The sequence below is a fragment of the Malaya genurostris genome, chromosome 2, assembly GCF_030247185.1.
Source record: "Malaya genurostris strain Urasoe2022 chromosome 2, Malgen_1.1, whole genome shotgun sequence".
Classification (NCBI taxonomy): Eukaryota; Metazoa; Arthropoda; class Insecta; order Diptera; family Culicidae; genus Malaya; species Malaya genurostris.
Window position 1 is genome coordinate 289,145,826 of NC_080571.1, and position 72,089 is coordinate 289,217,914.

The 72,089-nt window shown below is 35.9% G+C and overlaps 2 protein-coding genes across 2 annotated transcripts; one reads left to right on the forward strand and one right to left on the reverse strand.

The window, feature by feature from the left end:
- Positions 1 to 24,248: 24,248 nt before the first annotated feature.
- On the forward strand, positions 24,249 to 46,017 carry LOC131430498 (meiosis regulator and mRNA stability factor 1). Its single transcript, XM_058595532.1, has 11 exons — positions 24,249 to 24,471; positions 24,574 to 24,725; positions 24,789 to 25,283; positions 25,348 to 26,023; positions 31,861 to 32,576; positions 32,641 to 33,081; positions 33,168 to 33,321; positions 39,095 to 39,202; positions 39,285 to 40,144; positions 44,921 to 45,010; positions 45,111 to 46,017. The coding sequence occupies exons 2-11, from the start codon at positions 24,582 to 24,584 to the stop codon at positions 45,234 to 45,236; spliced, it is 3,810 nt and encodes a 1,269-aa protein (XP_058451515.1). The 5' UTR covers positions 24,249 to 24,471; positions 24,574 to 24,581; the 3' UTR covers positions 45,237 to 46,017.
- An 11,205-nt stretch (positions 46,018 to 57,222) lies between these two features.
- Positions 57,223 to 58,415, reverse strand: LOC131427200 (transcription factor atoh8-like). Its single transcript, XM_058590183.1, has one exon. The coding sequence runs from the start codon at positions 58,102 to 58,104 to the stop codon at positions 57,313 to 57,315; it is 792 nt and encodes a 263-aa protein (XP_058446166.1). The 5' UTR covers positions 58,105 to 58,415; the 3' UTR covers positions 57,223 to 57,312.
- Between the last annotated feature and the right edge of the window lie 13,674 nt (positions 58,416 to 72,089).

The following is a 72,089-nucleotide window of genomic DNA, read 5'->3' on the forward strand; positions in this document are numbered from 1 at the left end:
AAATTAGTAAGAATTGAGAATTTTCTTTGGTAAAAAAACTCTTATTTTTAAAGAATGTGTTTAGTTGGCGAATATCCTGGACACTAACCAGCATTATTTCAATCCAACACGAAATTCTCATTGACAAGTAATTTTGTTATTAAAATCAGAAAATTTGTTTCTATTTATCTATCACCATCATTGCTGAAGGACAGTACAATAAAAACAAAAATGAAATGGGTTTTATTAACAAGTTTATTAGCCAAAAACTTATGAAAAGCGTCAAAGCAAAACAATCCATTAAAAAGCTAAAAGTCTTGTTAAAACTGCTTGCAAATTGTTTTGATGTTTTTCGCATGTTTTACAATATATCCATATATAAATGCCTAAACCGATATGTAAACGTAAACTCTTAGTGGAAAGTGTATTTATTCTGAATTTGTGCGCATTTGAAGCGATTGTGCGTAATAATGTTTTTACACGGAACAGTGAAGTGAGTTTCAAATGTTGCACTCTAATTGTATATGTCACATGAAGTTTTTTATACCTGCCAATATAGAAAGACAACCACCACTGAATTTTTTTCGGTAGTAGTGTGCCATCTAGTGGCTACTAGCATAAATCAAATAAACATAGATTTCTCACTGTATGGTGACACTAACAGCACCTCTAGTGAGAAACGGGTGTACTTTTTCCATTAGCTACTGTGGTTGTGTTAAATGCGCAGGCAACTTTTTGCATGCATTTTAGGAGCATTTACGCACCCATTCTCCACCAGACGGCGCTTTTGGTGTCACGCCTTCCTCAACTACAGTACTATTACACTGGGAAATCTACACAGAAAGAAATAATGAAATTTACACGAGATGTAAATCAATAGTAACATGGAATAGAAATGGGTTGAATCGAAATTTTGATTGAAAACCTTCATCGATGCAAAACTAAATTGAATTGCATTGAATTGTCAATGAATAAAACTGTATCTTTCAATTAACGCTTATTTTGCGATTAAATTGTATTGAAACGTACAGAATTCTAAAGTAATTTTATGTTTAATTACCTGCTCCAAATATGTGCATGAAAATAGATGTAAATTCACAAAATATTTTTATCTGTGTATGTTTATTTGATTCATGCTAGTAGTCATTACGGTGTTAACGTTTTTTCGGTTGCAGAAGCCGATTCAACCATTTATGTTGGTTGAAAACAAAGTTTTATTTCTCTAATTCAACTAAAAAATTAGTTGAATGGAAGTGAATTGTGCCTTAGCTAAGAAATGACAGCAGTTGAATTGGTGAATTCAACTAAAAAAATAGCCATTTCAACAAATATTCCATTATTATTAAGGAAATGAGAATTAAAAAATCTAAACTAGCAAAAGTAAGATATTTTTAGTAGTCTCAAAAAATAACTAATTAAAATCAGAAAATCAACTAATTTTTTCGCCAAAATGCTGATTTCGGTCTTTCCGTACATTTTCGTTTCACATTTTCGCTTGGTATTACGCAGTTATTTTCTAACGAAATACTTCAAAGAAAATTTCCGGTGGTCATTAGAAAATATAGAATTGGTCTAAAAGGAAGACGTGAGAATCTACGATCTATTCAGTAAATAGGATAACTACAAATTATTGTCGATTATATATAGAAAGGTTCCTTCCAGATCCTGCTTTCTCTGTCGAGAAATCATTATAGGTTATGTTGAAGATCTTCAACGACGTGTCAACACATTCGACAACCGGCGTTTAGTCTGAATTGCATATTTTTCAATTGTGCCTTCTCGAAGCAAAAGTAATGTAATTTATATTTTTTTGTATGCTTATAACGAAAATAAAATGAAATCTTGATTCAAAATTAAATATTCACAATTTAACGAAAAATGAAATCTTTGTCTACTTTCAACTGCTGAAGGCTCAGTAATTCATAAATTTCACTGCGTTGCTTTTGCCGAACATTGACGTTTGTCAAACTCGAGATTGCCGAGACTCCGCAACTTTATCATTGGCCGAGATGATTACCGAGTCTTCGGCGGTGCAAATCTCGACAATCATTTTGCCGAGATTCTGCGAGAACAAAAGTGTATAAGTAATGAGACTGATTCCATGAAAACTTTATATTTCAAAATTATTTCACAACTCTACCATACCCTTCAAAGTAGTCTCTTTTAGCAACTATACAACGCTTCCAGCGCGTTTCCCATTCTTCGTAACATTACCCTTCTCACGGACGCCTATATGTCTGTAATCCACTCAAAAAGGGTTCCTTTGACCACCGATTTTGCTCTGAAGGAAACAAAAAAAGTCACCGGGAGACAGATCGGGCGAATAAGGCGGTTGCTGAAATACGATGATCCCTTTAGATACCAAATACTGGGATGGATTTACGGTTGCCCCGATGGAGCTTCAGTCTGTCCGCACCTCGACTGGTCTCCTGCATTGCGCCTCGTCTTCTATGCTTTAACCCCTCTCTTTAAACTCTTTATTTCATCAAAACACCTTCAAACGACCAAGAGCACTATCACCATGCACTATATTTTGTCGCGACGCGTTGCTCTTGAGAAGCAACGCTTAACTTTCGGGACGAGAACGACCAATACACTTCTACTCAATACGACACAGCAGGCGATCTACACAAATGCCAGAGAGATGATAAATATATCAGTGGAGAGAAGAAGGAAACTAAAATCAGTATCATTACTTAATTGTATGTTCCCGACAGATGAACAGGAATGTGGTAGCCATTATTGAGAAAAATCCCAATCTTTCTGTACGTAATGTGATTTGCAAAGTTAGGAAATCAAAATCCTACATACAAAAAGTCAAACAGAGATAAGGACTGAAAGCGTACAAAGTGAAAAAGGTGCCTAAACGCGATGAAAGGAAAAAACTCACTACAAAAAGTCCCACTGAGTAGCTTTACTCATATTTTTTTTCGAATTTTTTTTGTACCGTAATGAACTACGAACCAAACGTACTAGAAGACTTTGAACTTAACAAAGGTTCCCGAAGAAGTATATGATTTGGCAGACCATATGTAGTTGTAGTCGAAAATCTAAAAAGTTCGTTATCACAGGTACTATTAATCAGATGTCAACGAGAAAGAATGTCTGCGAAAGCGATTTCTACCATTCATCAGGAGTCACGTCTCTCCTGCTCTGTTTTGGCTTGATTTGGCCTTTTGTCTAAGGTACAAGATACATGGCAAAAAACAGCCAATCCACCAGCCGATCCGAATCTTCGTCCAATAGAGAAGTACTGGGCTCATGTTGAGCGCCATCGTAGGCATATCTGAGGATACCGCGGATATACCACTGAATGATCGAAAATTTTACAGGAAGAAAGATTAACATCTTAATCAACTGTTCTGATGTAACTACACATAACTCTATCATTATTGGAGTTTTGGACTGGATTATACGTGGATGGGCTTTAATCAGTTTAGAATTGTATTCTTGTTCATCCATTAAATTGAAAATGAAAATTTTGAAGTAGTTTCAAAATTGTCGAAATTGCTATTCAATTGTTGAATTATCAATCTTTCTTTGCTTTATGTCCCAATCGATCATGACCATAATCCCGTCTCTATCCCGCTCAAATATTTCTCTGTTTCTCTTTCGCTCCACGCGAACCTATTATTTTCCAGAATGTGTAAACATAAATTGCGGCTCCATGAGAACAAGAGCACTTCCGGAATGGTCACTCGAATCCCGTTCCCACCGTCAATTCCTCCGTTTAATCATCTTTCCCTTCAATTCCACCTTGGGCCGGAGAGGTTTCGCCTCGTGTTTATTGATTCGGTGAAGGGAGATAACCAACGGATAATGATTCGATTGAATCCGTTTGGCTTCGGTTGGAATCGCGTGCAGTTTTCCCACAAGAAACCGCCCGATAGAGAGAGAGAAAGAGAAAAAAACATTAGTCACAGAGCTTGACTGTGGCTACGAACTGGTCCATTTGATCAGTAAAACTAGATTCTCTATCTCTCGTTGATGGTGGTCTGTGGAGGCATGAAAAGACCAAAAAATTTTCTATAAATTACTCGCATGGAATATTTGCCCTCTAACCGGTAGTACACGCGGCTTTACTGATCGTGGAGATAATTAATTTCTCAAGAACGTTCTCGCGTTCCGGCGTAAAGCATCGATTTGTACGCTCAATCACGGGTTTGGTAGGCTTCGTAGGACTCGGATGGGTATGGGCAGGCAGGTGTACAAGCGCCTGCCACATTAAGTACGTGAGAGTATGACGCGGTTCGATCAGATCACCGATCGTACGAGAAGTTGGCTGCTTTTTGTGCGGAACAATTATCATAAAACGGAACCACGAGACGTTGATTGCAGTAGAAGTGGGAACATGGTTTTATTTTCGTTAGATATGGGAAGTATGAAATTATTGTTGTTTTCTAGATTATGAAGACACTCGCCATTATTAACGAATTTCAAACACAGTTCTTATCATGCTCCAAAAATTTGAGAGAATTGAGCGGTAGCGCAAACCACACAAGTTCTAAAAGTTCTTGTGATTTTACATCTTATCAGATGCACATAAATGGAGCGTCATATTCCACACAAATTTATATTCAAGAATATGTTAAATTGTGTGATTTGAAAATTACATGACTTTAAAAGGAATGGAATAAAAATCAAAAGATCGACATCAACAACGCGACTTGAACCGAAAAACATAAGATCACAAAGCACACCAGTTAGTCGACTGAGCTACAGAAGCACATATCTGCTTGACTGGTAAATCGTGCATATAAATTTGTAGAGTCTCACTTGCTAGCCGAGTGCAAATTACACTCGGAGCCAGTAAATTTCTGTACGAATGAAATATTGCGTCATTTGAGAAGTCAAGTAGTTATGAATTGTATCGTTTGTAGAATTATGTCACCTGTAAAATTCATAATTTTTTTCTGTGCAGTTTTCAATTTGACATGAGAACTGCTCGGTTTATAATAATAGAACGTCTTGTTGAGAATACGTTGGTTTCAGTTGCAAACGACTCCCAATGAAACGATTCTTTTTTTTCATGCACTTTTTCCCAAACGGCCCACGAAAACCGGACAGGTCAGTGACAGATGAATGAAATAGCGACAGTAGATATTTGTGATACACACGGAACCCCTCGAAATCGTGAAACAACCAAAATATTAGTTGTTTTTCTGAATTTGATTGGTTATAATTTGGTACAACTAATCGACTGTTGTTTTTTCTAAACTGTCATTTTTGTTTTTTTTTAACAGAAACGATGGTTGAAATAACAAAATTTTTGGTTGAAAAAAAGATACTGTCAGTTAGTCAAGCTCAAGACACACACCTTTCAATTTCAATAAAGATTTTAGCTACAACAACCGACCTTGTTTTTGATTTAACACTTATGTGAGTTGAAAAACAAATCGGGTTTAGTTGTTTTAGATATTACGATTAGTTATTTCAACTTAAGCAAAATTATTGATTTTGAATGACAATAAAATATTCCTTATTAATATACGTGCTGATTTTTTAACTGAAAATTCGGTATGTTAAGATATATAAAAAATATGTAATATTTAATATAAATAATATACTGTCTTTTAGTAGTGGTGGTGTCAACGAAACTTTCTAATTGTGGCAGTAAAGATGTAGATAATTTATCATCACATTAATATTCTGACAACTAGTGTTATGATAAACATTAATTTACTATCATTCAAAAGTTACTCTTCGCGAGTTTTAAAAACGTATAATAAGCGAATTTTGTTTGTATGAAAATGTTTAAGAAACGCATTTGAATTTCAATTAAGGTTGATTTTTGATTGCAATTTTTGTTTTGCTTTGTGCTGTTTTTTTGACATTAGACAGCATTAAAACAACATATTTTTCAACTACTTCAATATGTGCAAATCAAAGAGCAAATTGGTTTAATCAACTGATTATTAGTTAGAACAACAACTGCATAATTCAAAAATTGCGAGATCGTAATTTTTTTATTGGAGGGTTTTCCGTGCAGGACTCGAGATTGCCAACCAATGCTTTCTTTCTATTTAACTGAGCTCATTCAGTTGAGGGGGAATCAAAGGCACTAACCCAGAAAAAAGATACAATTGAAACTCGCATATTTTTACCCAGCGAAGCACAGAAGAGTAATTTGATTAAATATTGAGTATTGTGTGTTGGAACTTCATTGCAATAATAAACCTGCATCTACAAACACCATTACCGAAAAGTACAAAGACACAATGGTACGTAGATATTCAATCAATCGGATAGCTTTCAAAGATATGCATTACATGGAATGAGAGGTCCCGGGCCTAACAAAGAAAGAGTCGGTTTTACCGTGAAAACTTATTTATTCTTCAGTATAAGTTCCATCTAGAGCAACACACTTGACCCAAGATCTTGATGGTCTTTGAAAAAAAAAAAAGATTTGTCAAGGTCTTCAAAATTCAGCATTCGCACGGAAAGACCGAAATCAGCATTTTGGCGAAAAAATTAGTTTATTTTCTGATTTGAGACAACTAAAAAAATCTTACTTTTGGTAATTTAATATTTGTTGAAATGACTATTTTTTAAGTTGAATTCACCAATTAAACGTGCTGTCATTTCTTAGCTAAGGCACACTTCATATCCATTCAACTAATTTTTTAGTTGAATTAGAGAAATAAAACGTTGTTTTCAACCAACATAATTGGTTTCTGCAATTTGCAGCTATGTCGCACTCTGTCATCGAAAAAACGTTAACATCTTAATGACTACTAGCCACTAGATTGGCACACTACTACCGAAAAAAATTTCAGTCGCGGTTATCTTTTCTATATTGGTAGGTATAAATACGATGTTGTACATTTTTACATATAGGTTTAGATATATATATATATATATATATATATATATATATATATATATATATATATATATATATATATATATATATATATATATATATATATATATATATATATATATATATATATATATATATATATATATATATATATATATATATATATATATATATATATATATATATATATATATATATATATATATATATATATATATATATATATATATATATATATATATATATATATATATATAGATATATATATATATATATATATATATATGAATATATCGTAACACATGCGGAAAACATCTAAACAATTTGCAAGCAGTTTCAACAAGACTATCCCTTTTAGCTGTTTTAATACATTGTTTTGCTCTGACACTTCTCATGAGTGTTTGGCTAATGAACTTGTTAATAAAACCAATTTCATTTTTGTTTTCTTTGTGCTGTTCTTCAGTAAAGATGGTGATAGATAAATAGAAACAAATTTGCTGATTTTAATAACAAAATTAGTTAACTTTTCGTTTAAGTGAGTGAAATTAGTTGTCAATGAGAATTTCGTGTTGGATTGAAATATTGCTGGTTTGTGTCCAGAATATTCGCCAACTAAACACATTCTCTAAAAATAAGAGTTTTTTTCAGCAAAGTAAATTCTCAATTTTAACTAATTTTATAGTTATTTTGGAAATTTAGTTATTAAAATCAACTAATTCAAAAACAGTAATACGAATTAGGCGCAGAGCTAATTTCGGTCGTTCCGTGCGACGAAAATTTCTTCGCCTGAAAAAAAAACCTTTTCAGGTTTGGAAATAGATAATAGTCGCTGGGGGCCAGGTCTGGAGAATACGGGGGATGGTTGACCAATTCGTACCGCAATTTATTCAAATTTTGCGTTGCTTTTATGCATAAATGCGCTAGTGCATCTGTTTCCATAGCTTGGTGAAAACTAGAACTTGTCTGACACGATCAGCTGTTATTCAAACACTAGTGGATAGAGTGTCATGAAATTTGGTATTGGGCCATCTAGATGTTTGTTCTCAACAAAAATATGCACGGTCGAAACTATTCACGTCTTTTCTGTTCCTACGGGTTGAACAAAATTTGCAAGTATTTTCAGTCCTGTGTCTGTAGATCCACATTCTTTTTCTCTTCATTGACCATATTTTAGTCTGTCTACACGCAAAGAAATCCGCTACTGATGTTATGGTTAGAAAATCATGAAAACAATCATTTTAACTTCTCATGAAACCATTAGCAATAACTCTTCTCCCATGAAAATTAATCATGGTTCGAAAATGCGTTACTTGAAGAATGTTTTTTTTTGTTCAAAGTTACGACTCCAATTTTCTACCCAGATATCACTTTGAGCCCTCTGCCTCAACTGATGTGATAGATTGCTTAATAGATTAATGGTAAAGCATAGAGCAGACATTGAAAAGCAAGACCCACACTGAAATGAAAACCTTATTTATAATCATTAAATTTGTCATATGAATCATATGCAGAATATAATTTATAGAAGTTATATGGGAACTTATAATCTTTATTTAAAGTGTACGTTAAATCTAAATAGACGTTACCATAATGAAAGTTATAAGAATATCCCATATAATGTATATGGAAATCCGATGAAACCTAACTCGTTACATAATTTAAATTCATTGGATGTGTCTTATGAATCGTAAGCAAATGGTATTTCACAAAAGACATATGACAACTTATGACCTTTAATGGAACTCTGCATAAAATCTAAATGATGTTCAATAAATTTTATATCTTCATAATCTTTATGATATTGGTAAAAATACCATATACAAGTTAAACGAAAAGTACATCAAATTTACAAAAAGGGAAGAAAACGAGACACTGTTTTCTTAAGCTGAAGAAAATAACAAGAAATATTTTTTTAACTTAGATATATAATGGAGTTTGTTTTTACGAAAGAGTAGTTGTGAATCGTACTGCTTGAGGCTGAAGAAAAAGTTGTCCCCTCCATATTCATCAACTGCTCCAGACAGTTTTTTTAGGAAGTTCCGTTATTTTAAGTCGCTGACAAGACAGCTCATTCAATTTCGTTCAAGGATATGCCCTAACGGATTATGAAATAATACCCGGTACGTCTCGTCACTCTGTCTGTCTAATAAGAGGATTTAAATTTTTTATTTATAGTTTCGGGATCCTACTTCTCCTTCGCAAATATCAGGAGGTGCTCCCTTAACTAACGACTAGTATAGCTCAAATCCTCGAGAAACAAAGTAGTTTCCGATTCGTTGTTCATCGGATTCGTCTGGTAACAGTAAATATCCGTTGAAATCAGCCAGTTCGAAAGAAGTAAGTGTAGTTGAAATATTAAAATAAATTTGCATTATGAAACTCTTTACATACGAAAAATATAACAAGTTTTTGATAAGACAATTATTTTTATTGTTTTTGATTCCCTTAAGCACCATTATCCCAGTATTTCAATTAATTTGTATCTTATATGTATCACTTATTAAATCAAATAGCAATCATTTGATCTATATATAACTGATATATAGAACTGGGATGACCTCCAGTAATGGTTATAGGGCGGGCTAATAAATTTGACTCAGACTGGAAATTTCATTCGTTATATGAAAATCTTGTAAAAATAACGTTACGAAGAGTTTTATGTTTCATAAGATTATCTTATATATTTGACATGATGTTGAATACACTTTGTAGCTATCAATGGAAATGCTAATAGTGAAAAATCATTAGAATATCATATAATGTGAAAATGAGAATTTAGCTCAGTGTACTGAAAATGTTTACTTGATCCTGAAGCATGTTCAATTAATATTCGTGTTGTTTCACCCACCGGCTGATAGAGAATTAAACATAACATAAAAATAAATATAATGAACCGAAAATTGACATCATAAGCGTCTAAGCACTGCTACGCTTTTCATTTGACAAACATAAATTTTACATTTTGTTTGAATGTATTCGTACATATTTGATGTGACCGTTGTTGCTAGAATAATATGCCGAGAGCTAGCGTAAACCAAAAAATAAATTCGAATGTAAATTTGGAACACCATCTAACGAAAATCAGAAAAATATTTTGTTCAACCACTTTGATTAATTTGTTTCATAGATTTAACAACACAAGCTGTATTGATTCACCTAAATATTTTAAATAAGCCAATTCTGCAAACGATGGTTTGAAAACATAAAAGAAAAAATCGATCAGCGGTATTTGCAAGAATTCGACGTAGAGTTTCTTTTCAAGAGGTTTGATTCACATGTGTTTTTTCATCGAACTACATGAAGTGTTTAAATTCTGAAACACAAAATCAAAACTGAAGCAATGGACGCAAGTAAACACGTTATTTCAGGCGTCGTTTTTCAAAAACATAATATATTAATGGTTAATGATTTATCCCGGGTTGGCGGTTCAATGCATAGGACGCTGGTCTTACAAGCCAGCTGTCGTCTGTTCGAACCCCGACCTGAAAGGATTCTTAGTGTCAGTAGGATCCATAGTACTAGCCATGCAATGATTCTGTACACTAAGAATCGGCTGCGAAGTCTGTTGAAACAGAAAGGCCAAATTCCACCACAGGAATGTAATGCCAAGACTTTGCTTTTGATGATTCTGATTAAAAGAAGTTCGTCGTGCTTTTCACTGAATTTATGTTGCAAAAATTACCATTCCTGCAAAAATCACACATAACGCCTGAATTTATGATGCACAAATTACCATCGTATCAGGAACACGCCTGAAATTATACCCAACAACGTCAAGTGCGTTACGCCCGTGTCCATCGTCATTCAAAACCTACTGCACCAATTTTTATAAAATTTTGCACACATTTTCTACATATAAAAAACCAGACCCCAACGTTTTCCTTTTTGTTGTTTGTTACTTTGGGGAGGTTTTATAGCTACAAAATTGTGAATTTTTTCGTGAAAAATCGTAGTTTTCATTTTGAACAACCACCAAAAATAAAAAAAAATCAAACAGGAACTTTAGGGTCTAGAAAAATTTCTACTCTAACTATACTTTACTGTTCTTTACGTTTCGTCTTAGACTCGTCAGTGCAGAGCAGTTCAAATTGAACTGCTTATTGCAAACTTCAACAGTTCGATTTGAACCGCTAAGCAGACGTAAAGTTTGCAAAACACTTATATATTTGGTACCAACGTACCACGTCTTTCCTGACGTGCCGAACGAAAACGTTGTTTTCGGCTTATTCTGGCCGATGCAGGTATGGCCATTTAGGGGTTAGTCTAACTATACTGCTTTGATTTGTTGACTTCTGATTAGTGATAGTGAGCGCTGAGATACCCTTCCCCACCTCTTAAATTTCAGCGAAATCGGTCCAAATGGATCATGATCCGAGAAGTTTTAATTATGGTGTATTATCATAAAATGAAAATATATCATTTTCTATAAATCATTTTTGCTGATTTCTAGAATCGGAATTTCGCTCGTGTATCGTTTTTCACCTATAATAAACTGTCATTCATTTCATCGACACCCACCAAACCTACAAGCCAAATTTACATTAAACAGTCTATACAGATTCGATTGGATAATTTGATGTTTTTTATCAAACGAAACGTTGAATACACGAAATGAAATACAATTGAATTGCTGAATGCTATAATCGGGTAAATGCAACTCTAAACGATAAAAAAATCATCATTTTTGATAATTTTTTCCAGAGTTCTCATTCAACATAATAAATTCAAATGTTTTGCATGATGAAAAGCATCATTCGAACAACATTTTTTAATTTTTTCGTGGAATAATATTGAGAAATAAGTCGATGAAGAGGTATTTTCGAGAACGCTTCTTAATGACTCTGTATCTCAGCGCAGACTAATCAGAAGTGAACAAATGAACGCAGCATAGTTAGAGTAGAAGTTTTTCTAGACTCCAACGTTTCTGTTTGATTTTTTTTTAAGTTTTATTAATTTTTGGTGGTTGTTTAAAGTGAAAACTACGATTTTTCACGAAAAAATCCGCCATTATGTAGCTGTTAAACCTCCCCAAAGTAACAAAAACGAAAAGGCAAACGTAGGGGTCTTTTTTTTTATATGTAGAAAGTGTGTGCAAAATTTGAAAAAAATCGATGCAGTAGGTTTTGAATGACGATGGACACGGACTTTCAAAACCTGCTTTCGAGGAAAACGCGTTTAAAGGTTTTTGTCTATAAAATCAATGGAAACAATTTATTACTCCAGGGAGCCCGTAGGGTCTAACATTTTCAAAAAATCATATTTTTTCTTTTATAAATTATTATAACGAGACATTTCCAGAATGATTTGTCAAGTTTTGAAGTCAATCGAAGTAGAAATCTTGGGCCTGTACACCGAGCTCTTTGTGGCATACCATATACCATGTGACCTTAGTCATAGTTATCCCATCATTTGTATTGTACACCAAAACCTCCGTTCGTAAACTTTTTTTACGTTACCTCTTTTTACGACAAAAATCCCAAATAACGTAATCTTTTTTTACGTTGGAAATACTTCGTAAAAAGAGGTTTTTGCATACAATGAAAATCGTTTCCGGTAATTTCCATCGTTTCCAAATTACTACAATATGGGTATTTTCGGTAAGGGTTTGATGAGTAGATGTCGGAAAATTATGTTTAGGGTGGTTTTGAATTCCAAGATGGCGACTTCCGGTTTATTGATATTCCTTGAAAACCCTTACAATATGAGTATTTTCGGAGCTGTTTTAGTGCATATTGCGTAGAAAATAATGTTTGAATATTAGGGGATTGCTGATCGTATCCTATATAGTATTAATATTTTCGAAATTGGAAGAGTCGCTTAAAACAAACTATGTTGTGCCTCTAAAAATCACGTGATATACTGTGAGTCCAAGTGTTCCACTCTGTACTCCAGCTGCTTGTCAGAAGTGAGCCTGTGTGTGCCACAACCTGTGCAACTTAATGAAAACGGAAGTGTCAATGTTTTATGTAATGTGAAATTGTATTGGCTATATTTTGAAAATATTATTTAATTTAATTCTCAATTTATTGAGTAACTAAGGTTTTCTTTGTTTAAGTCATAGTCCTCCCTTGATACCTTCCACTATCTATATATGTAACACAAGGTAATAGGTGTTACACCCGAAAGGAGGTGATAGTAAACCTTTTATATAGCCAAAAATTGGAAGGTAGGTCCAAAAATCATCCTAAATGAGTTTTTGCCAAAATCAATTTGGTTATTCTGTTTACTCTCTAATACGGTCGTCGACGGTTCAAACGATTTTGGATGGAAAATTGTGGTTATTTAAAAATAGAACTAAGATGTCTTAGTTCATCATTCATCGAGCTAAGTTGAATGATATATAACGCTAAGTATCTCCGAGCTCTAAACAAATTTTTGTTTTCATTCAAATCTATATTTTTGCCTTTCTCATATAGAAAGGTTATGCAATCACTTGAAAAACCGACCAGTGAAAATTGGCCCGGAGGGCCAAGTGTCATATACCATTCGACTCAGTTCATCGAGCTGAGCAATGTCTGTGTGTGTGTGTGTATGTGTCAAATAATCTCACTAGGTTTTCTCGGAGATGGCTGAACCGATTTTGACAAACTAGGATTCAAATTCCTGAATTTCATCCGGATCCGACTTCCGGTTCCGGAATTATAGGGTAAAGTGTGTTCAATATTGTACACCGTCACTTAAACCGGCGAAACAAAAAACGTAAAAATATTTCTAAACTGGTCTCAAAACTACACAAATCGATAGTCATTATCAGTAGGCAACTAAACAAACCAATTCCGGCTATCCTGGTTCCCGGTATCTGGCACCGGAAGTACCGGAAATAGTGGTCATATATACCAAAATGGATCTCACTGACTTTCGAGAAGAGTTTGTGTGTCTTGTTAGTTGGTGGCCGTACGAACCGACTTCGATTATACCGATTCTCGGGTAGTGAACCCATTTCGTTCTCTTAAGGATGGCTTACGCAATCAGAGCACTGTTTTATTCTGTATGTTATGCATAAACAATCACTTGGTTTCTTTCAAAAATCGAAGAGAAAATTTGAATAGAATACCACAATGTTATATGTACATGAGAAAGGCATCATTACACCACTAGGTGGATTAAAACAGGTTTTTCTATAGGGAAACGCAAATTAATGGAACTTACACGACTCAACAGTGATCAAAATCGAAATAGATGTTGAATTCAATTGCATTCAATGAATTAAATAAAATTATATGTATTCATAGGTGACGTTGGAATTTTCCTTCCAAACATATTTGTATCATGTGATGTAGGAAAAGTGATCTCAACTATCTTGAGATAAACGTAACCGCGTTGCAAAACAGTGCCAAACCATATGATGTACGTTATCTAAAATCGATCAGTCTAAACCGGAATTTTATTGTTTAAGTGTGGGAAATGTACTTGTGAGACTGTGTTATGCCTCACCGCCTTTATAACAGGAATTCGAGTCAGGATTTTGAAAAAAAAAATCACTTTTTGTGTACTATTAAATCCGTAATAATATTGAAACTGCCGGTTGATTAAAATATGCAGCTGAAATTAGAAAACTTTAAAATTGAAAACATTTTTGTTAAATGTGTTTTGCCTTTCTCGTATAAAAAGGTTATGCAATCACTGTTAAAACCGACTTTCTAACTGAAGCCCGGAGGGCCGAGTGTCATATGCCATTCGACTCAGTTCGTCGAGTACGCAAAATGTCTGTGTGTGTATGTGTGCATGTGTATGTAACGTTTTATTACACTAAATTTTATAGCAGATGGCTGCACCGATTTCCACACTCTTAGATTCAAATGAATGGTCTTGAGGTCTCATAAAAAATGTTAAAATAAGTACATCAACTTTTTCCGGTTCGTGTGATGTCCAGACTCATGTCCAATCACTACACGTTAGATGCACATCTCCTTCGAATTGGGCTCTCCGAGACTAATCATTGTGCTTGTGGCGAAGGTTATCGAGATCATTCAGTAATAGCCGTTCAACCGAGAAGGTTGTGTATAGAAGCGTACAGTTTAATAACGCTGGTTGGTTTACACGCGTTAAATACGACAACGGTTGAACTACAGGTAGAGACCTGTTGGCAGCAGCCGTTAAAACGTATAGTCGTGCTGCATAAGAGAGCCCTAGTGCTGGGCCAAGCTGGTGAAGGAAACAACAAAGGGCGTTTCCCAAACTCTACCCAGGCCGCAATATACAGCCACAAGTGCTGAGCAGGAGAGTGCAAAGGCACATCGAAGAGGAAGAGTGCAAAGGCACATAGAAGCAGGAGAGTGCAAAGGCACACCGGTGCGAAGGCACTTCGGTGCAGAAGCATATCGGTGCGGAGCACAAGGAAGAAGGAGACAAGACAACTCGGTCTTTCCACTGCCATACAACACGCCGGTGACCTGCGCTGGTTACAGCTGACGAAGACGAAAGCAAATCGGAATTCGAGTGGTGCTGGATGTCAGGTAGCAGTAGCATCACATCCAACAATCAGCATCCAACAAGAACATCTAGAGCAACGAGGATCTACACGGCAGTGCAACGGAGATAGACAACAATTTCAAGGTAGAAGTTTTTTCTTTTCCTTTTGATTGAGTACTGTGTAGTGTTGGTTTCAAATTTTATTTTAAAGTTTAGTTAAAAATTTTAATGTAATGGATGAATCCATGGACGTAAATCCTAGCATGAATCCGATACCCCCACGAACGAAAAAATATCAGGAGAGCTCTTCTGGGCCTTGGATAGTCTTTTTTAGACGTATATCAAAGCCATTAAACATTTTTCAAATTAATAAAGGTTTGACATCACGATACTCTTCAATCAAAGAGATCATAAAAGTAAATAACGATAAAATTCGTGTTGTGGTAAATAATTTGAAACACGCGAATGATATTGTCTCTTCGGAACATTTCAATAAAGAGTATAAAGTTTACATACCCTCCAAAGATGTCGAAATTGACGGTGTTGTTACCGAAGCGAGTCTTTCGGTAGATGATTTACTCAAGCATGGTGTTGGTCGTTTCAAGAACTCTATGCTTGAGGGTGTGAAAATACTGAAGTGCAAACAACTGTACTCAGTAGTTCATGAAGAGGAAAAAAAAGTTTATCGCCCATCAGACTCGTTTCGAGTGACATTTGCCGGGTCTGCGTTGCCGTCCCATGTCTATGTCGATAAAATTCGCCTCCCTGTTCGGCTTTTTGTTCCAAATGTAATGAATTGTACGATCTGCAAAAAATTCGGCCACACAGCTACTTACTGTAGTAATAAACCAAAATGTATTAAGTGTGAAGGGCCTCATAAAGATAATGATTGCAACAAGGAAATTGAAAAATGTATTTATTGTGGGAATAGTCCTCATGATGATATTTCAGTATGCACTGCATTTAAAGTGCACAAAGACAAAATTAAGCTTTCTTTAAAAGCACGGTCTAAGCGCACATATGCAGAAATGCTTAAAACGGTCATTGATGTCCCTCCTTTGGAAACCGAAAACGGGTTTTCAAATCTAGAGGAACCAGAGGACTCTGACTCTGACGAAAATAGTGAAGATAATTCGTTTATCACTACCCAAGGGTCAGTTAAGAGAAAGAAGTCTTCTTCCAAATTACCAAAAAAGACACCTAAAGTTTGATCTTCGAAAAAAGATCCCCGTGTTAAACAAAAAAAGTCAAAACCAAAGACTGTGCCTCCTGGTTTGTCAAATTCACAAACCAATCCAGGATCTAGTACAGAAAAAGATAATAATCCAGTGGGCTCCATTTCACAGCCACCAACAGGATTACTGAAGTTTTCGGAAATTGTTGAATGGATTTTCTCAGCATTCAATATATCTGAACCCTTAAAGACCCTCATAATGGCATTCCTTCCAATAGCTAGAACCTTTTTGAAGCAGTTATCAGCTCAATGGCCAATTGTCTCAGGTTTTGTATCTTTTGATGGATAATTTATCACCCGTCGCAAATGATACAATCACTGTCCTGCAGTGGAATTGTCGAAGCATCATGCCAAAACTTGATTCATTTAAAATATTATTGCATAGTCAAAAATGTGATGTATTTGCTTTATGCGAAACATGGCTTACTTCAAACATAGCTTTAAATTTTAATGATTTTAACATTATACGTCTCGATAGAGACTCTCCGTATGGTGGAGTGCTTTTGGGAATTAAGAAATGCTATTCCTTTTATAGATTAAACATCCCTTCAACTTCTAGTATAGAAGTTGTTGCTTGCCAAATAAACATTAAAGGCAAAGATATTTGCATAGCTTCGGTTTATATTCCTCCAAAAGCACAAGTTGGACAGCAACAGCTTAATGAAATGGTTGAAGCCCTTCCTGCACCACGATTGATTCTGGGGGATTTAAATTCGCACGGTATTATGTGGGGTTCCGTTTACAATGATAGCAGATCATCTTTAATACAAAACATTTGTGACAATTTTAGCATGACGGTATTAAATATGGGTAGCATGACACGGATCCCAAGACCTCCGGCACGCCCAAGTGCATTAGATCTATCTCTTTGCTCAACATCAATTCGACTAGATTGCACCTGGAAAATACTGCCTGATTTACACGGTAGCGATCATTTACCAATCATCATCTCAATTAGCAGTAGCAATTGCATTGCTACTTCCGCTAGTATTCCATATGATTTGACAAAAAATATCGACTGGATTAAATACCAAAGTAGTATCTCTAGTATTTTGAATTCAATGGAAGAGCTCCCTCCACTTGAAGAATATGACTTCCTCATTTGTTCGATTCTGGAGGCAGCAGAACAATCCCAAACTAAACGCTTTCCTGGGCCAACGACTAACAGAAGGCCTCCCAACCCCTGGTGGGACAAAGAGTGCTCAGAGGCTAAACTCGCAAAACAAAATGCTTGCAAGACGTTTCTAAAACGGGGAGGAGGAACTCCTCAGAATTTTGAAAAACTTATGGTTTTAGAAACCAAGTACAAGAGCATACTTCGAGCCAAAAAATGTAGCTATTGGAGACATTTTGTCGAAGGTTTGTCAAGAGATACCTCAATGAGCACTCTTTGGAACACGGCCAGACGAATGAGGAATCGTAACGTGGGCAATGAGAGTGATGAATACTCGAACCGATGGATATTTGACTTTGCTAGGAAAGTTTGCCCAGATTCTGTTCCTACGCAGAGCATTATACGGGAATCTCCTCCTAATAATAGTTTTATTAATAACCCATTTTCAATGATGGAATTTTCTATAGCACTCTTGTCTTGTAACAATAACGCTCCAGGGTTGGACAGAATTAAATTCAACTTGGTGAAGAATCTGCCCAACCTCGCAAAAAGACGTTTGTTGGAATTGTTCAACAAGTTTCTTGAGCAAAATATTGTTCCACCTGACTGGAGACAAGTGAAAGTTATCGCCATTCAAAAACCGGGGAAACCAGCTTCCAATCACAACTCATATAGACCCATTGCGATGTTGTCCTGCATCAGAAAATTGTTCGAAAAAATTATTCTACGACGTCTCGACACTTGGGTCGAGACGAATGGTTTGTTGTCAGATACTCAGTTTGGCTTCCGTAGAAATAAAGGGACGAATGATTGCCTTGCATTACTTTCGTCTGACATCCAAATTGCCTTCGCTCAAAAGCAACAAATGGCATCTGTGTTTTTAGACATTAAAGGAGCATTTGATTCAGTTTCCATTGATGTTCTTTCAGACAAGCTTCACCAAAATGGACTCCCAGCGGTTATAAATAATTATTTGCACAACCTTTTGTCAGAGAAACACATGCATTTTTCACATGGCGATTTGGCAACACTCAGAAATAGTTACATGGGTCTCCCGCAAGGCTCATGCCTCAGTCCGCTCCTCTATAATTTTTACGTAAACGACATTGACAGCTGTCTAGTAACCCCATGTACACTAAGACAATTGGCAGATGATGGCGTGGTTTCAGTTACTGGACCCAAAGCTATTGATCTGCATAAACCATTGCAAGATACCTTAGATAACTTGTCCGATTGGGCTGTTCATCTTGGTATCGAATTCTCTGCGGAGAAAACAGAGTTAGTCGTCTTTTCAAGAAAGCATGATCCCGCGCAGCTTCAGCTTCATATGATGGGAAGAATGATCCAACAGGTTTTAACTTTTAAATACCTCGGGGTGTGGTTCGATTCCAAATGCACGTGGGGAGGACACATTAGGTTTCTGATAACAAAATGCCAACAAAGAGTAAATTTTCTTCGAACAATAACAGGATCTTGGTGGGGTGCTCATCCGGAAGATCTAATAAAATTGTATCAGACAACGATACTTTCAGTGATGGAATATGGATGCGTTTGCTTTCGTTCCGCTGCAAACTCTCATATTATCAAACTGGAGCGAATTCAGTATCGTTGTTTGCGAATTGCTTTAGGGTGCATGCATTCGACACATACAATGAGTCTTGAAGTTCTGGCGGGAGTTCTTCCATTAAAAGATCGATTTTGGGAGCTTTCATCACGCCTGCTAATAAGATGTGAGGTGCTGAATCCCATGGTAATTAATAATTTCGAACGACTAGTCGAGCTTCGATCTCAAACAAAATTCATGACAGTATATTTTAACCATATGTCACAGGAAATCAACCCTTCAAGATATATTCCTACCCGTGTCAGCCTCCTAAATGTCCCTGACTCAACTTAATTTTTCGATACATCCATGCAGCGCGAAGTGCGTGGAATCCCGGATCATCTACGTTCGACGGAAATCCCAAAAATATTTTCAAGTAAGTTCAGGCATATTGACTCTGAGAAAATGTTTTACACGGACGGATCGCGAATTGAAGAAGCGACAGGGTTTGGTATGTTCAACAATAATGTTTCGGCCTCATTTAGGCTTCAAGAACCTGCATCTGTTTATATAGCAGAGTTAGCAGCAGTTCATTATAGTTTGAGTGTAATCGTCACATTATCTCCAAACCATTATTTCCTCTTCACAGATAGTCTGAGTGCAATTGAAGCCATTCGCTCAAACATGACTGGCAAGACTGAACCGTTTTTCCTGGGCAAAATAAAACAGTGCCTGAACGACATATTGAACAATAATTATCTAATCACTATAGTCTGGGTCCCGGCTCATTGCTCCATTCCTGGCAATGGAAGAGCCGATATTTTAGCCAAACGTGGTGCTATTGAGGGTGAAATTTATGAGAGACCAATTGCTTTCAACGAATTCTATAGCTCGTCTCGCCAAAGAACACTTGCCAGCTGGCAAGCTTCTTGGGATAAAGATGATCTGGGTCGGTGGATGCACTCAATTATTCCGAAAATATCGACAAAGGCATGGTTCAGGGGACTGGATGTGAGTAGAGATTTCATTCGTGTGATGTCCAGACTCATGTCCAATCACTACACGTTAGATGCACATCTCCTTCGAATTGGGCTCTCCGAGACTAATCATTGTGCTTGTGGCGAAGGTTATCGAGATATTGATCATGTCGTTTGGACATGCGTGGAGTATCGTGATGTCAGATCTCAACTAATAAATTCTTTGCGTACCCAAGGTAGACTATCCAATATCCCAGTTCGAGACATTCTTGCTTGTCGTGACCTTTCATACATGAAACTTATTTATCATTTCATAAAGAAAACTGGAGTTTCAATTTAATAAAGGCCCCTTTCAAGACTTAGTTCTGATCCCAGCTGCGTCCATGAGTTCAACCAATAGCTAAATTAGAATAAAAATAATGTAATGATACAAACAATCTCGAAACAGTTTATGAAATTATTAACAAAATGTCTGAAAATAACAGCTTATTTTATAATTTATAGAAGTTAATCGTTTGGTTCAAATAATATTTCCGAGTAGATTTCATAATTAACGACGAGTTACCTAAGATGATATTTAAGTAATAAGAGAATATGTTTTAATAAATGCAAAACGTTGTGACTATGTTAGAATTAAATTAGGATAAGAATATTATGTAAAAGTGATGCTACGGCGAAGAAAAACTTATGTAAACTGCCTTAAGAAATTAACGTGTTTATGAAAAAAAAAAAAAAAGGTTATCGAGATATTGATCATGTCGTTTGGACATGCGTGGAGTATCGTGATGTCAGATCTCAACTAATAAATTCTTTGCGTACCCAAGGTAGACTATCCAATATCCCAGTTCGAGACATTCTTGCTTGTCGTGACCTTTCATACATGAAACTTATTTATCATTTCATAAAGAAAACTGGAGTTTCAATTTAATAAAGGCCCCTTTCAAGACTTAGTTCTGATCCCAGCTGCGTCCATGAGTTCAACCAATAGCTAAATTAGAATAAAAACAATGTAATGATACAAACAAACTCGAAACAGTTTATGAAATTATTAACAAAATGTCTGAAAATAAAAGCTTATTTTATAATTTATAGAAGTTAATCGTTTGGTTCAAATAATATTTCCGAGTAGATTTCATAATTAATGACGAGTTACCTAAGATGATATTTAAGTAATAAGAGAATATGTTTTAATAAATGCAAAACGTTGTGACTATGTTAGAATTAAATTAGGATAAGAATATTATGTAAAAGTGATGCTACGGCGAAGAAAAACTTATGTAAACTGCCTTAAGAAATAAATGTATTTATGAAAAAAAAACTTTTTCCGGAGTTGAATTAATCGATTTTAATACACCTGGATCAGCTAAAAAAGATCTTCAGGTCTCATACAAATTCGTGAATTTTGTTTGGATCTGACTACTGGTTCCGGAGTTATGGGTTAAATGTGCAAAAAAATAAAATTTGTGTTCTAACTTTTCTCAGAGATGGCGCGACCACAAACTTCTACAAACTGATTCAAATGGTCTAGTAATCCTTTACAAACCTTCTCAATTTCATCTGGATCCGACTTCCAGTTCCAAAATAATAGGGTAAAGTGTGTCAAAAAAATGTGCACACCATTTTTGTTTCAAAAATTCAAACGTATGAAAGTGCGTCGACATATGCCATTAGCGAGTGTCATTATATTTGAATCTTAAGCGTGGCCATGCTGATATGGACCGATTTGTGCATAAGAATGAAAAGCGTAGCTTTACGACATTGATAAATGTCATAGTATGTCAATTTGAAGTGTCTCTGTATTAATATATATATATATATATATATATATATATATATATATATATATATATATATATATATATATATATATATATATATATATATATATATATTTATATTTATATTATATATATATATATATATATATATATATATATATATATATATATATATATATATATATATATATATATATATATATATATATATATATATATATATATATATATATATATATATATATATATATATATATTCAATTAATATTATTTATATTCTCTGTCAATTGCGGCAATAATTCAAAACTTGAATCTATTCAAATAAATCATATTTACGACAATACTGAAAATTAAATATTAACATTTCTTTCACCAAAGAAAGAACCTTAAAATATTTACATTGAAGTACTTTCATCAATTTATGCATTTATTTGACGATTCGATTGTAAGTATCAAGCTAATATTATGTTCAATTTTGAATAAATCTGTTTGGTAACTGAGAATCAAATGTAATGTCTATAGGTCTTACTACAATTTACTCAAACAACGTCATTTTGCTACGGGTTTCGAAGAACACCATCTTGGATTTTAAAATGACTTTAAACATCATTTTCCGACATGTACTTATCAAATCCGTTCCGAAAATACCCATATTGTATGTAAAGGTTTTCAAGGAATATCAATAAACTGGAAGTCGCCATCTTGGAAATTGATGCTGCTTAGAGCATACTTTTCCTGTAAATACTTATAATTTTCGTTCCATAACTATTCAATAGATTATACATATCTAATAATACATATACATAAGGAAAATGCGCTTCCCGCATTTTTTAACATAAGACAATGTCAGTCAGTCACACAATTACCTCAGTCAAAATTGACTACGATAAAATACAAGATTGCTTGTGCGACAAAAAGTGGAGTTCAATACCCAAATTCCAATTCCGTTCACTCACACTTCTCTTTCCTTCCGCTCCCGTTCACGAACCAGATAGGGCTAGGCTTAAGTTTGGATAATTAATAAACGGCAGAAATGATTGCACCACAGAACCGAAAGCTCGTGTTTTTAGTAACAATGAAGATATCACATCTTGCTTCTTCGTAGAATGAGATAGCCATAGATAAAGATCCATAACTTCCAGAGTTTCGTTCCAATATGCTTGAAAATTTCACAGAAAGATTCTTGAAATGTTTTACTATAAGAAAATATAAAGAAAATAATAAATGATTTTTCAAAAGTGTTAGCCCCAATTGGCCCCTTAAAACAGGTTTTTCCAAAATCCCACTCGTCGCCAATGTAGCGTTGAAAGGAAACAACCGTCTCTACTAGTAGTCAATAACTTAATAACTTAATGATCCTTCATTACCAAAGAGATATTCATAGCCTACTTGATCATTATATATCTATACTACATTCCCGACTCTCGGTTCTTCCGGGAACGTAGAATGGTGTCGCTTTGATAGAATCTCCAAATCCTTTTGGGGTTGGAGGCTTTATTAAATGAGCATTTAGGAATCAGCAGATCATTCAGCATCCATCCGGGGGTGTAGAACGATTTTTTTCTTTTTTTTCGTGCTGTTTTCTCACTTCCTGCACTGCAATCCAATTCCTTTCCACGATTCTTTTATCCTTCCCACCAGGAAAACGTATGAGCAGACATGGCAGGGCGGAAATTTTCAGATAATTAGGGGTACGTGCCACCTAAGCCAATTTGTTCTGATTCCTCAGTTCTGCATGATCGATTCCAATATGTTTGAAAAGCCTTCCCGAACATAAATTTTATTTGTTACTTGGTTACATTAATTCTTACAGCCGAAGCGAAGATTTTGCATTCGATTTTGTCACAATTCGTTGATTGAAAGTTGAGTAATCCGCGATAGAGCATGGCAACATCCTAATAAGGGTACTCTTGGTACAGTTACTCTAAGAAAAATAAGTTTGTACGGTATAGCTAGGTAGAAATTCATAGATTAATTATCAGTAAATTCAGTATGTTGTAAATAGAATGATGTTTATTTTTTTGAAGATATTTTCGAAGAATTCGGAGATAACTGGTATGCTGATTTTCTAAGATTTCAAATTGTTTCTAAAAATACGCCAGATCTGTTGTCATATCTGAAATTGTGTTGGAGCTACAAAATATCCTACTGATATGACTTCGAAATATCCTACTGATATGACTTTAAAGTCGAAGTGATAGCTTGGTGAATACCGTTCTACAGAAGACGTCTGTTTCTTATCGTACTATCGAACTATTACACCAGCATGAATATCAAAAGAAAAAACATAGAACCTACGTGAGTGACTGAATTCCTAGACAAAAAAAAAATGAATCAGTCACTCAGTCGCCTCATTGTTATCTCCCTATCACTTCATCGGCAGGCACGCATCCGAGAAGAGCATGCTTGATCTCTATTGTGTGTTTTAAGAATTTTTTTTATTTCATTGTGTCATATTTCGTACCAACTAGGACTTACGAGTAACATTGAATATTAAATTATTTAAAAATTTTAAATTCGTGAAAAGTGATTACTTTTAATTGTATGCTAGTCTGGCTTTCTTCCAGTGATTCCATTGTTTAAACGTTACGAAGTATATAACGTACAAAAGGTATTGACGACCCGACCCGTGCATTGTTCGCTCGGTATCGGGAACAAAATGGACACCCGGCGGTTAGAAATAAAAGCCATTCTACGCATATTTATTTTCCAGATTTGACCATGACAAACAACTACTACCAACATCATCAGTCCAGAACGATGCCGGATTTGGTTGCCATTTTGGCTTGCGAAAATGCCAAACAGCAATTTCCTCGTCATTTCGGTAATCAGGGCTATAACGTTAAATACTATAACAATTGTCAGGTGAGCTGAACATTTCCAATTGTCCGGTTTTCCCGGTAAAAAAAAACATTTGCTTTCGTGCAGACACCGTACGTTCCGCAGATGTACGGCAACTTTTATCAAAAGCAACGTTTCATGCCCTACCCGAATCGCAACCAAATGCAGCCCAATCAGAGCAACCATTTCCAACAACTGTGCACTAATGTCAGCTACACGAGCGGAAACGGTGCAGCAAACAAGTCACTGAATTCATCACTGAACAGTAGCGGTTCCGACTCTGGTAAAAACTCTACGTTTTACAGTGGTGGCAGTTCTAGCAATTCTAGTAATACGAGTCAGTGCAGCAACAGCAGCGGCAGCGGCACTGGAAGCGGATTCAATTGCTCCTACGGCGGAGCCATGCAATCGACCGCCGATCAGAAAGAGATGGTCGTACTGCAAATCAGCAACCTGGATCCATCGATCGATGAGCACAAGATGCACCAGTATTTGCTCTGTCAGCTGAAATCGATCACGCCTGTGCTTTCGTTGACCATCGAAAGTCCTTCGCTGGCGAAGGTCAAGGTCCCTTCGGCACAAGTGAGTTTATCGATTGACTGTTTCCAAACAAACGAAATGCTTCTAATGTAGTTCTGTTTTGTAGTTTGCCAAATTGGTGGTAGCAAATCTTCACCGTAAGAAGATCGGCCACAAACGTATGGTGGTGTCCTACATCAAGGATCCGTCTTCTGCCGAATCTTCAGCGCTCCGTTGTCAGGTCGCGGGTTTGCTGAAGGACGTTCCGTTCTACAGTTTACCGATCAACAAATTTCGTGAACTGTTCCAGTCACGGTTCAAATCCTCGATCAGCGTACTGGATCTCTATCGCATGCCGGACGTGTGCACCATTACGTTGGACAAGAACGAGGAGAAGTTCATCTGTCTGCAGCCGGATGTGATTAACTCGCTGCAGAACAATCCGTTGGTGGAATCGTCGCAGCACAGTGTCCCGTACTGCATCTACCACTTCAAGCAGGAAAAGGAAAAAGGTTGGGCAGAACAGGAGATTGAACCGCTGCCCAATGTGATGATGAGCATCAGTCAGCTGCAGTCGGTTGTCTATTCGCTACTGAAGGCACACAAAGATGACATTCCGGTGGCTAGCATTCTGTACTGCATCGAACACGAACTGCAGATGAAAGTCATCCCGAATGAGGCTGGCGTTCCGCTGGAACATTTGCTGTGCAGCATCCGGGGCGTGCAGATTGTGAACAACAGTTTCGGTATCAAGGTGCTTACTTGGCTAGACCACGAACTCAACTCTACCAAGGACAACGATGGTAAGTTTCATCCCGATAGCTTCGCGCTATTGCTTTTCTCCAATTAGGGTATGATTTTATATAGGAAAAATCAGTTATGTCGTTTTCGTTTTTAAATTGCACTACACTGGTGTAGCGAAAGCTGCACTGAAACCGTTCGTTTTTACCAATTGCACTACACCAGTGCTACACTTTTTCTGCAACGATACCACTGGTGTAGCACTCATCAAAAGTTTGGTGTAGCTCTGTGCAATGGAATCGTTTATTGTAGTCAATGGTTACTGTTTATGTTTTCGTCATTTTTGTTCGTTTATTCATGCCTCAGTGTAGCACTGCACCGGTGTAGTGCAAATTAAAAACGAAAACGCCATTAGAATGAGGAATTGAATCCCTTCAAGATAAGCAAGTTGAAAACTGTCCTATCAATTTATGTCGTTTTCGTTTTTAAATTGCACTACACCGGTGTAGCGAAAGCTGCACTGAAACCGTTCGTTTTTGCCAATTGCACTACACCAGTGCTACACTTTTTCTGCCCCGATACCATTGGTGTAGCACTCATCAAAAGTTTGGTGTAGCTCTGTGCAATGGAATCATGTATTGTAGCATAAATCAAATAAACATAGATTTCCCAGTGTAATACTAATGTAGTTGAGCAACCCGTGACAGCAAAAGCACCGTCTGGTGGAGAATGGGTGCGTAAATGCTCCTTAAATGCATGCATAAAGTTGCCTGCGCATTTAACAAAACCACAGTAGCTAATGGAAAAAAGTACACCCGTTTCTCACTAGAGGTGCTGTTAGTGTCACCGTACAGTCGGAAATCTATGTTTATTTGATTTATGATTGTAGTCAATGGTTACTGTTCATGTTTTCGTCATTTTTGTTCGTTTATTCATGCCTCAGTGTAGCACTGCACCGGTGTAGTGCAAATTAAAAACGAAAACGCCATAAGGTATCTTGCAATGGTTTTTGCAGATCAATAGCTTTGGGTCCAGTAACTGAAACCACGTCATCATCTGTCAATTGTCTTAGTGTACATGGGGTTACTAGACAGCAGAGATGTCTATCTCCTCTGTGTGACGAAGAGCAAGCAAAATTTCTCCCCTCGCACTGACAACTTCAACGAGAGCTCTTCTCTTTCACATTTATACACCACTGTTGTGTGAAGTGTGCACGCATCATGAGTGCGTTTGTTTATTTCCTTTTACCTCTTCCACTGAATCGCACCAAAGTGCTAGAGCATTAGCTAATAAATGCTCTGAGGTGGATGCAGATACTTTCCGGTGAGCACTCTGCTGTATGGTTTTCGTAGATGAAGCGTGGACACGCAAAATCAGCAAAATAAAACAATTTATCGTAAAATTTTCGGTTTTCCTTGCAAATTTTTCATAGCAAGGCAAGATCTACTCTCTATTAATTGAAGTTCACAGAAGTGTTCGCTCACCATCACGCGCCAGTGGTCACTTGGGTGTATTTAGACGAGAGCGCGTGTGAGCGATTGATGCGAAGAGAATGTGTTTCACTCGTGCCAGCTGCTTTAATCACAAGCACACACTCAAATGCTGTCTATTCGACACTGAGAAGAAGTGCGCTTTCCTCTTTGTGCGGTGCTTCGTTTTTTTCATCCTCGGTGTGGCAAAAATCTGACTCTAGCGTGTATCACTCTAGTGAAATGCCATCTCTGCTAGACAGCTGTCAATGTCATTCACGTAAAAATTATAGAGGAGCGGACTGAGGCATGCGCCTTGCGGTACACCCATGTAGCTAATTCTGATTGTTGCCAAATCGCCATGTGAAAAATGCATGCGTTTCTTTGACAAAAGGTTGTGCAAATAATTATTTTTAACCGCTGGTAGTCCATGTTGGTGGAGCTTGTCTGAAAGAACATCAATGGAAACTGAATCAAATGTTCCTTTTATGTCTAAAACTACAGATGCCATTTGTTGTTTTTGAGCGAAGGCAATTTGGATGTCAGATGAAAGTAATGCAAGGCAATCATTCGTCCCTTTATTTCTACGGAAGCCAAACTGAGTATCTGACAACAAACCGTTCGTCTCGACCCAAGTGTCGAGACGTCGTAGAATATTTTTTTCGAACAATTTTCTGATGCAGGACAACATCGCAATGGGTCTATATGAGTTGTGATTGGAAGCTGGTTTGAATGGCGATAACTTTTACTTGCCTCCAGTCAGGTGAGACAATATTTTGCTTAAGAAACTTGTTGAAAAATTCCAACAAACGTCTTTTTGCGAGGTCGGGCAGATTCTTCACCAAGTTGAATTTAATTCTGTCCAACCCAGGATCGTTATTGTTACAAGACATGAGTGCTATGGAAAATTCCATCATTGAAAAGGGGCTACCAATGGAACCATTATTAGGAAAAAATTCCCTAATAATGATATGCGTAGGAACAGAATCTGGACAAACTTTCCTCACAAAATCAAATATCCATCGATTATTCCTCACTCTCATTTCCTACGTTACGATTCCTTATTCGTCTGGCCGTATCTCAAAGAGTGCTCATTGAGGTTTCTCTTGACAAACCTTCGACAAAATGTCTCCAATAGGTACATTTCTTGGCCCGAAGTATGCTCTTATACTTGATTTCTAAAGTCAAGAATTTTTCAAAATTTTAAAAACGTCTTGAAAGCATTTTGTTTCGCGTGTTTAGCATCTGAGCACTCTTTGTCCCACCAAGGGTTTGGAGGCCTTCTGTTAGACGATGGGCCAAGAAATCGTTTGGTTTGGGCTTGTTCTGCGGCCTCCAGAATCGAACAAACGAGGAAGTCATATTCTTCAAGTGGGGGGAGCTCTTCCATTGAAGTTAAGACTACTTTGGTATTTAATCCAGTCAATATTTTTTGTCAAATTATATGGAATATTAACTGAATTAGCAATGCCTTTGTTACTGCTAATTGAGATAATGATTGGTAAATGATCGCTACCGTGTAAATCAGGCAATATTTTCCAGGTGCAATCTAGTCGAATTGAAGTCGAGCAAAGAGATAGATCTAATGCACTTGGACGTGCAGGAGGTCTTGGAATCCGTGTCATGCTACCCATATTCAATACTGTCATGTTGAAATTGTCGCAAATATTATATATTAAAGATGATCTGCTATCATTGTAAACGGAACCCCACATCATTCCGTGCGAATTGAATTCTCCTAAAATCAAACGTGGAGCAGGAAGGGCTTCAACCATTTCATTAAGCTGTCGTTGTCCAACTTGAGCTCTTGAAGGAATATATACCGAAGCAATGCAAATGTCCTTTCCTTTAATGTTTATTTGACAAGCAACAACTTCTATACTAGAAGTCGAAGGAATGTTTAATCTATAAAAGGAATAACATTTCTTAATTCCTAAAAGCACTCCACCATACGGGGAGTCTCTATCAAGACGTATAATGTTGAAGTCATTAAAATTTAAGGCTATGTTTAATGTAAACCATGTTTCGCACAAAGCAAATACATCACATTTTTGACTATGCAACAAAACTTTAAATGAATCAAGTTTTGGCATGATGCTTCGATTCCACTGCAGGACAGTGAATGGATCATTTGCGGCGGATGATAAATTATCCATCAAATGATACAAAACCTGAGAGAACTGGCCATTGAACTGATAACTGTTTCAAAAAAGTTCTAGCTATTGGAACGAATGCCGTTATGATGGTCTTTAGAGGTTCAGAAATATTGAATGCTGCGAAAATCCATTCTACAATTTCCGAAAACTTCAGTAATCCTGATGGTGGCTGCGAAACGGAGCCCACAGGATTATTGTCTGTTCTTGTGCTAGTTCCAGGATTGGTTTGTGAATTTGACAAACCAGGAGGCACAGTTTTTGGTTTTAAATTTGGCTTTTTAGATTTAACACGGGTATCTTTTTTTGAAGGTGTAATTTCAGGTGTCTTTTTTGGTATTTTGTGGTTTGTTAATCTCCTCTTAAGGCCATCGTCCAAGTACCATGCGCGCGGGTGGTTTTAGGAAATTTTCGATGGAAATTTTGAAAAATTTGCCAAAACCGAAAACATACAGACCTTTGAAATACTTTTATCTATCTACAGAGTGAAAATTGTTGGAAAATTCAGAGGATTTTCCGAGTCTTATCAAAAATAGCACTGAAAAAATGAGCTTTTTTGTAATCTTTCACAATTATTTGAAAAAATAATTCGATGGAATGAAATTTTTTTCCAAATAAACCTTATGCTGGCAACAAGGGTCACATTCGGACACATTTTTGGAAAACCTTTTCACGCTTTTCATAGAAAATCCTCGAATTTCAAAAATTTCCACGAAATCGGTTATATAAAATTCGTTGATTTTCCATGAAAAGCGTGAAAAGGTTTTCCAAAAATGTTTCCGAATGTTTTTTTGAAAAAAAAAATGCATTCCATCGAATTATTTTTTCAAATAATTGTGAAAGATTACAAAAAAAGCTCATTTTTACAGCGCTATTTTTGGTAAGACTCGGAAAATCCTCTGAATTTTCCAACTAGATAGATAAAAGTATTTCAAAGGTCTGTATGTTTTCGGTTTTGTCAAATTTTTCAAAATTTCCATCGAAAATTTCCTAAAACCAACCGCGCGCATGGTACTTGGACGATGGCCTTAACGAATATCCATATAATCCTAATTAAGTTGTGCAAAAAATATCTATGATCTTCAAAAGGTATCAATTCTGGTCAAATTAAATAAATTTTGTCATCACTCAACCTGTTAGTTAGATTTGCTACGCTCCCTCCCCTATAAAAATACCGTAGTTTCGGAGTTAAGTCGTTACCTACATTATGCCCTCTATTTTAAAGGAACTTGCTACATCCACCCCCCGTATAGTCATATCTGAGGTATGAAAAATGTTTCTATGGTCTTTAGAACGAATTGTTTCTCGCCAAGTTATATGAATTTTTCCATGACCCCCACCTGTTAATGACACTTGCTACTCTCTCTCCCCTTTAAAAAAATCCCAAGGACCATCTCTGAAATGCAAGAAGCTTTCGAATTTGCGGTCCAACGAAAACGCCATCGGAGCATCAAAATACACTACAATGATTTTTTATGAAGAATCTAGGGTTTGGAAATTTGATCCTCACACCTTCTTCGATCTTGGTGTTACTTAGAGGGTATAACGTTTTGAAATCGGCACACACAGAATTCATTTTCAAAATTCAACTTTTTATCCGATTGTAACTAAATTGTTAAGAAAGTGAAAAGAAACAATTTAAAAGTTTGTGCTAAGAGCACATGACCGTTCTTACTTTTCTTTACGTTTCGCATTCGACTCGTCAGTGCAGAGCAGTTCAACAGTTAACAACAACAACTTAAACAGTTAACTCTGCACTTATATCCAAATGCCCGAAACTTGATCTTAATCCCAGTCGTAACGCAACTATTCTTCACTACTTCAGGTTGTTTTAGAAAATGGAGGAGCATATGGCCCAGTATTTTCCTTTTGAGCGCAGTTCCGAAGTGTGCGAGGGTCTTAGAACTTTCGGCATGAAATTGACATCATTTATCTTATACCTTTATCTATAGTACGCCATTTCTGTAGTGGCATGATGCCAAATTCCACCAGAAGATCGTTGGGCCGTCGTGATTCTTCGGGAGAAGGAGAATCCGTCCTGGGCAGTCATATGCAGCTCTCCTAGAATCTCGTTTTCACATATCATCTCATCATCTATTACGCAACAGTTTGGTTTCGTTAACTTCTACCCGTACAATTTACGGGCACGGCTTTTGCGACCGTATTTTGTTTCTCGTCGTGTAGTACAATTTTGCTAAAGAAAATGAATTGAATAAATTCGAACTTGGAACAAAACGAGGCTCAGATGTTCATACCGTTTTATTTTTCGTATTTCAGATGCCTCCTCGGTCAACCTACGCTATATGCCCAAGAGCCCAAGTAACGATTTCCTGCAACAAATTTCCCGCGAAGTCGTCGAGTTGATCAAAATGTCACCGAAGTCGACGATGAAATTCACACGATTCATTCCGGCCTACCATAATCACTTCGGAAAGCAGTGTCGGGTGGCCGATTACGGTTACACCAGGTTAATCGAACTGTTCGAAGCCCTGTCGCCGGTTGTTCAGGTGATGGGTGATGGCGAGAATCGTCAGATCACACTGACCCATCGAACTCAGATTCGCCGGTTCACCAGCGACCTGCTGAAAGTGCTGCGTGGCCAACTGAACAAATCGATTCTGCTCTCCCAGCTGCCGATCATTTTCTCACAGGCCCAGAACAAGATATTTGACGTTACGGATTACGGAGTGTGCGATATCTTCGATATCATCGATGGGCTGGTTTACAACAATTCTATTGTTACCAAAGTGTATAACGAAACGGATGTGCTGATATCGATTGTGAAACGGAAGCAAACTCCGATGGAACTGGAGAAGACCTGTATCTTTGCCGGGGAGGTCGTGGAACTGTTCAAGAATGCACCGCAGTATTCGATTTTGTTCAAAAAGTTTGTCCGATCTTATCACTATCATTTTGGTTATCAGTGCCGATTGAGTGATTATGGACTGATGAAGTTGGCGGATTTACTGGAAGCTATTTCCGGTGTTGTTGAGGTGATGTTTTACTTACTACTTTTTTTACCGATTGTAAAATTACAATCCGTTTACAATTTTACAGATGGAGCAAAGCAACGATGAAGATCGTAAAATATTTCTCAACAGCAGAGTGGCGACACGGATTTTCGCAGAACAGATACAGGATATCATTAAGCACTTCAGCGGAAACAGTGTGTCGATGATTCGGTTGAGCGAAATTCTCAACTACCATAAGAACAAATACGGCTATCAGCTTCAGCCGTGCTGTCTGGGGTATTCCAACATGTACGAAGCCGTAAAGGCACTTCCGTACATGGAAATCTACGAGTCCGGCAACGATTATATTGTCATTTCGCACATGGAAGACCCGGCGTTCCGTCTTCGGTCGTACGCTGCCTGCCTTTGCATACTGGATTCACAAAGGGACCGTTTACCGATTGCCGATTTTCTCCGAAGCTTTATGACAAAATTCAAAGAAAGCCTATCCGAGAAACAGATTCACGACATGAAGCACGCCATAACGGTAAGGAGGACGATCGATGATTGATTTTCCTTCCTTTTGGGATCATTATTAATTCTAATCTCTTTTCATTTGCCGTTGGTGTGCAGATTGAACTAGATAAGGGAAGCCAAACTGTGACGTTGTCTGCGATGATGAAGTTTATCGTTCGCATCATACAGGTGCTCAAGCAGCGAAGCCCGATCAATCTGTTGGACCTGAAGCACACCCTGAATATGTCACTTTGCACGTGTTTCGAGTTCGGTGAGTAGGAGTAGTACGGGTAGTAGGAAAAATGAATAATTATCTATTTAGCAGTACTTGTCCGAGATCGATTATGGACGAGGACGATATTGTTTTTATTTTCGCATATACGTTCCCAGTAGCGTGACGCAGGAAAATATTTTCCAGCTGTTTGATTATTTTCTCATTACACTCAAACCTTCATTGACGGAATGAAGCGGAGATTCCCATATCGAATTGGTTCGTAGAAAAGTTTACCTTATTTGGAATTGACTTTGCGAAAGTATTTTTTTGTATCGAATATTGTTAAACATTATCATAAGAATATTTTACGAACGCATGTGACGAGTAGATGCCGGGAAACGATGTTTTTGGCCGTTCCGAAATTCAAGATCGCCAAGTTGCTTAAAGCTGTGGTATTGAATCGAAGTGAAGGTATCGGAAAATCATCTTTGAATTTGTTTCTAAATCCAATAATTCCGACTTCTGTTGAATCAACATTCTTTGAACACTTCCGTTGTTGGAAATATAGGTACTTCCTGAATACATTTGAAAAAAAGTTGCAGACAAACGATATAACAAATAGTATTTCGTCACTTTGGGAATACAAAAGTTACTGTCTTAAGATTTGAATCGAAAATATTTTCCCCAACTATTGTTCGCCGAAACCTTACCGAATATATCCATGCTGTAATGGTTTCAAAACTACATCGATTTTCGCCATTTTGATTTTGAAACGAACTTTTCCGTGGCCTACTCGTCAAATGAGTCTTGATCCACCTAGTGGTGGGCCTTTTTTTTAATAACTATTTATTGGAATATGAGTTAAAATTAAATTATTAAGATTTAAATTGGGTGTTCAGCCACAAGTGGTGACTTTTCAGCCCTATTATATACATGATTTGGTTATTACCATGATGACACCATTTGCTTCCGCAATTCTGAGATTTTTGTGTAGGGAAAATTCTAAACCTACTTGTATTGTGTAAGGGGGAAAAGAAACTTATATACTAACTTACTAACTAATACAGAGAGCGAATCGATTCAATTGAAGATTGCATCGATTTTTGTCGGAATTTGTTTATAATATTATGTGACATTACATCTAATGGTTCTATATTTGTGAGTCTGTGTAACTCATTTGTACTAAACCAGGGAGGACGCTTCAAAACCATTTTCAGAATTTTATTCTGAATCCTTTGAAGCGTTTTCTTCCTGGTGGAACAGCAGCTTGACCAAATTGGTACCGCATAAAGCATGGCTGGTCTGAAAATTTGTTTATAAATTAACAATTTGTTCTTTAGACAGAGCTTAGAATTTCTGTTTATAAGAGGATATAAACATTTAATATTTTTATTACACTTTGCCCGGATTCCTTCAATGTGATCCTTGAAAGTGAGTTTTTTGTCATACGTTAAACCTAAGTATTTAGCTTGATCAGACCATGTCAATTCCAAACCATTCAATTTGAGAATGAGATTATTGTTTGGTTTAAGAAATGAAGCTCTTGGCTTATGAGGAAAGATAATTAATTGCGTTTTTGCTGCATTTGGTTTAATTTTTCATTTTGACAGATAATCACTGAAAATATTTAAACTTCTTTGTAGGCGACTGCAGATCACTCTTAGATTTCTACCTGTGGCTAACAGACTTGTGTCGTCACAGAATAGCGATTTCTGACAACCACCGGGTAGATTTGGAAGATCAGAAGTGAAAATATTATACAAAATTGGAGCTACACTCGAACCCTGCGGAACACCGGCTCGTACGGGTAGCAATTCAGATTTACAATTCTGATAGCTAACCTGAAGAGTACGATCAGTTAAATAATTTTGAATCATTTTGATCAAATAAATAGGAAACTGGAAATCAGACATTTTTGCTATTAAACCTTTGTGCCAAACACTGTCGAATGCTTTTTCTATGTCTAGAAGAGAAGAAGATTTATTTGCGTTTATCATGTTCGTTACTCTGACAAGTTGATGAGTAGTTGAATGTTCATGACGAAATCCAAACTGCTCTGGTAAAAAAATTGAATTCTCATTTATATAGACATCATTCTCAACAAGATAATTTTTTCAAAAAGTTTACTGGTAGAAGAAAGTAAGCTAATTGGTCGATAACTTGATGTTTCTGCTGGGTTTTTATCAGGTTTTAGGATAGGAATTACTTTAGCGTTTTTCCATCTTTTCGGGAAGTAAGCTAATGAAAAACACTTGTTGAAAATTTTAACCAGGAGTCTCAAGGCAACATCGGGAAGATTTTTAATAAGAATATTAAAAATTCCATCATTACCAGGAGCCTTCATGTTTTTAAGTTTCCTAATAATTGATTTAATTTCATCAAAATTCGTCTCAATAATGTCATCTTGTGATAACACTTGGGTTGAAATATGATCATATTTCAGTGAGACTTCATTTTCAATAGGACTCACAATGTTCAAATTAAAATTGTGTACACTCTCAAACTGCTGAGCAAGTTTTTGAGCTTTTTCGCCATTTGTAAGAAGTATTTGATTTCCTTCCTTGAGAGCAGGAATTGGTTTCTGAGGTTTCTTAAGAACCTTAGGAAGTTTCCTGAAAGGTTTAGAATATGGTTTAATTTGTTCAACTTCTTTAGCGAAATTTTCATTTAGCAAAAGAGTAAATCTATGTTTACTTTCTTTTTGTAAATCCTTAACTATGTTTTTCATAGCAGGATCACGAGAACGTTGATATTGTCGTCGACGAACATTCTTCAACCGAATGAGCAGTTGAAGATTGTCATCGATGATAGGAGAATTTAATTTAGTTTGAGCTTTGGGAACTGAAAGATTTCTAGCTTCGATAATATAATGATTCAAATTATCAATTGCTGTGTCGATGTCCGCAGAGCTTTCTAAACTAGTTTCATGATCCACATGATTTTCAATGTGAGATCTGTAATCCAACCAATTAGCTCTATGATAGTTGAAAATAGAACTAATTGGATTAATTATAGCTTCGTTGGAAAGTCTGAATGTTACAGGAAGATGATCTGAGTCGGTTCACTGCAAATGTGACTTTGATCCGTTAGAACCAGATCAATTGTAGAGGGGTTTTTAACGGAAGAGAAACAAGTCGGATTACTGGGATGAAGAACTGTGAAGTAACCAGCTGAGAGTTGATTATCAAGTATTTTACTATTACTGTTATTTTGCCTACAATTCCACTGGACAGGCTTAGCATTTAAGTCCCCTATTACGAAAAATTTCGATCGATATCTTGTAAGTTTTTGCAAATCGCCTTTAAAGAAATTTAATTGTTCGCCGGTGCATTGGAATGACAAACATGCTCCAGAGATGAAAAAAATTCCATGAATGGTTTCAACTTCGATTCCCAAGCTTTCAATAACTTTAGTATTGAAAGAAGGTAAAATTCGATGTTTAATTTGCCGTTGGACAAGAATGGCAACTCCACCATCCATTCCAGTAAACCTGTCAAATCGATGAACCACATAATGTGGATTACTTTTCAATTTGACATTTGGTTTAAGAAAAGTTTCTGTCACAATGGCAATATGAATTTTGTGAACTTTGAGAAAATTATAAAATTCATGTTCACTCGATTTTAAAGATCGAGCATTCCAATGTAAAATATTCAAATAATTATTTAACATCACTGTTAAATTTTAAATTCATTATAATATTATTTGCAAATTGCCATCCGATTTGAAATGCTTCAAAAAGTGATGAAGTCGAATTCATTCGGATGATCATTTGAAAAAGTTCATCTTGTAGGTAGATCATTTTATTTTCAGTTATATCGCCTAAATCGACTTCATTTAAAGAAGCGAATGGCATCGAAGGAATATTTGAAGGTAGACTGCCATTAGAAATAGATGATAAATTGTTTTCGTTAGAAGATGAACTGCAATGCGGTCCTGTGTTTTGATTATTTACATTAGAAGAAATAGGTGGTAGATTTCTACCTAATATACCAGCATAACTGACATTAGAAGAAGATGATGACGAGGTCGATCTACCTGTCAATAAATTGTTTTCGTTAGCAGACGAATTGGCAGGCGTACCTGTTTTTTGTTTTAAATTCGAAGAAATCAGTGCCTTAGAAGAATTAGGCGTGACATTTGTAACGGTTTTTTGATTTTCAGGTATGTTCTCTAAATTTAAGGTCGTTGATTTGACTTGTTGTCTAAGCGAATGAACGTTTAAAATGTTTTCCATGACAGGACATTTCAAATAATAAGATTTATGATTTCCATAGCAACTTGAACATGAAAATTTATCAGTGGTTTCATTCATTGGACAAACGTCTTTCGAATGCGATTTACCACAATTCAAACACCGTTTATCCATATGACAATTTTTGGTTCCATGACCGAAGCCTTGGCAACGACGACATTGCGTTAAGTTTGCAATACGATTATGCCGTTTATAATGTTCCCAATGAATTTTAATGTGGGAAATGAAACGTACTTTTTCTAAAGTTTTCCAATTGTTTAAATCACTTCGATTGAAGTGTATTAGGTAAAGTTCATGGGAAATTCCAGAGCGTGGTTTAGAAGTACCATTCGCTCTTTTTTTCATAAATATTACTTGGGAAGGGGCAAAACCATGGGGTGATTTTCTCAGCCCTGACGGCGACTTGCACTTCATTGAATTCCCAAAAAATTGTGATAAAATGGATACTTTTGGAACCGAATTGATAAGTAAATGTCGGAAAACGAAGGTTTAAGTCGTTCAAAATTCAACATGGCAGCTTCCGATTCATCAACATTCATCAAAAACCAAAACAAAACTGTTAATTTTGGAACGGGATTGCAGACTAGATGGCGAAAAACGATGTTTGAAGTCACTTCAAAATTCAACATGGTGATTTCCGGTTCATCGATATTTTCCAAAAACCGTTACAAAATGGATGGTTTCGAAAAGAAATACTCATTAATGTTAGAAAACGAAAGTTATAGTTGAAGATGGCGATTTCCGGTTCGTCGATATTTCTCAAACCCATTAGCAAAATGAGTTTTTTTTGGAACGGGTTATGAGTCGTTTCTAAATCCAAGATGGCGACTTTCGATTTAATGTATGTTTGAAAGTTAATGGATGGGACTTTCTAAATCGGCTATACAAGTAGATTCTGAAAAGAATATTCAAACAAAGCCTTGGTATTACATTCCTGTAGTGGAATTTGACCTTCTGTTTCAACAGACTTCGCAGTCGATTCAGAGTGTACAGAACCATTGCATGGCTAGTACTACGACTCTACTGACACGGGATACTGAAGGATTCGTACTTCCAGGTCGGGGCTCGAACAAACGACAACTGGTTTGTAAGACCAGCGCCCTATGCGAATATTATATATGCGAAATAGAATATTCAAAGTTATTTCAAATCAATGTTGGCAACTTTCGGTTTATCAGTTTTCTTTGTAAACGCTTGTGATAATAAATAAAAGGAATACACGTATTGTGAAGATTTGTCTCAAAAATCGATATATCGGAAGTCGTATTCTTGCTTTTTGAAACGACCTCAGAGCATATGCAGTCAATTCGTAAAAAAAAGGTTTACGTAATTTAGAATTTACTACGTCAAACGTTATTTGGGATTTACTTCGTAAAAAGACTTACGTGAATGGAGGTAACGTAAAAAAAACTTTGGTAAAGGGTTTATATGTATTAAAATTGTATACTCTTTTCGAAAATTCATCGGCACACACTTTTTAACTTAACTGTCTTCTAAGGTAACGAAGTTGGTTCGTTAACAATAGTTCGATATTGGAAAGAACGTTCAAAATCTAATCTATTATATATTTTCCAGGTTATCCAAACATTTCCTCGCTGATCGGTGCGTTTCCAGATATATTTGTCGTTAGCAACAACTACGTTCACGAACGGGCCGATGTTGAACTGAACCGTGACTGCATTTGTAAGGCGACAAAATGAAACCATCAATTACTTGTCCCCAAGTTACTACATGTTGGGCTTTTTTTCTCTTTTGTTCATTTCAGTAAGTAAAGCTCGCTACACTTGCGAGGAAAAAACTTCTCCCGTAGTCGGAGCGGTGACTGCGGCCACATCAACTTCCACCCCCGCGAGCATCAAAACGCTCGTTGACGAAAATAAATGTTCCTCCGTTTCGATGACAAATGATTTTAGGAATATGTTTTACAGTCGTCAAGAGGCGATTGCTCAGCATCAAATTATTCAGCAGCAACTTCAGAAACCGCTTCAACCTTTGCAACCGAGCCAACAGATGAACCAACAACCTCCGGTTCCGTTTTACCCGAATAATCGTTTCAGCACTCCAATGCTGAACTCCAGCTACAACTTGGCCACTGTGACATCCTCCTCCGTGACTCCTATAGTGGCTGCCGCAATGGCCGCTAGTTTGATGACTAGTCATAATCAAACGTTGATTATGAAGAACCACAATAAGGAAAACCTCTACTACGGTTACAATGGAATGCAGCAGCAGCTCGAACAGCAAACGAACCAATCGCTCCAGCATCTGCAACAGCAACAGTCCGCGATTCTACAGACAAAATTCGCTGCAATGACCGCGAATATTTGCGCCAACTCCATTAACGCTGATGCAAATGTAACAGCTTTGACCGCAAATCCAGCCAAAGATGGCCGGGAGCAGACCCCAATGGGTACTAGTAGTAGTAGTAATAGTAGTAGTAGTAACAGTAGCTGCTCGATGGCACTGTCCACGGGCTCCGGTGTTCCGCCAAATTCGACGAGCAAACTATACGAACGCAGACATCAACAGTCAACGGGTTTACAATATCTCAATTGTAATAATTTCGGATATGGACATTTGCCGGAGATTTACGAACCACCGAAGCCGGACACACCGCCGTCTCGGGTAAGTTCCGCCTTCGATTCCGATAAATTTTAACGTTCAAAATTAGGTTTAATAAATAGTATTTATTAAGTAAAAGATTCCATGTGAACTAGATCCACAACATGGTTCATTGAGATTTCATAAAAAAACAGATTAGAATTCAAAAATTTTTTTTCAGATTTTCAGAGATCAAGATTTTTTTTTCAGATTTTCGATATCATTACATCCACTGCTTGTAAATATTTCGACGCATTGATTCGAGTTTTAGATAATGAAAGGTCGAAATCATTTTTATCGGCATTTGGTTGATTTTTCGCATTCGAGAGAAATGCTCGATAACCTTGATCATCGAGTGATGGATGACTTACTTTAACTCTCAACTCAACAAACTAAACGGTTCTTTTCAGGGCATCCAAAATGCTCAACGTATCAAAAATTAACAATAATTTTTCCAATAGTTGTGTAGTTCTTCGTCAAGAGTTCGAGCATTCGAGTCCCCTTTTCAATAAAAAAATTAGCATACCAACAAATCATTCCGCATAAATTTTACAAATTAAAATAAAACTGCCAAAATTAATCACTTTCGATGGCCAAATTAAAAAAAAACTTTTTGAATCCACCTAGTGTTGTAATGATGCCTTTCTCATATTACTTATATTATCAAAAATAACACTAGAAGATTCAGCAAAAAATTTTTTTTTCAATCTTGAATAAAATAAACTTTCTCTGGTTATGAATTAACATAACCTTTTCAATCTGTAAACAGTTATGTCAAGTGAATAAAAGTTTTTCTTCATGTTGCATCGTCGCACTAAATGATTGAACGCACTTCTCCCTGTAGATCTGGAACCGGAAGTCAGACCCGGATAAAATTAAACAGCAATCGTCTCTCTAAATGACGGTGTGCATTTTTAAACACACTTTACCCCATGAAAGCATGATGAAATTCAATAGGGGACGATGAGATTTTTTATTTTATGAGTGACATTATTTGACACATACTCACACACATGCGTACACACTTAGTCTTCCGGGTCAATTTTCACTAGTCAATTTTTTATGTAATTGCTTAAGCTTTTTATATGAGAAAGGTAATAAGTGTACTTTTATAGAAAAATATCATTATCATGATCACTAACAAGTAAGTACTAATTGAATAAAAGATTTACAAATTTACATATTTTTCACCAGAAAAATATAGATTGAAATGTGGCAACCCTGCACGCTATACAAAATTGAACAAAGCACGTTGTGAACGGAGCAAAGCCGCACGTACCGTCGTGTACTAGTTTTGCATCGTCATTTTGAATGTTTTGACACTCATCGCCCTATATTTTCGGAACCGGAAGTCGGATCTGGATAAAAATTGCACAGTATATTTTGAGACAACGAGAGCTTTAATTCGAATCATGATTCGTGAAAATCGGCTTAACCGTTGCTGAGAAATCGAATTGAGTTCCGTTTTTGGAGATTTTTTTCACTATACTTTCGGAAGCGGAAACCGAGGACTAGTAGTCCCAAAGTAGTTTTATATGTTCACTAACTAGCAGATCTACCAACTAGGTGAACTTAGCAGTAAATTTTATATAAATGTTGCACCTCTTTTCGCTATCGCTTGTGAAAAAATATTCATGAAATTGAAAATTTTCACTAATCGTGCTGTAAAACCGGAAGTCGGATCTAGATAAACTTTTTGGGAACTGTTTTAAGAATTTCAAGACCTTTTATTTGCTTCTTAGTTTGAGGAAATCGGTTGAGAAATTTCGGAGAAAATTGAGTGCGCTTTTTTCATAAATTTTCACATATTTTCTTCTAACTCCGGAACCGAAAGTCGGATTCAAATGAAATTCAAGAAACTTATGTCATAAAGCCTTTCATTTGAATCTAAGTTTGTGAAAATCAGTTCTGCCATCTTTGAGAAACGTGTGTGACTATTTTTTCCCCTTTTTTGGTGCATATCACCATGTAATTCAGGAACCGGAAGTCGGATCTGTATAAAATTTAATAGCAGTCTATGGGACTATAAGACCTTTCATTTGAAATTGACTTTGTGAAAATCGGTTCCGCCATCTCTGAGAAAATTGAGTGACACATTATTTGTCACAAAAACACACATACACATTTTGTAATATCGACGAACTGAGTCGAATGGTATATGACACTCGACCCTCCTGATTGCATAACCTTTCTATATGAGAAAGGCAAAAAATGAAGAATTTAACTTTTTTGTCTTTTTCTAAAGAATTGCTGGAGAACAAAACTTTCGAATGGATCCTCGAAGACTAATACCGTTTTCGTTTATTGATCAGAGCAGCCCGAAAGCTGACCCAGAGTCGCCCAAACAACTTTAGAGATGTATGTTTTAGCAACCTGTGGTTGCTCTAGATCGGACTCCAAACGCGTAGTTTTGATCTGAAAATTTTCTCGGGTCGCACCACGCCATCCATGCGAGTTTGTTTATTTTTTCTTTTTTTTTATGAGTTCTTGTTTACAGCGCGTTCCACGTGTTCGTTTTACTCGGAGTCAGAGTCGCCCGCGTGTAGGCTCAAAAACGAAAACGGTATAATAATGTTATATACCATTCGACTCAGCTCGACCAGGTATAAAAATGAATCCAACAAAGATTTTTGTTACCGCTAAGATTTCTCGGAGATGAGCCGACTTTCACAAGCTTAGGCTAGTTTGAAAGCTATTTTTGAGCCATTGATCAAGTTCGAAATTCAAAATGCTGTCACTTATGGATATAATGGTATAGGTGATGCAACCGACAAAACGCTTTGTTTTTTATCGTTCAATTTTCTTAGAGATGGCTAAACCGATTTTGTCAAATTTAGGCTCGTTATAAAGCCATTATTATTTTGATTTGCTTTGTTTTTTTTTATGTAGAAAATATTTCTTAAATTGTTTTTTTTAATCTTTTTCGTTTATTTATGTTATACCGTCGCTGAAAGTTTTATTTGACGTACCTCGTTGTAGTATTTGATTGTTGTCAATTTTAGTCTCATGCTTGAAGCAGTGTTAGAAATATTTACGATATAAGTATCCTTTCAAATACACGAGTATATTAACCTTCATATTATCATGACCAATGCAGTGAGATTTGTTATTTTTCACTGCGAATTTGGCTATTTAGACTTTGTAATTGGGAATAAATATGTATGTAGTCGAACTTGGTTTCACAGTTTCGCCGACACAAATTATGAATAAAATAATATCTAATGTTTTATAGAAAAGAACAAAAAAAAATAATTGAAAATAGATAAAAAGAATGAAAATTGGTTAGACATTCGTTTAGCCGAATGGTTCATTTCAGTATGGCGATGAGTTCTAAAAGGAAGTTTCGAAGACGATCAATAGCCAATACTTAATATGGCCACCGTCGTTCAGGATCAATGTGACATAAACAGGTGGGGCAGACCACATGGTTTACTTGTGTTAGGAATCAGAACTTTGTAAATAGTACGGTATGACGATATACATGAAAAATAAACAAGCTTTGATTCAATACCAACTAGTTCGATCGGTGTGAAAAGCAAGCACGTGGTTTTTAGTTTTAGTTGGCTTGCTAAAGAAAACTTATTTTCACTAGCACAAACGAGTTGTGTTTGCCACATCTGTTTCTATCACATTGGTTTAGGATCACTTCGAAAATTCGAGCTGGCATTGAATCAGACAGTTTCTGCTGTATTGACATATCGATGAAATACGATGTCTTCAATCGTATCGTTCTCAATATGACCGACCAAAACATCTTCTAACAGCTCCACATACATTTCGGAGTTCATCCGGGTTGAGATGAAACAAATCGGAAGTTTTGCTTGACAGGAAAAAGCATCCCAAACCATCAAACTTCCACCACCTAAGTTTCGCTTGTTTGTTTGCAGTTTCTTCCATTTAATGTCTGGTGATTTGTTCAAAATCCGAGCAATTTGTCACCGGAACATCCAGGGTTTGATTTATTCGAGAGCAGGACAGTCGAGTCATTGTGGATCGTGTCTGATTTGATCATTCAGTCTCAAAGAAACTTCGTTACGACCTTTGGTAGGGCGTTTAGTTTAGTTTAGTTAGCCATATTTGGAGCCTTTTTTGAGGGTATTCCATACTACTTTTTTCAGATCGACCAATTTGTTGTACAATTGAGGCATTAGAGTGGCCCTCTTCTTTTAACAACCCTTTAATTCGTCGTTCTCTCTGCTTCAGTCGGTTACCCTTCGCCATTCCTGAAATTTCAAAACTCTTCAGCAATACATGGATGTTGAACTAAGGCACATTGTTGATGGTGAGTTGTTCAGTCGATATGCTCTAGAAAAAACATCTCGGTACCGGAGTTATGGAATAAAATGTGTAAAAAAATGAAAATATGCGTACAATTTTTTCTCAGAAATGGCGTGAAAGATTCTTACAAATTAAAATTGGATTCAAACGAATGGTCTTATGGTCCTTTAGAGAACCTTTTGAATGTTATTAGTAATGAACTAGACAGGAAAAGTGTTAAAAACTGAGACTATTAATGAAAGCAGTTTATTGGAAAGGTATGAGTATTATTTACTCTATATACAGGTCAACAAAAAAAACAAACTTTAAATCTAGAGGAATTGAAAAGCTTTTTTAATAATTAATGAAATTATTATTTATTTTCTAGATGGATAAATATCCATTCCTTCCAAAATGTGAAGCAATAATAGACTCAATTGATATTTTAATAATCATATCAAACAGCCTGTTGTTCTGAAAAAAAAAACAAAATCATTTCCCTAGCACTGCACCTTTTAATCACCGACATTATGCTTTTCTCAGAACATCCCCTACTGGATTGATCCGATCTGGTCAAGCGATTCAACCCCGGGAGAAAAGGAGCCATCAGCGGCACCGACTACCGAGCAGCTCGTACGTAGAATCCTTCTTAACCTCGTTTCCATCAATCAGATCAGGACAACCGCACCCGGAGATGACTTTATCAGTTGGTACTTTTTTTTTCTTTTTACAGCTCAACATTCCGCTGCCGGAGCTGAAAACGTACAACAAACTGCCGATCATTCTGACCCCGTATGTCCTGTCACTGGCGAACAGTTCGTCCTTTCCCTTCGATCACGATAAATCTAAACAGATTTAAAACTTGGAAACCAAGCCCAAGTTGCCCGTCTGTCTTTGGGACCATTCGCAACGTACGAAAAGGAACAAGGACCCGACGAGCGCAGGACAGGACTCCGATTGTCTTAACTGGACCATAAGCTACACTCTTGTTTTTTTCTTGTTCGTTTGTTTTCCGCAGTCAACGATTGCCGCCGACGGTTCCATGTTTCATTTCTATTTACATTTCTGATAGAATTGATGTTTTATTTGACATGTTGAACGGTCTTCACTGTCCTAGGTGTCAATATATGATCCGTTTACGAGGTTAACTTTTTTTATAAGGTAGAGTGTTTATTAGATGATGATATCGTTATTATTATTGTTCGAAGCTAGAATGTATTTATTTAGGTTAATTAGAAAAGAGAAGATGGAAAATTGAACTGCGAGACACGGAATGCAGCCTGTTTAGGAAACTGATATTGAACATTTTCCACTGAATAACGATTATGGTTATAGTTTAACGTGAACTCCTAAGACGGATAGTAGTTTAGAACGTTTGAGATGTGTACTGTTTTTTGTTTTGTAAGGAAGCATCGTAGGACACAGTTTTTTATAGTTGATGATTTAAATACGTGTATGTGTGAGAGGTGAAATGTTTGAATCATGTTTATGTTTTAGACTGATCGTAGACTATTTCAGAATTGAAGATGATTCCAGTTTAGATTTTCCGTTCTTGTGCATTCTGGCAGTGTTCGAAGAAACTTTGTGAAAGATTTAATTATTTGAGTATATGAAATTGCATGAAACTATTAAAATTTAAGAAAGAAACAGTATTTTGTTATATTTTTTATAGTGTCGACTACCTAGAACCGGAAATCGGACTTGGATATTTTTATGGGACTATCAGTTCTGTTAATTTGATCATCTGATATGCACACTTAATTTCCTTTACCGAACTCTGCAAAAATATTATACCGACTTTTATACAGCTGAACGTCCAGCAATTAGTTCAGTAATTCATTTATTGAAGCTGAAGTTTGTGCGCGCTGTCATTTTTAACCATACTGATCTGTATTTCGTGATGAGAATTCGGTAAATATTCGCCCTTATTCTGAATAACAACGTATTGATTTTTCGATCGAATGTGGTTCGATCGAATCCTAGCTACCTTTGATTTTGCTAGCGTTATTGGGAATGCGAATGAAATACTATCGAAAAAACGGTACGTCGTTATTCAGAATAAGGGTGATTGTTTAATGTTTGAAATTTCAGAAAACCAAAAACAAAATAATTGAACTTCGAATGCATTTTACTATTTAATTGAAAATATGTGAATTCCAAACTTCGTCGGAAACATTACCGAGTTGTAGTTAGCGTTCCGATTCCAAATATTCTATTTATTATGAACAAATAAAACATTTTATCTGTGCTACCATATTTTTATAGAACGAAGAAGGGCACCTGCGGAAAAGCACCATAATTATAATCACTTTAATCATCATTGTGCTCAACTTATAAAGACTGTCCCAGAAAGTATGGACGCAACCAAAAAACCGCTGCCATTTCGCTATGGTTCAGAATCTGTCAATTTTTATGGCTGCGTCCTGTTGTTTACACTCTTCACTAACCACTTGTGCAGTTGTTTATTCGTTTTCATTAGCAGAACAACGTCGAAAAATTGTGTACAAATGGTGCACAGAATGCGGACTGTCACTGAGACAGATAGCAAAAATGGAAGGAGTAAGTGAAAAAACCGTGCGAAATGCAATCAGGAAGTTCGGTGAGGATAACACCTTTGAGAATAAGCCGAAAACGGGTCGAAAAAAGGTCCTGCTAACCCTAAGTTGAATAAACGTATACTGAAGGTGTTCGAGCAAAAGAAGGAGGTTTCAGTTCGGGATGTGGCCAAAAAAGTGGACACTTCGAAGTCAAATGTTCTTCGTGCTAAAGAACGTTTGAATCGTAGTCCGAAAGAAGAAACATCGATCAGGCCGAGGGTTCGAAAGCTGTACAATACGATTCTTGCTGGAAATTCGAGCTACATAATCATGGACGACGAAACCTACGTGAAACTCGATTACAAATCCTTGCCGGGACCACAATATTATACGGTGCGAGAAGGGCAAGTGTTAAACCAGTCCGAGACATCGATTGAAGTTTGGTAAGAAAGCTATGGTCTGCAAGCAATTTGTAGGTGTGGCCCCTTCATCACCACTGCTTCGATGAACAGTGAAATATACATCAAGGAATGTTTACGAAAACGACTTCTACCCATGATTCGAAGCCACAAGGATCCTGTTGTCTTCTGGCCAGATCTTGCTTCTTGCCACTACTCGAAATCAACGGTAGAATGGTATACTACCAAAAATGTCACTTTCGTCCCAAAACACATGAATCCACCAAATTGCCCACAACTTCGACCAATTGAGGAATTTTGGGCATTAACGAACGCACATCTTAGGAAACATATCTCGGCAGCCGAAACCATTCAACAGTTCGAAAAAGATTGGAAAAAAGTATCAGAACTTGTCGCCAAGAAGTCTGTACGGAATTTAATGAGGAACGTTCGCAAGAAGGTGCGCCAGCTAGTCTTCAATGGCTAATGTTGAGAATAATATTCTGTTGTTGTAGTCTAATATTATCAGTATATTGAATAAAATTTGACACTTATTGAATTATTTACAGTGAATTATTTACAGCGAAATCAAAGTGCGTCCATACTTCCTGGGACAGTCTTTACTCACAATCTATAATTAAGGGGCGGGTACCCGGGTAGAAGTGATTTGAAAAACCAATAATAAATTTTATTCTTAAAACCGAACGTCTCAATGGTAGAAATAACCATTATTTAGTTTGATATAAAAGTTAAAATATCAAAATTCATATCAAAGCCTTCATGAGAGAATGTCAACAAAATATAAAGTTCTGTCATTGTAATATCAAACCAAAAATAAAATATTTAGAGAAGAAAAATTTATGATTTATTTTATATTCTAGCATTCAGAATTGAATACTATAATAAGAATTTCTCTCATCTGATTCTGCTGCAGTTTATTCAATTGTATTTTAGTTGAAGATAGAACTGTTGGATCAATTGTACTTAATAAAATTGGAATAACTCATCAATAACGAAATAAGATCTAATAACTTATTCAGATGCCAAACAGATGAAATATCAAGAAAATATCGGCCCTTATTACCATTCTCACTTCCACTTTCACATGTCACTTCACTTGATTTTACCTATTACCGGTATCACGCATAGTGAAGTGATTACTGTGGTGGAAAAAACTATTTTTTTTTTCAACAAAATGTTAGTGGGGTGATGTTCATAATGACATCAAGTTCATTCAAATAATTACTTTTGTGTCTGAAGTGACTTCCGTAATAAGGACCTACATTCACTTCACTTGATTTCCACCGTGAAGTGATACCCATAGTAAGGGTAACAGTCACTTCACTTGGTTTTCACCGTGTAGTGACACCGGTAATAAGGGTCATCAAGTATCGCTATGATAGTACAGAAACGTCAAGACAAGATGGCCCTTATTACCGTTCTCACTTCCACTTCCACTTTCACTTCACTCATATATCACTCCACTTGATTTTACCTATTACCAGTGTCACGGTCAATAAAATAGTCACTGTAATGAAAAAAATCATTTTTCCAACAAAATTTTGGTGATTTGATGTTCGTAATAACAACAAGCTCATCTAAGTAATTACTTTTTTCTCTGAAGTGACTTTCGTGATAATGACCTTCATTCACGTCACTTAGTTTTCACCGTGAAGTGATACCGATAATAAGGTAAAAATCACTTCACTTGGTTTTCACCGTGTAGTGATACCCGTAATAAGAGCCGATATGACGGTAATATTTGTTATTATTATGATCTTTGTTTGCCATTTACATCTACCCAGGTAGGGTCTAACACTTTTGAAAAATCATTAATTATTTTCTTTATATATAGTAAAACATTTGAAGAATTTTCTGTGAAATTTTCAAGCCTATTGGAACGAAACTCTGGAAGTTATGGACCTTTATCTATGGCTATCTCATTCTACGAATAAGCAAGAGCTCGGCGCACAGGTCCAAGGTTTCTACTTCGATTGACTTCAAAACTCGACAAAACATTCTTGAAATGTTTCGTTAAAATAAATTATAAGACAAAAAATATGATTTTTTGAAAATGTTAGACCCTACGGGCTCCCTGAAGTAATTGTTTCCATTGATTTTATAGACAAAAACCTTCAAACGCGTTTTCCTCGAAAGCAGGTTTTGAAAGTCCGTGTCCATCGTCATTCAAAAACTACTGCACCATTTTTTTCAAATTTTGCACACACTTTCTACATATAAAATACCTGACCCCAACGTTTTCCTTTTGGCTGTTTGTTACTTTGGGAAGGTTTAGCAGCTACAAAATGGGGGATTTTTTCGTGATAAATCGTAGTTTTCACTTTGAACAACCACCAAAAATTTAAAAAATTAAAAAAAAAAATCAAACAGAAACGTTAGAGTCTAGAAAAACTTCTACTCTAACTATGCTGCATTCATTTGTTCATTTCTGATTAGTCTGCGCCCAGATACAGTGGACACCACTAATCATGATTTTTAAGAAGCGTTCTCGAAAATACCTCTTCACCGACTTATTTAGTACCTAACCCGTATTCTACTGAAAATAAAAATCTACCTGTACCCGAAGTTTTTAACACGTAAACCGAGCATCTCTAGTATTGAGTGCTGAATAAGAATAGACCGATCTAAACGTTTTGCATTTTTAAAACTAGATACGATTGAAGTTCGCATTGATTCTTAATGTATTCATTCAAAACCATTATTTCAGGTTTTCTACAAATGCACGTATATTACTTGTTTTTGATTATGTATTATACCGTTGGTAATCTACGTAGAAAACTCTCTACAGGATTCTACTGAGCCGTAATGTCATCAACATTTTGTTGGAAAAATGATGCTTTTCACTTCAGTAACCACTTCACTGTATGGACCTATGTATCCGAAACCAGCCGTATTCGCCAAAATCCATTTCAACGGGATCTGCGACCACACTCTAGCTGTCAGAGAGCACAAATTTGTCCCTATCGGTTGAATCCGGCTCCCTGTCACGACGCCATCTTGATGAGATCAAAATCGGAACGTCAAAATCAGTTGATTGCAACGTAAACAAACAATCCGTAATGCAATTGTTTTACGGTTTACCTCGTTTAGAACACGAAAATTAGTGAATTTTGGGTCGACTCTCTCACAATAACTTGTCGGTTTAGCTAAAATACAGCAGACAGTGTTTTGGGACATCAAGAGCAGGTAATTTTTACAATTTGAGATTCGCGATAAGTATTAAAACATCGCAGTGTTTGGGGCTCAAAACGCGAGGGGCTCAACGTGATCGGTGTACTTTCAAATGGCTGGTGCTCACATACCGGTGTCATATGGCTGGTTGAATCATATCTGAGAAAATTGCAATTTGTCGGTTACGTCACCTATAAGATTATATTCCCGGAGCCGTCAATGTTGGCCATGATCCTCTCAAACTTGTTCATTGGCATTCATAGTACACAGAAAAAAATAAATTGTGCTATCACATCAAAATCGCTGCACATCATTGTTTAAGTAGATTGTTGTAATATAGCACACCTATACACCTTATTGAAACGACGTATGAGTATTGATGTGATTAAGGAGATGTACTGTACTTATTGTAATGTAGCACGACGCGATGAAAAATTGCGTGACTGCAATCGATGTGACCACAAACAATGTGATTTAAAATAACGTAATTGCAAACGATGTATTTCGTGAATATAGGTATTATTATGAACTTATTTTGAACATTACAAAAAAATAAAATATGGGATTTTATATGAAAACAAAACATATAAGGTAGGATAAAGTAATTTTTATTTCCATTGGTTGAAAATCGTTTCGTTTGAAACCGAAAATAACTCAGTTTCGAACTCTACTGCATCAACTGCAGTGGGTTGGGAGCTTAGCTACAAGCGTAGCTTGCATTCTTTTAAATGCATTACTAATGTCGTTTTTCATTGAAAAGTACTGGTGGCGTAGAGCAGTTTTGCATTTTCGAGCATAAATGCAATATTCTGATGGTGTTTCATTGCCATTTGATTGATAGAAAGAAAAAAACATCGAACTCTGATACCGGCACTGGAAATAGAGGTTGTATTAGGGAAAATTAGTATGAATAATTTTCTGAACATTAAATCCGTGGCAGTTATAGCGTTAATGATATTCTTCATTACAAAATATATCATATTGCTTACTCAGAAAACGAAAAAATCTTGTAAGTTTTCCCTGAACTTACGAACTTAGCTCTCAGCTCACGAATGGCCAACCAAGTTTGACACAAACAGCATTGCACTGGGGAAAAACACTTTAATTTATTAATGCGCGCAATAGTGTAATATCACACCATTTTTAGGGGAAGTATAGATGTGCATTAATTTCAACGTGTTTATAAATCTAAAAGTGTAATAACACGCATTTCATAGGACAGAATTTTACACGAACAGAATTATATCGACGTTGTCATGCTTGATATTAGATTATTTGATGAAAATTGTTTACTCTACAACTTCGATTGCGATATTATGTCGATTTGCACACAAGATTCAAACAATTTAATGTTTATAATTTCAGTACGTTGTTTTGTTGTAATAATAGAAGGTTAGGGTATTATCACTTATGAAAAAATGCAATATTGTCACCAATTAACGAGTACGTCTTTATTTCAAGCACATTAGTAAAAATTACATCGAGGATTATTACAACTTTTTTTGCTGTGTAGCTTTCAATCAAGCTTAAAATGGTCTGGATCGATTTAATCCATTCCGAAACATATGAGCGAACGAAGGTGCACACACATACGTGCACCCACATACTTTCATTTACGTACCAGTAAAACTACGGCATCAATAATTTTAATATAAAGGAATACGAAATGATTTTGCATTTAATTCAATACTTCAGAAAATATATGGAAATAGTTTAACAGTACACAATGCATAATTTACATTATGCTTTGTGATGAGATTTATCTCATTCTCTAATGGAAGAAGATATTCCATGAGTATTTTGTACTTTCTTAGAATTCCTACAATTAAACCTGCAACAACAATGTCTACAATTTCTTGTACTGATGGTATTACGCAACAAGGATTTTGATCTCCCGGTTGGCCACAAAGTCGTGGTTTTCCTGTGTAGCATGTTTAACTTCACCAGCAACAATCCTGCAGTGGGGTGCAATGTTATCATTATACTAACTAGCATATGTTCCATTCTTATGCCACAAAGGATGGTCGGCTTTTTTCCATCCTGATTCGTGCAATTTCCGGCTCCACCTTAGCGGGTGAGGCTGTTGCTGTTACACATTTCTATTGTCTACATCTGTGGTTTCGGCATTCCTCCACCATATGCTGCCGAGTGTTGCAGTTTTCATTGCCTGTTGGCACCGTAATTCCAAAATTCACAGGCAATGCACCATTGGCCAGTTTCAATCTTATCTCACGCTGCCCCGGTCAGGAATGTTGCACTTTTTTTAAGTGCATTATCCTCAATTGAAAACAGAACCGCAAAGAAGTTTTAACGAACTTTATGAATTCTTCGATCTATTATCTTATTGAATAGAAACACGTTCAGGCAAATATTGACTTTTCGACTTTGTTTTTCTTGGGAAAAAAAACTGCGTTGTGGTGCAGAAACAGTGCACAAGTCGAATTTGGTTAATTGACAAGATCGTTATACAAGAAATTCCTCATTTGACGGTGTTACGATCGACAAACGAATATTTTTATGCTGAATGATCAGAAACAATTATCTAATTCATAATTGTTAACAAAACCAAAAGTATGCTTCAGTGCTTACGTCACATAATCGGAAAACATTCTCAATGAATTCCGAAGAAAATGGTTCATCCACATTCGAAAAAATTGAGCGGTTATTAGTTTTTTCGTTGACGTCACCTATACAATTACACCCCCGGAACTGGAAGTGACAACCAATTGATCTTCGAACTTAATTCACAACCCAATAGTAGCTTTCAAACGAGCATGAGCCAATAGAAACCGATTCAGTCATCTCCGAGAAATTTGTGAGGAGAGAAAAATCTTCAAAAAGATACAAACACAAACATTTTCCGATTTCGTCAAGTTGAGTCGAGTGTTAGTCGAAATTTCAGTTGATGGTATTTCCGTGGGGAAAAATATTTTGCATTTTCATGCATGCAAATCGGAGGAAGTCGGAGACTACCGTTCTTATTGCATAATACAGCTGCCAAATTGTCAAAACACGCAGCTGGAAGTTATGCCGAAAGATCGCACAAGATACCAAGGATTCTTATTGACGGACGATGAACCGTTAGTAAAAATTTACTTTGGGAAGTTCCTTGGAAAAAATATCATATGACCATGAATCTTGGAAACGTCCTGAAAAGATGTGAATTCCTTCTATTTTTTTTTCAATAGTAAACTAGAAACTGTTTCCTGATTTAGCGAGCCTTTTTGCAGCTGCGGAATAAACTACAAAAAGTTTAGTCGCTGTGGACGAAGCATGGTTTGCTTGTTTGTTAAAGGCAACTTGATTTATGCTGCGTTCCCACACCGGCAGTTTGTAAAAACTTTGAATGCAAAAACCGGATAAATACATTTGTTTTGGAAGAACCGGTTAAGTTTTTGTCCGGTTTTTGCATTAAAAGTTATTTTGTCCGGTTCTTGCAGAAAAGATGTTTTTAAACGATTCTTGCATTGCAAAATCCATGTCCGGTTTTTGCTCTCAATGTTTTATCCGGTTTTTGCATTCAAAAATAGTTAAACAGTTTTTTTTTTCTAGTTTTTACGTTTTGTCTTCGACTCATCAGTGCATCAGCAGATTATGTTGAACTGCTGATGCAAAACCCCCGGATCAACAGGTTTTACAAACTAAGTTGCACTTATCCGATTTTTGCTTTCAGCCGTTCAATTATTGCTGTAGAATTCGCAAAAACAACCGTTCATGGAAATGAAATAGGAAAGTTTGTTCGGACTTAATCGGACAAACTCTACAAATCATGTATACCCTGTAGTTCCGGAACCGGAAGTAGTATCGTCAACAAATTATGGAATCTCGTATGAAATTGTAAGACTCTGTCTTTGAACCTATAAGTTTGTGATAATCAATTTAGCCATCTTGAAGAAAAGTAAATGAGATCCTTTTTGCAGTTTTTAATCACCATTTCCAATTCTTTCGAAACCTGATTCAGATGACCAGAACAGCCGAAGTTGGTTTGTTTGCCAGCAACAAATATGACTACATATTGGAACAGTTTTGGACCTAGTTAAACCTATACTTACTATCTCATGCTCCATTTTGAATCAACCAATTAAACGGAATCTAATAAACGAAGCGAACCTGCGTTTCTGTTACTTCTGCATATGTAAGTCAAGCTAAACAGCATAAAACATGTAATAGGAATATTATTATTATTATTGCTATTATTATTATTATTATTATTATTATTATTATTATTATTATTTTTATTATTATTATTATTATTATTATTATTATTATTATTATTATTATTATTATTATTATTATTATTATTATTATTATTATTATTATTATTATTATTATTATTATTATTATTATTATTATTATTATTATTATTATTGATATCACTACACCAACGGCTGTAGTATTACTGTGAATTACCCAGAAAATTGCTTAATAAATTACTGTGAAAATTTGCAATTTTTTTTCAAATAAATTTCGATCCATTGGCATTCTTTTATTCTTTTGTTCGTACTCATCATAAAATAGTTAAAAATTTTATCAACCGCCGCACCGTCTTCAACAAATATCACACACTAGTAGCAGACATCCATAACCATTTTGTTTGATTTGTAGCGTGTACGAAATAGAACAAAGTACGCATCGTTCGTTATGTGTTTTCTTCTCTCACGTTGCACGTACCGGTGCGTATCGTTGTTGTATTGTCATTCTATATGACGATTTGAAAACTTTGACACCTATTGCCCTGTAACTGCGGATAAAATTTCACAGTAGCTTTAAAGATAATATGAGCTTCAATTCAAATCAAGATTTGTGAAAATCGGTTCAAGCATCGCTGAGAAACCGAAGAGGAGCTGGGGTCCACTAGGAGATTGATAGTACCTATTACCTCTCTCCGGACAGTACCAGCCTAGATGCCGTGTGGCATCCGGCGGAAAAAATGAACCAAGAATAGATCCACTGGGTTCCTGCTTCCATGTCGTAAAAGTTTTTCTTTTCAGTTTGCAGATATTTTCAATGTTTCACTTCTGATTACTCTATTTTACTAAATTATCTCTTCGTTCAACCTATCAATTTCCGTCTAGCTTCGGAGAAAAGTTTTATTTGGAATGTTTTCTTCTTCCATGTTATTGATTGTTTTTCAGGATTATAAATTGAATGATAAAAATCAACTATTGCGCAAATCCGTTGATATTACAAAGTTAATAACAGAGATAACATATATCGGTATAATGAATACATAGTAAAAAAAACTTGATATTAATATTTCAAACAACAGATTGATATTTTTCTCGGTAGCCGGCTTGGGCGATCAACCAATATAACCAGTTAATAAATTATAAAATAAAAAAAATCGCGTGAAATCTGTTGACCTTATTTGGTGATTTAAAATGATTTTATAACAACTGTTTAGAATATGTCAATGCAATGAATCAACTGTTTGTCTAAATCCTATTCACTCGTTTATTTTGTAGCAGGTAATTCCATTTTAAAAAAATAGGGAAGTTTATATTCTTTACGCGATAGTATTGCAAATTTTTTTTCAGTTTCCTCGAACAAGAGCTGTGAATCAAGAAGATGTACATTGAAGGATGATTTACCAGTCCCAGGTCGGATCATTTAGAAACTCCCTGTACAATTTCAGCTAATCCCGATCAGTAACGGAGCAGTAACCAGGGGTGGTTGCTCAAGCTTGAGCTTAAGAATCGCTGAGAAACCGAAGCGAATTCTATTTTAGGAATTTTTCTTCACAACTTTCGTTGCTTCCGGTACAGGAAAAGGGGGGACCAGCAGTTTTTATACCCACAAACTAACAACCTTTGCAAACTAGAAGAGTTTATCAGACAGTTTAATGGGACTTGTACCTGTTTTTGACTATCGTTCGAGAAAAAATACGACTGAAATGGGTAATTTTTCACTTATCACGCAATCGGATCCGAATAAAATGTTCCAGAAATTTGTAGGAAATTGCAAGACCTTTCATTCGAATCTTAGTTTGTGAATATCGGTTCAGCCGTTTCAGAGAAAATTGAGAACACACTTTTTCTCTAATACTCACATATTACCATGTAACTCCGGAACCGGAAGTCGGATTCAAATGAAATTCAATAGCAGGCAATGGGATCATGAGACCTTTTATTTGAATCTTATGTTAGTGTGTAAAAATCGGTTCAGCTATCTTCGAGAAAAGTGAGTGCATATTTTTGTTACATACACACATACACATACACACAGGCATTTGCTCAGTCCGATCTTGCCGAGGTGAGTTTGCATGGGCATCAACTTATAAAAACTATACATTGGAAAAGTTTTGAGTTCCGTTTGGAAACGTTTTTTTTTGTGTTGGCTCTTTCAGTAGCGGCTTAAACTAATCAATACTCATCTTCAGAAGTTGGATCCGAACTCCGAACAATATTTTTGGAATCGGATGTCGAATTCCAATAATTCCTGAAAAACATTGGTAAGTTTTATAGCCTGGAAATAGAATATTGCCACAAACAAAATAATAAAAATATATAAAAAAATGATTGTTGAGATTTTCATCCAAGTATCGCAGCTTCTATACGTATTCATTAATTCTTTACTGGTACTGCTGGTGTACTGAGGAGTCGAAGATGTAACTAAAAGGAAATTTGACAATAACTATAGCCTGTGATATTTGGAAATCAAATTTGACGTTCCGAATAAAAAAACACTTTATTTGTAAGTTGAGCATTATCATCCATCACTTCACAATAAAATTAATCGCGTTCGCCCTTAAGACTAGATTTGGCTTCGTTAATACAGTATTCGTACGAGATCAGTTCTGAAAACACCGTCACATGTAATTCACATCATAAAATCGTTGCACGTCGGCAGCCCCATCCCGATCGTGATTGTTGTTGGTGTCGCTGGCCATTTCCGGTGAGGAAACATCAAACAAACTGTAGCTCGAGGCGTCGGTTCCTCTCTCCAGCAGATCACTCAGTGCGTTAATGTAGGTTTGTGCCATTTGAAGTGTCTCGAATTTGGACAGTTTTTGGTCCGGTCCGAGAGTTGGCACGATCTCCCGCAAACGATCGAATGCCACATTCAGGCTGTTCATCCGTTTGCGCTCCCTGGCATTTGCGGCAAGACGCCGCTTCCTCAGCACGGTTGGACTGGGAGGCGTTGATAGGGCAGGCGTTTCTTTCAAATCACTGGGCTCACTTTTAGCACGTTTACAGTTCTTTCTGCCGGAGAATGAACAGGAGCTGGAGGATGAAGCAACGGGAGCTTTCCGCTTACTCTTGCCCGCTCTCGGGACAGGTTTGATGGCGTCGGTCGTCGTCAAAACGGGAGCTGCTAGTTGTTGATTCCCGACGGTGTCGACGAGCCGCTGATCCAGACAGTAATAATCATGAGGTTGAACCGGAACGAAGCTTTCGCCATCGATTATCATTTCCGTGAATGAAGACAACCCGTAATTGACGCTTCCATCACGACCGGTGAACGATGGGCTCGTGTCGCCCGAGGAACTGAAGCTGCGATACAGGGACGTGTCGGTTGAGTAATTCGGTAAATAGCTGTCCATCACCGACAGCCCGTAGCCAGTTAGGCGATCCAATCCGACCGTTGAGTAATGATCCATCGTTCTCGGTGGAACACCCAAATTATCATCACACACACTGCTTTTGGCCGATTTTATGATTTTGTTTTTTTTTTTGCTTGGCACGAGATGCGAGTAATTTAAGTCTTTGCGTTGTGGGTTAATATCCTGTTTCCGTATGATTCCGCGGGATCGCACCAATATTGTTCGGTATTTCTGTTATTATTTTGGGTCAAACGATCTTTCGCGCGGCAACTTCAATGATGAAACCGACCAACAATGTTTCGATGTATTTTTATTTTGACTTTCCTTCCTTCCTTACTTCTGGACTGACTGGATGGCAAGGCCAACGATCCGGCCCGAACGGGTGCATCGAACGTACTGCGATGGCATTCGATCGACGCGGACGGCTTTCGCTCCTTAATTCTTGCACTTTATCAGCAAGGATCATACGAAACACAGACGGATGGATGAGTTCGCTTGTAGGTTCATCAACGCGAAAATAAAAGAAGAAAAAAAAAACGAAAATAAAAACAGGGGGTTAAGCGCAACCGAATGTGTTAATGTCCGAAGGGAAACAATTTGGGGTGAATATTGTACCGAAACTGTGGTTGTCAGGTCATATGGTATGATCGGTGATGCCTCGGTCTTCTTTTTTATGTGGGGCCCACGAAAGCTTTCCAGATCCGTGCAGTCGAATTTGATACTGTGGATCCTTTCGTTTTCTGTTGGAGGTTTTGCCGCAAAGCACAGAAAAATGTTTTTATAAGGAGGGCGTGTATTCTGTGGGAAAAGGATGCGTTTAGTAGCGTACTAATTTTGTCAAGTATAATGTTGATCAAAAATAATTTATTGAAACCCTACCACTTAGGGCATGTTCTGGAGTGTTCCAGTTCTAGGTGCATTTTTTAAATTGAAATCTGGAAATTATAACAAGAAAAACTGGCGGTCCCAGCAGCGTTTTTTCGTGTTTCAAAAATACGAAAAATAGAACGCAAATTCAGCAACTGGAAATTATATAGGAAATCTATAATAGAACTGAAACTCAAAAAAAGGTATCTCCAACAAGCCATTTTAGTTTTATTTATTCGAACAGTTTAACTGTTAAATTTAAAACTGGTATACGCTGCCGTTTTATTTTTTGTATTTTTGAAACACGAGTAAAACGCTGCTGGGGTCGCCAGTTTTTCTTGTTATAAATTCCAGATGTAAATTTTGAATAATAAGGAAAACACATTAGGAAAGTGGAGAAAATTCAAAACATTATTCTGTATGAAACTGAAAATTTTCCACTCAATGCGCACTAGATCTTCAATGATTGTTTCGCGCATATCGAAACGCTCGCTGAACAGCAAAAATATGAATATAGTTGTATTCAGTTTTTGTTTTGGAAGGCAATTTTAATCGCACTACGATTCCTCAAAGATTTTTTTTTTGTGATAAAATTTTTATTCATTCATTTTATTTGCATGCTTGATTTTTCTAATCTAGTCTAGGGCTTTATGTGTTTTCATATGCAGGGTAGTTTAATTGGTAAAACAATTTCCCCGGTTAGGAGCTAGCTATGGGTTCCAGTCCCATCTTTGCGGTAACATTTTCGAGGTTTTCATTTGATAGTTGCATTGGCAAGTCATTTTTCCAATCTGTTTTCCACGTTAGATACTGATCCAATTCAAAACTAGCTCAAGACGGGTCTTCGCCTTAACAAGACTAAAACAAATCATTGACCGGAAAGCGTATCTGGATCAACTTCAGGATAGTTACGTACGACCTTTTGTTTAAATCTAAGTTTGAAAGAATCGGTCCGGCATATCTGAAAAAAAAGGGAATAAGTTCTGTTTTAGAGTTTCAGTATTTGCGGTACTTCCGGAATCGCAATTCGAGGAGCAGTGAGCCGAAGTCGGTTGATATGATTGAAATTTTAAACACTCATTATCCTGCAATTCCGGAACAGGAAGTCGGATTCGAATCAAGCTCCGGAATTTTAGATGAGATCATGAGACCTTTTATTTAAATCAACGTTTGTATGTTGCGCTTTCGTGTATATTTGGTCGGATCGTTGGACTTGGTGTATTTTTTGCGAGTTACCACTGTTATCGTAAAGCCTAGCGGCGAAAGTGACACATAAAAAAACCTCACAAATTAGTATCTTTCGGCGACAGAAGACAATTTAAATTGGAGATTGTGTGAAGAATTTTTTTAGCTGGAGGACATTCCAAGTAGACCAACTAGAGAAATTCTCAGTTTGTTTTTATACCGCGTCAAAACAGTTGACAAAATGAACGATAGAAACAAAAAACATACAGTATTTGAACAATAAGACGATTTCAAAATTAGCCAAACAATTAAAAGGGGCCACTACCAATACGAACAAATACCGTCTTTAAACTTTAAACGAGCTCGCTCTCGACCTTTGATGAAAGTTCCTGGAACCTTGCTTAAGGAGCAAATGCATCTGCATTCACAGTAGCTAAATAAGACGAATAGCAATCGAATTTGAAAAAATAACGACAACAATAACACTCCAGTACATTATACCAATGGTGTACACTTGTTACACATGCGCTTGAAGAAGGCTTTACCTTTTTATGTAGCTATTGGGCGAGACACAAGAACAACACATAAATTGCTTGTCGCCTACGACCATCCGCTGGCTACATGTCAATATTGTCAGAATGCTGCTCGCAACGGTAGCTTGTTAAACAACTCATCCGGATATGTGTTGCAGAATTGAGTTTCGTTTCAAAAGTCATTCTTCTGGAAATTTTCATGTCGACTGTTTCATTCGTCAGTAATTTGAAGAGTTTTCCATTTCGTTGAATACTGAATGAAAGTTATAATAAATCTATTTTCCGTTCAGTAACAATATTAAAACTGGCATTTTTACTCGAATTTTAATGCTGGTGTGTGTGTGTGTGTGTGTGTGTGTGTGTGTGTGTGTGTGTGTGTGTGTGTGTGTGTGTGTGTGTGTGTGTGGGTCTGTATGTGTGTTGTCAACAAAGAGGTCGAGATCTCAGAGATTACTGGATCGATTTTGATCAAACTAGTCGCAAATGAATGGCGTTCCTGTCACCCTTAACGCTATTGAATGGGGTTGAGATCGGTCGTTACTTTTTGAGTTATACGAAATTTTATGTCAAAATTTCCACCATTTTGACAATATCTGTCACAATTGACCTTGAAAACAGAAAATGTTTTTAGACTTAAACTCCGCACCGTAATAGCTATCCAACAAGCCATAGATTGTTGAAATCCGTCTATTTTTAACGAAGATATCGATATTTTTGTGTAAACGACTTTCCTCCCTATTCCAGCAGTAGGAGTTTTGAGCACTGTATGACAAAGCAGGAGCTACGTGAAGCACGATTTTTTATACTGTTACAGGCAATTGTTTCTAAGTAGCAAAAAGACTGTGTACAGCATCATTTTTCATAACATTTTGCCTCGGACCAATTTTAGCACGGTTCGTTTTTGGTAACATAAAAGTTCGAATATAACATATGTGCACCAGTTGAAAGCAATTCCATAATTATATCGATTTCAACTACTTACAGCAATAAATGCTGGAAAAACATAACACCCATATACCATTCGAATCAGTTCGTCGAGATCAGCAAATGTGCGCGTGAAAAATAATTTCATTCAATTTTCTCGGAGAATACTCAACCGTTTTCTACAATCTCAGATCCATATGAAAAGTCGTATGCTCCCAAACAAAGTTCTTGGATTGCGTTTGGATCCGACTTCTGGTTCCGGAACTACAGGATGATATGTAAAACGAAATTAAAATAATGTAACTTATTTTTCTCGTAGAGGGCTGAACCGATCTAAGATTCAAATAAAAGGTCTTAAGATCCTATAAAACATATTTGCAGATTTGAATAGTCGATAACAAAATAAACTTATTTCTGTTTTAGTGGCATTCAGTTTTCATTCGGAAGGTTATTAAAAATATAATTCCCACTACGATTTCTCAAAGATGTCTACACTGATTTTCAAAAATTTTGAATCAAATGTAAACTACGGAGTGTATCGAAAATAAGCTATCCACATACATTTGTGTTGTACGCATGTATTTGTGATGTTTTTTATGTTCAGACAGCATACTATGCGTTTGACTGTCAGCTTTTGTTTGTTTACTTGTTTGTGCGGTTGAAATTCTGCGATTTCAAAATGTCGCTTATTGAAAAGGAAGTGAAAATTAAGGTTCTGGATACATGGCTAAGTGAGAAGTGTATTACTATGCGAAAATTGGCGAAGCGGTTTGGAATTCATCATGCCAGTGTTAAAACCATCATTAATTAGGAACCCTAATCCTTGGATGAGCTACCAGGAAGAGGCAGAAAACCCGGTTCTTCCAACCCGAAGCTGGACCAGAAAGTGATATCTCTAATCATGAAGAACAAATCAATGACAATACGTGATTTGGCCAAAAAAGACAGGAACGAGTGTCGGAATGATCCAGCGTATCACGAGGCGAAATCACCCGAAAACCTACAAGAAGCAGAAAATCTCGAAAGAAAGTGTAGAAGAGAAGAAGCGAGCAGCAACAAGGACCCAGAAATTGTATTCGCGTCTTTTGCAGTGTCCGGATGCATGCGTTTTGATGGACGATGAGACTTATGTAAAGAAAGATTCAAAAACCCTGCCAGGTCCACAATACTTTACTGTCGTCGTTGGGGAGGATATGAGCGATGCGGACAGGTCGATTCAAGTGGAGAAATTCGGTCGAAAAGTACTGGTATGGCAAGCAATATGTTCCTGTGGTCAACCATTTTTTACACTACCGAAACTATAAATACAGAAATCTATCGATCTGAGTGTCTCCAGAAGAGATTGCTGCCTTTATATAAGAAGCATAGTACACCTCCACTGTTTTGGCCGGATTTAGCGTCGGCTCACTATGCCAAAACCACTCTCAATTGGCTTGCGGAAAAGGGTAAAAATTTAGTTGAGAAAAATACCCATTACTGGGCAATCGTGAAGAGGGTCTTCAAGAAGACTGGTAAGGCAGCTGGAAACATGCAGGAGTTCGAACAAATTTGGGCTCAAGCGTCCAAAAAAAATTATATCCGGTGCTCATTATGCTCAAGTTTAACCTCGTACAATATAGGATCAATTTTTAGTTTGAATATAATATCGTTTTTTATCATAATTTCCAAAAAAATTGTGGATAGCTCATTTTCGCTACACTCCTTATACAGCTCATGAGGTGAATTTAACTGACTTCGACTACACCGATTTTTGAATTCCGGTTCCAGTATCAAATCGTTTCGCAAAGCACAATCGTTTTCTAAAAAAAGGTAAAATCAAATTTCAAAAACAAAAATTCAAATTAAGGGATATATAGTCCCATACAAAATTTACTAATTTTATCGGATTCTGACTTTCGATTCTGGAATTATAATGATGAGTTTTTAAAATACAAACCGATATAGAAGATGACAATTCCAAAAAGCTTCAAAGTTGGACTTAAAACTATAACAATTTATTCGTCAGGTTTATGTTTTGGCCATACGAATCGTTTTGGGTTCTGAAAGTGGAACTTTGACATCTCATGGAATGTTCAATCGATTGTCACACGTTTAGATTCAAACGATCCGATTTGCAGCTTCGACAGGGTAATGAGTAATTAAAATCTCAAATTGCTGCTTTAAACGACGGTCATTAAAATAATGTCGTGAGAACTAAAACACCGAAGAATATTCATGCAAAAAGAAAGACGAAAATGTGAAATAATTGTTTTCAAACAAAGCGAAAATACAAATCGAACGTACCAATGTTCATCCTATTTTTCAGATCAACGTGGTAAAAACAAACAATCGACTATACTCCAATAAGTAGCTTATGAGAGTCGGATAAATGCAAGTACAGAGATGAACTGGGTTTTTAGCCTATCACATTCTTATTTACACTATCGTTAACCTTCATACCGCATTTTTGCATGTTGTTCTAATTACTAAACGCACCCCAACCGAATCTACCCTCCTGGTTGTTCCATTTCATTTCATTTAGGATAAAAAAAATTCCACTGCACAGTCATAATAAATGACTCCACAGATAGCGTAGAATTGACTTATCGTAGATCAAAGAAAGTAGCAGAGCAAGACCAAATAAAAACAACCGCCACCAGGAAGAAGCGCAAAAGATAAACGAGGGCACGCGTCCCGTCGTGTGTGTGCGCGTGTGAGTCAGTGCGTGTGTGTGCTTGAGTCCGTCGTCGCCGCACCTTGAAGAACATTAAACCGTATATTAATGAAGTACGGCACGAGGACGAGCGCAAGGACCGCTAATATTTTCCTTTGCCAAATGGACACACTTCAGAAAGCACACCACCGAAGCACATGGTAAGGATCAGTTCTTCAATGAATTCTTTCGGACATCTGTCCACGCTTGAGGCCACGCTCGTGTTCTTTTACGCCATCGCGTACAATTGGGAGAAGTTGGAGCGGAGGGGGGTACACTCAGCGTCAATTCACGGGAGCTTTATTTCTTCGTACATCTACACTTGGGTGCTGGCGGAACGCCTGAAGCACGCCGACCGTTGACAGCTGGTCAATGCACAAAAACGGTGCTGGCCGGAATGACATCACGTGCCGGGTGCCCGAGGTGTGATGTCAGGATTCGGGTGAAGTGGGACGTTTCGTGGAATTATTTCCGGTTTTCAGATTACGGTTGGAGCAGTGATTTTGGGAGGTGGTAATCGTTTTTTTTTGTTGCGAAATAATTTTATGGTAGACAGTTAATATTCTTGAGTTGGAAATCTACATAAGAGGCTTACCTGTTCGCGGTTATACTAAGAAAGCACATAAACGTGAAATGTGCTTTACCGTTGAATAGTTTTGAGATTTTCGGCTTCACTGTTATTCAAATAGTTCATTTTTAATCAACTCCATGAGGTACTAGTACTAAGCTTTGAAGCTTAACTAACTTAACTCAGTAGCTAAAAATCGTTCTGAATCATGACCCTCGCACACTGAATTTGCTTTGATCCTATGAATAATTAATTCCTGATTATGATTTAAACCACGAACAGCGGTAGCCGCATTATAATTATTATTTATTCGGGAACTTTAAATCTTTCCAAGCAAGCTTGTAAAGAATATCCCAACAAGCACAGCTTTTTGCTGCCCACTCTTTGATGAGCGGTTCAGATGGTTCTTAGAGGAAGAGCTAAGGAAAATAAGAAATAGATTGAAGGTCTGGGTACACACCTCCCTTCCGTGGTGAGAAAGTAACTAAATTATTAGCCGTTATTAGCCGATGCTCGTTACAGCTTGTTATGAAATCTCGCACATTTGAGCAATTATATAAGCAATGGGAACAAAAATCCCGCTCAGATTTGCATCTTACTTCTTGTGAATGGAAACCATAATTAATTAGAAAGGGCTTATCATCGAAACAATCAAATAATTGATTCTTACTATCTTGTGAAGCCTCAGGCAAAGTAATACTCTCTGTTTGTCGTGATTCAAGTCCAAAAGATACCGTACCCAATAAATCAGTGCCGGCAGATAAATTTAGATGCTGCGGTGAATTTGATATTTCGATCCTTCCATCTGTCGGTGTATGTTAATTGCCACAAACCATAATTGCTTCAAACGCTGCTCCATGAAACCAAATTATTCGCGATTTTATTCCGGATAACACCTAATTATAAAGAGGAACAGCACAGCCTTTACAAAACTCATAGCAAAGCTTTATAGCTTTATGTATGTATGTATGTATGTATATGTGAAGCCACCATCAGTTCAAGGCATTACCAATGTATGCGGGTAGACTTACAGTAGATCCGAATTTAATTATCAGATAGCTTTCATATTATTACTGTTAAGAAGGCCAAAATGGGTTATTTGGACCCGGCGCCTTCCAGCAATAACATCCAGCCATATAATAAAGATTTTCGCTGTACCAGCTTAAACCCGCCTGATGGTTTGTTTGTTAGAAGGGCGCGTCTTACTCATTTCAGACCTTCAGGGAGAAACACGAAGTTTCTCCCATGTGACTCAGGTTGGCAATCCACTCCATCATCCAGTCATTCACTTGTAAGATACCCTGATGCACTCCCTGCCCCTCACCATTGTAATAAAATAATATAATATTTGTGACGAAGTACAATATAGTAAAATAATAAGACATAATATAATATCATTTAATATAATACAATACAACAAATCGTCATACAATATAACATAATAAAATATAACATAGAGCCATATAATATCACATAATATAACATATATACTACAATATATTATCCTATAGAAGGGTTCCGTCATCATCCATCATCTCCGTTCCGCTAGGCACTCATGTTCGAAAACTGACAATTATAGTAAAAACTGCTATCTCTTATCGATATGTTGACTATAGTGTTTGTCCGAAGAAAAGATGCCTACATTCCGTATCTCCTCGAAGTAATGACAGCAACATTATTATATAAGTAAAATCAAATAATATAACTCATTATAATATAATATAATATAATACAATATTATATAATATAATACATTACATATAGTATAACATAATACAATATAATACAATATAATATAATATAACATAATATAATATAACATAGTATAATATAATATAATATAATACAATATACCATACTATAGAAGGGTTTCCGTTATCATCCTTCATCTCCCTCCGCTAGTCAACTCATGCGCTAAAACTGACAATTATAGTGACATAAGCTATCTCTTATCAATATGTTGACTATAGTGGTTGGACGAACAAAGATGCCTACATTCCGTACCTCCGCGATGATATAACAGCAGCAGTATTATATAATTAAAATCAAATAATATAACTCATTATAATATCATACAATATAATACAATATTATATACTATAATACAATACATATAGTATAATATAATACAACATAACATAATATAATACAATACATATAGTATAACATTATACAATATAATATAATATAATACAATATACTATACTATAGCAGGGTTTACGTTATCATCCTTCATCTCCCTCCGCTAGACAACTCAAGTGCGAAAACTGACAATTGTGAAATATGCTACCTCTTATCAATATGCTGACTATAGTGATTGGACGAAGAAAGATACCTACATTCCGTACCTCCGCATCGTTATAACAGCAGCAGAATTACCCAGTTTTGGACAAGTTACTTGATTGTCGTTTCTCAGAACTAGAACATAAATACTATATTGCTAGTTTTTACAATCCGTTGCTTGGAGTCGGGTGCCCAACAGAGTATTATGGCTATTCTACTGATGAGATGAGTATTGTCCCCATAGTCCTGCAACATAGTCTAATATAATATAATTCTATTAAAGTATTCATTAGTGTTAATCATAACAAAATTTTCTGACCCTATGTACGGGGTTGGGAATCTAACCCTGGTGGGTTGCGTAGTGGGTATCGACTTATCCAACACGCTACACCCATCCCCTAATAATGATAATGCTTTTGTTATTGTTGTAGATAATGATAATGATAATGATAATGATAATGATAATGATAATGATAATGATAATGATAATGATAATGATAATGATAATGATAATGATAATGATAATGATAATGATAATGATAATGATAATGATAATGATAATGATAATGATAATGATAATGATAATGATAATGATAATGATAATGATAATGATAATGATAATGATAATGATAATGATAATGATAATGATAATGATAATGATAACGATAATGATAATGATAATGATAATGATAATGATAATGATAATGATAATGATAATGATAATGATAATGATAATGATGATGATGATGATAATGATAATGATAATGATAATGATAATGATAATGAAAATGATAATGAAAATGATAATGATAATGATAATGATAATGATAATGATAATGATAATGATAATGATAATGATAATGATAATGATAATGATAATGATAATGATAATGATAATGATAATGATAATGATAATGATAATGATAATGATAATGATAATGATAATGATAATGATAATGATAATGATAATGATAATGATAATGATAATGATAATGATAATGATAATGATAATGATAATGCTAATGATAATGATAATGATAATGATACTGATAATGAGAATGATAATGATAATAATAATGATAATGATAATGATAATGATAATGATAATGATAATGATAATGATAATGATAATGATAATGATAATGATAATGATAATGATAATGATAATGATAATGATGATGATAATGATACTGATAATGATAATGATAATGATAATGACAATGATAATGATCTTTAATTTTTTTTTTATTTAAGCTTTGTGTTTATTCACATCTTTAAGTCAGCAAAACTTTCTGACCCTATGTGCGGGGTTGGGAATCGAACCCTGGTGGGTTGCGTAATGGGCATCGACTTATCCAACACGCTACACCCATCCCCTAATAATGATAATGCTTTTGTTATTGTTGTTGATAATGATAATGATATTGATAATGATAGTGATAATGATCATGATAATGATAATGATAATGATAATGATAACGATAATGATAATGATAATGATAATGATAATGATAATGATAATGATAGTGATAATGATAATGATTATGATAATGATAGTGATACTGATAATGATAATGATAATGATAATGATAATGATAATGATAATGATAATGATAATGATAATGATAATGATAATGATAATGATAATGATAATGATAATGATAATGATAATGATAATGATAATGATAATGATAATGGTAATGATAATGATAATGATAATGTTAATGATAATGATAATGATAATGATAATGATAATGATAATGATAATGATAATGATAATGATAGTGATAATGATAATGATAATAATAATGATAATGATAATGATAATGATAATGATAATGATACTGATAATGATAATGATAATGATAATGATAATGATAATGATAATGATAATGAAAATGATAATGATCTTTAATTAATTTTTTTTTTTTATTTAAGCTTTGTGTTTATTCACATCTTCAAGTCAGAAAAACTTTCTGACCCTATGTGCGGGGTTGGGAATCGAACCCTGGTGGGTTGCGTAATGGGCATCGACTTATCCAACACGCTACACCCATCCCCTAATAATGATAATGCTTTTGTTATTGTTGTTAATAATGATAATGATATTGATAATGATAATGATAATGATAATGATAATGATAATGATAATGATAATGATAATGATAATGATAATGATAATGATAATGATAATGATAATGATAATGATAATGATAATGATAATGATAATGATAATGATAATGATAATGATAATGATAATGATAATGATAATGATAATGATAATGATAATGATAATGATAATGATAATGATAATGATAATGATAATGATAATGATAATGATAATGATAATGATAATGATAATGATAATGATAATGATAATGATAATGATAATGATAATGATAATGATAATGATAATGATAATGATAATGATAATGATAATGATAATGATAATGATAATGATAATGATAATGATAATGATAATGATAATGATAATGATAATGATAATGATAATGATAATGATAATGATAATGATAATGATAATGATAATGATAATGATAATGATAATGATAATGATAATGATAATGATAATGATAATGATAATGATAATGATAATGATAATGATAATGATAATGATAATGATAATGATAATGATAATGATAATGATAATGATAATGATAATGATAATGATAATGATTATGATTATGATTATGATTATGATAATGATAATGATAATGATAATGATAATGATAATGATAATGATAATGATAATGATAATGATAATGATAATGATAATGATAATGATAATGATAATGATAATGATAATGATAATGATAATGATAATGATAATGATAATGATAATGATAATGATAATGATAATGATAATGATAATGATAATGATAATGATAATGATAATGATAATGATAATGATAATGATAATGATAATGATAATGATAATGATAATGATAATGATAATGATAATGATAATGATAATGATAATGATAATGATAATGATAATGATACTAATAATGATAATGATAATAATAATGATAATGATAGTGATAATGATAATGATAATGATAATGATAATGATAATGATAATTTTGTTGAGCCAGCCTCGAGACGTTCTCACGTTTAACTTGATTTTCAGTAACATTCTGCCTACACTACCCTTCTTCACCTCACATGCTTTTACTCTAGTCCATAACAACTCGGATTGCAACTGAAATTTTCTATCGCTCAGTTCGTATAATTTACGAGTTGAATGATGCATTTCGTTCACTGTCTTTCATAACTGTAATTTATATGCAATTGTTTTCCTAATTTTCACCTCCACTTATTTCATCTAACCCTTCCGAAATTTCACTGTCTTCATAGCTATAAATTTCTTCCACCTTTTTCTTAAGTTGACTCCTGTCTTTTACTATATTGTTCCATTGCTCGTTTGTTATGTTGCTGTACCTATTCATGTCTTGTTTCAGTGAATCCTTCCACGTGAAACTGGGTCTTCCTTCTTTCTTCTTTTTGAAATTGAATTTATACGCTAATTTCAATGGATGTCCATTTTCTCTCCTTTTAATATGTCCATAATAGCTAATTCTTCCAACTCTTACTCTTCTATTTATTGTTTTTCCTCTTAGCAGCCTTTTTACACAGAATTTCTCATTTTTTGGTCTTTTGGTGTTATTCCAAATGTCCTTCAATATCATTTTTTCGTACCTTCCTAATTGTTGTCTGCTTCTTTTGGTTAATGTTGTCACCTTGGTGCCATAAAGTATTGACGGGGCAATTACTGTGTTATAGATCAGCAAACCTATTTCCCATGATGGTTTGAATTTTTTGCAGAATTCCACTACTGATTTTGCGGATCTTACTGCATTGGTACAACGTTGTCTTGTTGTAGCAGGTCTATTCAAGGTTCTGGTCAGACATATTCCTAGATATTTAATGGAGTCCAACACCTTATACATCTCGCCGTCCAAAACAATTGATTCCGGTGGCACATCGCTGGCGTTGGGTCTACGTATCAATATTTGACTTTTTTTATTATTAATGTTTAAACCAACTTCTTCAAGGCACTGTTTGACGGCTCGGATGATTTTTTCCAATTCAATCTGATCTTTTGCCAGAATGAGTAAATCGTCTGCAAAAGCCAGTATACATGGCAGGCCTATTATGCCTATATCTATTAAATTTAGTTCTGGAACTATTTCCCGAACTTTCTTTAAGACACTCTGCATAATTAAATTGAACAAGAATGGCGACAGCGGACATCCTTGTTTTATACCTTTTCCTCGTTTTATTTCTTCTGATTGTTGATCTTCCCATTTCACATATGTTCTGTCTTCTACAATACATTTGAGCACTCTGTCTATGACATGTGCTGGTACGCTAAGCTCTTCTAGGATTTGTTTCAGTTTGTCTAATTTGATATTGTCAAAAGCTTTCCTGATATCCAATGCCGCAACGTAAAGCGGTATCCCTCCATTCCAAAATTCCTCCAATATTCTTCTTGCCATAAAGATATGGTCCTCAGTTGATCTACCTTGCGTAAATGCAGCTTGATGTAATCCAGGGTCCCCAGTAAACTCTCTCAGTCGCTCTCTTATCCATTTTGCATACGGTTTGTATCCAACATTACATAAACTGATCCTCCGAAAATCGTCCACGCTTTTGGGTTTGCAATTCTTCGGGATCGGGACTTGAACCGATCTTGACATCTCTCTTGGCATTTCATTCCAAATCCACATATTCTCCCAGATCTTGATCATTTCTTCCCTTGTCTGCTCATTCGCATATTTGATATGTTCCATTCGTAAACCATCTGCTCCTGCCGATTTACCATTACAAGATTTCTGCAAAATGATATTCATACATTCTTTATTCGGTGGTTCAGACAAAGGGCATGTGTCATGATCTTTATGAATCATAATTTCCGGTCCTGTTGATTCTTTTAAAGCCTCATTCCACTCTCTCATAGGTATGTATACTT

What these genes read in the sequence shown, in the direction of transcription:
- LOC131427200 (XM_058590183.1), bottom strand. Translation starts at nt 58,104, where the DNA reads ATGGATCATTACTCAACGGTCGGATTGGATCGCCTAACTGGCTACGGG.
- LOC131430498 (XM_058595532.1), top strand. Translation starts at nt 24,582, where the DNA reads ATGACAAACAACTACTACCAACATCATCAGTCCAGAACGATGCCGGAT. An exon ending in ACTGAACCGTGACTGCATTT is followed by an intron (nt 39,203 to 39,284) that starts GTAAGGCGACAA and finishes TGTTCATTTCAG; the next exon opens with TAAGTAAAGCTCGCTACACT. An exon ending in CGGACACACCGCCGTCTCGG is followed by an intron (nt 40,145 to 44,920) that starts GTAAGTTCCGCC and finishes TGCTTTTCTCAG; the next exon opens with AACATCCCCTACTGGATTGA.